Source organism: Miscanthus floridulus, chromosome 2 (genome assembly GCF_019320115.1).
Source record: "Miscanthus floridulus cultivar M001 chromosome 2, ASM1932011v1, whole genome shotgun sequence".
In the NCBI taxonomy this organism is placed as follows: domain Eukaryota; kingdom Viridiplantae; phylum Streptophyta; class Magnoliopsida; order Poales; family Poaceae; genus Miscanthus; species Miscanthus floridulus.
The window spans coordinates 170658466-170730554 of record NC_089581.1 but is presented as its reverse complement, the minus strand read 5'-3'; the positions used below and the strand labels follow the sequence as shown (position 1 = coordinate 170730554).

Here is a 72089-nt window from a genome sequence, read left to right as displayed (position 1 = left end):
CCTAGCATCGATGCGCGTCGTGGGATCGAGCGAGTCAGAGTCGTGTTTTGGACAAGACAGAGCTCACTGATCCTGGCGTCGATGCGTGCCATGGGATCGAGCAAGGGAGTTAGTCTTGGATGAGATAGAGCTCACTGATGCTAGCGTCGATGCGTGCCGTAGGATCGAGTGAGTCAGAGTTGTGTTTTGGATGAGACAGAGCTCACTGATCTTAGCATCGATGCGCGCCGTGGGATCGAGCGAGGGAGTCGGTCTTGGATGAGACAGAGCTCACTGATGCTAGCATTAATGCGTGTCGTGGGATCGAGTGAGTCGGAGTCATGTTTTGGATGAGACAGAGCTCACTGATCCTGGCATCGATGCACGCCGTGGGATCGAGCGAGGGAGTCAGTCTTGGACAAGATAGAGCTCACTGATGCTGGCGTCGATGCGCGCCGTGGGATCGAGCGAGTCAGAGTCGTGTTTTGGACGAGATAGAGCACACTGATCTTGGCGTTGATGCACGCCGTGGGATTGAGCAAGGGAGTTAGTCTTGGATGAGACAGAGCTCACTGATGCTGGCGTTGATGCACGTCGTGGGATCGAGCAAGGGAGTCAGTCTTGGACGAGACAGAGCTCACTAATGCTGGCGTCGATGTGTGTCGTAGGATCGAGTGAGGGGTCAGTCTTGGACAAGACAGAGCTCACTGATGCTGGTGTCGATGTGCGCTGTGGGATCGAGTGAGTTGTAGTCGTGGGGCGAGATCAGGGTCGTAGACCCGGATGATTGGAGCGCAGTCGGAAGCATAGCCGGATGGGGCGAGATCGAGGTCACAAACCTAGGTTTTTGGAGTGCAGTCAGAAGCGTAGCTGGATGGGGCAAGATCAAGGTCGCAAACCTAGGTTTTTGGAGCGCAGTCGGAAGCGTAGTTGGATGGGGCAAGATCGGGGTCGGAAACCCAGGTTTTTGGAGCGCAGTCAAAAGGGGCAAGTTTGGGGTCACGGTCCCAGGCTTTTTGTCTTGAGCCCCTAAGCCCTATTGGGCCTTAGTAGGGGTCGGTGTGAGTTGTGTGTGTTACCCCATCCTTGGTTCCTCACAATCGGAGGGGCTGAGTTTTGTCGCTTGTCCCGATCACTTGGGCTCGAGTGATGTGTTCGCTAAGTTCGCTAACAGGTGTGATCGAGTGGAATCTGGGTCCGTCATTCGTGATGGGTCGGCATAGCCCTCTTGTGACATTCCACTACTCCTTTACCTACAACCCAACAGATGCCTGGGTCGTTCTAGAGACCGACCCGGGTGGCCTAACGGCTCCCCTCGATGGAGATTCTGTGGGTTTGGCGAGAGGTTTAGGATCACGAGAAGGTTGAGATGACCCGTTCTGCCTGACCGGGTGAGGGCTGCACGGGGCTCATCTATGTTTTTCTCCCCTAGCTCTATTGGTTGCTCATGTCGAATGAGGCAACCGCCGCTTCATGATGCAACACGGAATGTTATGATGCATTTCGCTACACATGTGATGCTTAGTTCCTGAGCCCCCGAGTGGTTCAGGGCTTGAATCATTCGGGAGGTTCGGGCGTATGGAATGAATGTGCGTATGGATGTATGAAATGATTGTAAGGAAATAGAGGGGGTTGGTAGTGCTCACCTTGATGGCTTGAGTGACGGGGTTCAAAGAGCTTCAGTCAGAAATGTCCGATTGGGACCTACGCTTGTTGTTTGTGGGCGAGCCTCTTGACGACCTGAGTGATAGGGTTCGGAGAGCTTTAGTTGGAAATATCCGACCGGGACCCGTGCTCATCGTTTGTGACGGAGTTGGCATGGCCTACATGGGGCGCCCCTTCGCTTCCTTACCTATCTCTTGGTGTCTATCCTGAGTAATTCAATCAACTCAGGGGGCCCGGTGATCTCCCCCGGTGAAGATGGTTTCTCGAGGCCTGGCCTAGGGAAGCGGGGTGCCACCCACGTGTGGTGGCGCTTCGGTTTTTGTGCCTAGCATGCGGTAGTGGTTGGTCGTGCGGTAGTGGTGGGCCCAATCCAGGCCACGTCTCGTCTGATCAGGAGATGTTCTATCGGGTAGGGCACGTCTCATCAGTCAGGGTGCATCTTATCTGCATTAAATGGGAAAGAAAGAGAGAGAGTTCCTCGCTCCGCCATTTTGCCTTCTCTTGATCGACATGCCCTTCCCTAACTGTTGTTCCCTTTTCCTTAAGTAAGAGAGGGGAAAGGGTTTTTGACCTGTTCTGCATCTGTCACCGTCTTTCCTCTTCCTTCTTGTTGTGAGTGTTCCTGAGAGCCACAGTGGTTTCTAGGAAAGAAAGGGGAGAGAGCAAGGGAGAAGAAGAAGAACTCACCGATCCTTCTGCGATCCCAGAGCGAAATGTCGGACTAGAAGTCGTCCACCCTGAGGGAGTCGATGTTGAAGGCCTTTGTTGCGAATGGATTTCTATCGCCGAAGGAGGTGGCGCACTAGAGGGTTCCTAGGCGGGAGGAGTCCCCGCAACCTCGGCGCGACAAGGTGGTTTCCTTCCTTGTCTTCCACGAGCACAGGCCAGGATACCCTGCGTACTAGTTCCTATGTGGCCTCCTCAACGAGTGGGGTCTAGAGCTGTAGCATCTTAATCCAACGGGGGTGCTGTACATCACCGGTTTCATCACCGTTTAAGAGGCTTTCCTTAGGATGGAGCCACACATAGATTTCTTTCGGTGACTCTTCTCCCCGAGAGCCTTGATAGTGGGGGACCCAGCCGAGGTTGCGCCGGTGGGGGGTTTTGCCCTATAGAGAAAACCGGGCATGGGAGACTCATATCCTGTGTACCTCCCCTATGACTCCAACTAGGGGTGGCATAGGGAGTGGTTCTACATCAGGAATCCGGTGGCGGCGCCGTTCCTGGCGTTCATCGATGGGAGGTCGGAGAAGCAGGATAGTTGGACATGGGGTTGTGCCAAAAAGGAGAAGTATAAGGTGGGGGTCATCGAGGAGGAGCTCTGAAAGCTCGTAAAGCATGGCCTTAATAAGGTGCGGGTGTTCCACACCCTATATTGTCACTGGGTCATGTCATTGGTGGAGAGGACGCGACTGATGTGGCTGTTCAGCGGCCCATCGGACCCAGACCGTGCGTCGTCAGAGGATCTGCCAGACGATGAGGTCTAGAGTCGCCTTGGCTAGGTGCTGCAGTTGAAGCCTAGAGAGAAGGTCGAAGGGAGGCCCGCGCCTTTCAACTCCTCGATCGTGTCCACCCTAGTATGCTTCCTTCTTTTTAGCCCACATGTCTTCCTCTGCTTTTCCTATGTGTATTTTTCTTTTTTGATTAGGAGTCACACGTTCCGTGGGGGCTTGGAAATTACAAGTCTTGGCCACACCTTCCCAAGGGTCCGAAGGGCATGGCCAAGCAGGCTACTCAGAAGGAGACGATGGACGCCATGAAGAAGAAGAAGGCCGAGGTCACCCACTGGAAGCACAAGAAGGAAGAGGTTGCCCGACATGTGAAGGCTGAGGAGAGGAAGAGCGACGTCGAGGTTGAGCTCGAGTCGGAGGACCCCACGGATGTGGACGACATGGTTTTCTCCAAGGAGGAGGGAAGTCAGGAGGTCGTTGTGACCTTGGTGGAGCGTCATGACCCTGTGGTGATGTCCACCAATGATGAGTAAGAGGCCGTGCGGCGCGTGGTGGCCTCCGTGCCAAGGAAGCGCAGATGCCATCGGTAAATGGGTGGTAAAGGGGACGCAATCACCACACCCTTTGGCGGCATCATTGGTCCTATCGCCGCCTATGGCGGATGTGGCCGACCAAGCCGGTCGGTCCATGGAGTGGACTAGCACTTGTGCGTCGCTAGGATCAGCGATGGTGCGCGACTCGTAGCCGAGGGTGGCCCCACCTATCGCGGACGTGGTCAAGCAAGCCAGGTGGCCTGAGGAGTAGACTAGTGCCTGCACATCGCGTTACTCATGGCTAGAGGATGCCCTGCCCCCTACTCTGGTCGAGGAGTCCTAAGCCGAGGGCCGGGGCGACCCGTAGGTCGGGAAGGAGCCGGTTGGGATGACTCCGCCCTCGGTCGAAGCGAGGGCATGCGGGTCATAGCCCAGGAGCGACCCATGCCCTACAGGCATGTCAACACCGAGTCTTACCTTCAGAGTCATACCGCTCACCACCCGGTATGTTCTCTTTTGTTTCTTTCTAATCTTTTGCCGTTGAGTTTTTCTCTAGAGTGTGATTTACCTACGCCCTCTGTCAGTGGCCGAGGGATGATGGGGTTGAACATCACCCCAACTCCTGTGTGGGAGGCATGGAGGCCCACCCTGTAGTGTGCTACGACGAGCGGTGGGGGGAGCAGGATGGCGGCGGCAAGCCCTTCCCTTTCAGGGGCGGTTGCTGCCATAGTGACGGCGGCGACATCGATGTTGGCGGCGATTCTGGTGCCGATGGTGGGGGCTGCATTGGAAGTAACCCTCGTGGCCCCTCCTCCTCCGCTCACAGCGGAAGAGCAGAGGGAGACCGAGCTCCCTGCCTCACCAGGCGGAGGGCTGCCCAGCTCACTTGCATGGTTAGAGCCGAAGGCGCTAAGGGAGAGCACGGTCGGGACAGTGTTAGAATGTCTGGTGGCGGTCCACGCAACTGAGGTGGTGGACATCCCGTCCGATGATGAGGTGGATGATACGACGGAGCCGCTAGTGTCGTTGTAGGAGCTGGCGGTGGTCCAGTCGAAGGCTAGGCCCTCTGGTGGCCTACCGAAGGGTGACCTAGAGTGGCCCTGCCCTAAGGACCCAGCGAAGGCATGGTTCGTCCTCTAGGATTCCCAGGAGTGTTAGCTCTGGGACATCCTCGGGGAGCAGGGGCATGCTGCAGTGTCTGAACTCGCCAATCTATCCGCGAAGCTTGGAGACACCTAGGAGCAGGTTAAGTTCGCTCAGCAATTGATTGAGCTTAACCTGCAGTTGGCTATGGAGGTGAGTTTCATGGACTTGTCTTTGACATCTGAATCTTTTGTTGGTTGCCTTAGCATGTTTGTTTTTCGTAGAGACTGAAGGGGACATCGTCCCACAAGTCCCACTTTCTCTGAACGGAGCACGCCTGGATGGCTGAGCTCGAGTGTCAGCTAGCGTCCGCCCGTCATGAGTCTTAGGACCAGGTGTCCGAGGTGACCATGGCTTAGGCAGAGGGGCAGCATGTAGCTGAGCGAGCGACTGCCGCCGAGCAAGGGCTCATGGCGGCAAAGGCCTGTCAAGCAAAGACCGAGGTGGGGTTGCGGACATCCTTAGCGAACACCGAGGTGGTATTGCGAGAGTCCTTGGCGGTCCTTGAGCCAGAGCGGGCCGCTTTGGTGTCGGCGTAGAACACCCTAGAGTCAGCACCAAAGGCCCTAGAGGCGGAGCGGAAGGCCCGGTCAGAGGTGGACCAGGAGGTGCTCGCGCTCTGAGGCTGGGTGATGGGGACAGAGGACGTGAGTGCCCGGCTGCGTGAGCAGGTGGCCCGGTAGGCAGAGGATCTCTCCATCCTTGAGAACTTCCACGTCAGTATGTGCTTTTTCTGTTCTTCATTGTTAGTTTTTTCCTTCAGCCTGTTTCTGAGCTTGTCGCTCTTCTCTCAGAGCTGGGTGGAAAGGTGAAGACGCTGGAGCAGGACCTAGAGATGATCAAGGCGTCCCTTAGATGAAATGCGAAGGAACTAGCCAAGTCCCGTGAAGAGCGATGTGCTCTCGAGGGGGATCTTGACCAAATCAGCAACATTGCCCAGCTTGTCATCTCGGACATCTTTGGGTCGGCGCCCAGTACTAGTGCGCCCGCGGTCCAGCTGGCGGAGGTCCTGGATGCGGTTCGGGACCTTATTAGGAGTGGGTTGTTCTACGGGGTGTCGGGGGTGCTGACTTCGGTGGCGATGCACCATCCAAACCTGGACTTCGCTACCATCTGCAGTGGGTATGCTGAAGGCTTGAGCATGGAGGACATCTAGTCAATCGGGGAGGGCTTGCTGCCGCACGCAAGGTTGGTGGCGGAGCAAGTCTATGCCCAGTGGGTGATGGACGCCTGCCATAAAGATATGGCTAGAAGCATGTGTGGAGAAGACATTGCCTAGTCTATAGACGGCGTGGAGCCTAGGTTGGAGGTGAACGTCGCCCTGGCCCTGACTGAGCTAAATGTTGTGCCGCCAGGGAGTGAGCAGCCCATGCCCCCATTGGTCGCTCCGACAGCAGATGCCATCGGGCCGGTCTAATAGCTTGCAAAATATAAGTAGTTTAGTGAAGGTAGAAGTTTAAGTTTGTGGGGAAGCCCCCATGTAAATATTACTGCGTGCTTAATGATTACAGTCGGTTTTGTTTTCTATGATGGAATTGCTCCGTTCGGGGGAGCTTGTTCCCTTTTGTTCCTTAGTTTTCTCTTAGCATAATTTTGTTTTTTATTCTTTCTTTCTCGTACCTACCTATTTGTCCCATAGGTCGTGACCTTGGGAGCCCAGGGCATGGCCCATGAGGCTTGGCTACTCGTAACCATAGGGAAAGGCGGGGTGCAATCGGTTGGAATGTTTTTAAAGCAAAGCTACGTAAAGCAAAACTAAGGAACAAACTATCCCGTTGGTTGGGTAGGAAGGAATTCCACCATATGTAAACAAAACAGGGAGGTAGTCATTAAGCATAATGATAGTAGTGTACCCTAGTGGAGCCCCTGAGCACCCTGGGTCGAAAAGCGTTCGGGTCAGGGTGCTTTTGTAGGAGCATATACTAAGTAAACACTAGTAATATTGAAGCTTAGGAGAAACGACATAGTTGTTCCAGTAGTTTGGAGAGATGGGCGTCGTTGTCGTCCTTCGGTCAGTACGCATTCGGTCAGATCACTTCATCCTTCAGTCGTCTGGATCCTAGCCTACTATGCCCCCTTTCTTGGTTGTTGCTTCCTTGCCTTTTCTTCCTTCAGCCTACTAGCCTGCCGTAGAAGGTGCTTGAGGAGCTGACAGTCCTTGTAGAGGTGTTTTATGGGATAGTCGTGGTTGGTGCATGGGCTCTCCATGAGCTCATGGAAGTGGCCGAAAGGGCCCTGCTAGGGCTGCGTGCCTACATGATCAGCCGTGGCAACCAACGTGGAGTTGGCCGGTCGGTGGCGATTCTTTCTATTCTTTTTCCCCCTCTGTGTGGGGGGCCTTCATCCTAATCCTAGTGCTTGGCCTTCCCCTTGCCCCGGCCTTTGTCGGAGCGTGTTGGGACCGGCGTTTGTTGGGGGTTTTGGACAAAGGTTTGTGGTCCTAGGCCATCAAGGCTAGGACTCCGGTCGTTGCTGCATGTGTCTCGGTTTGGTCCGAGCTGCGCGAATATAGGCGGTCGGTGTGGAGTGGTCGTTGGGTCAAGATGAGGTGCCAGTGCGGCCTCCTGTGCCGCACTCGGTGATTGTAGCGGTGATCGGGTGGAGCGACCCATCTACCACGTCCTCATTCCCCTGGTGGAGAGCGAGGACGCGAGTTGGCATCGTGATATGGAGCACTCCGCTTGTTGAACGGTGGCCGTCTCCACTAGTGCTCGGAGGTTCCGGTGGATCGCCTGTTCATGAGGGTCATTCGGTTTGGACAGGCCACACAAAAGCATTGCCACGACAGTGATGTTCTGACCGGCTCGAGCGAACTGTGGGGGATCGGTCCCCCTGTCCATGGTGTTGTGCCAGACCTAACGGTTGTGCCCCTGGGCGCCGCTCGCCGGTCTATGCGCATGGGGCGCAGTGTGGTGTGCTGAGCGTGCCGACGGAGTTGGTGGCTGGTGCAGCCACTGTTGTTGTAGTGCCTCGCCATGCTCTCATGTGAGCTCAGGGGTCTCCGTATGAGAGCATGATGGGATGTGAGTCTGCGAGGACTTTGCTTCCGTCGGCGGGTGTCCCGGAGTGTCCGCCATGGTGCACTCCTAGGACAGACGGTGGCTAGGCGCCATGTCGCCGATGCTAGAGCCGTCACTCTCGCTATCGTCATCCATGAGGTCGAGGAAACAGGTGGGAGCATAGCTCGCAATTCCCACAAATTCGGATGCGAAAGGGGGCGGTGCTAGCATCCTTCAGAGCCCTCGGGCATATGCGTCTACAGAAGACATGAGGTCGTAGGGGAACTGGTCGTACGACGGTTGTGTTGGGGACAATAGGATTCCGCTGGGTAATTGGTGAAAGATAGAGAATAATAAGTAAATAACAGCGTGTATATTACTCATAGCGGGGTTTGAGCAGAGAGTTTGCTCAGAAAGAAGCGTAGATGCCACGTCGTCGAAGCCATGCATCCCGGAGTTGATGGAGGGCGCTCCTCCGATGGGTGCCGGGACATGAGCCTCCTCGTGGAGATGTAGCATGCCGAGCCGGTCGGCGATGAAGTTCAGACTTCCAAAGAGGAAGGTCTAGGATGGCTCAAAGACGGGTGAAACCCGCATCCCAGCAGGTGAGAGTGCAGGAAACTCCAGCGAGCCAAAGCAAATCGTATCGCCCGAGCCCACCACAACGAGGGTGGCGGAAAAGTGGGCCATCCGATGACCAAAAAGTGTTAAACGTACAACGTCTTCCCCATGGACAGTGCCAACTGTCAGTGCAGAAAGTGACCAACTAATGAATATTTATAGTTTTGTTGTACGTTGTGATCGGAGGTGGCCTAGCACTCAATGACACAGGATTTATACTGGTTCAAGCAACGTGCCCTACATCCAGTTTGGGTCGGTCAGTGACTTTATTCCTGAGCCTAGGTGCTCGAAGTTTGCAGTGGGGTTACAAACAAGAAGGAAGAAGAAGGGGTGTACAGGAGGTCCGGTCAGCTCTGGTCAGAAGGGCCAAGAGCGACAGGAGCTACGCTATGAGCTAAGTGTTCAAGCGTCTGCTTGGAGTCCGAACCCGGTGGTTCTGTGGTCGTGAGCTAGTGAAGTTGATCGATGCTTGTTGTCTTCAAGAAGGGCTCTCTTTTTGTTGGAGGGGCGTGTCTCCTTTTATAGATAAAGGGGATGGCTTTACAAGTGAGAGGGTGAGGGTACATATGCTACCGAGCCTTGTTACCCACACCTACCGAGCCTTGTTGCCCATGCCAGTGGATACAAGATAATGGTAGGTGCCTACAACACTGTTGATGTCACTGTAGAATGTCAGATGCATACGGGAGGTCGTGCTGCCTTTTTCAGAGATGGTAGACATTGGTACCTGCAAATACTGTTTGATGCCTAGAGACTTGTGAGGAGTCTCGCTATGTTCACCCGGTATGGTAAATCCTGGCGCCCATACCGCTATCGATGCCTAGAGGCACGTGGGGGCCTTATCATATGGGAGTTTTAGCGGCCCCTACAATACTATAGAGGGAGATGTCGGCGCCTACAATACTATTTGTGTCAGGGTAGCTACAGAGTACTATTCCGTGTAGGGTATGGTCCCTGGTACAGTGGTTTTGACTTGTGAGCCTTGCCTTGCTTTTCTCCACACGTCTTCTGGTTCCTACCGAGCGAGCGTCTCCAGTCGGATGGCTCTAGTCGGCTCTGAGTGTGCCGGTTAGAGAAGAGCGGTGAGCAGGGTTCCTGCGAACCCAGGTCAGAAACACGGGGTCAGAGTCAAAAGTGGTGTTTTGGGCCAGGCCTTCCGATCGGAGAGGCCGTCCGGAGGTGGCTGGAGTCGAAGCAAATGCTCCGGTTGGAGAGGTGTGCCGAAGTAGCCGATGAGCGGGCGCTGTTCCTCTTCGGCCAAACCTTCTGGTCGGTGACTGGGCCACCCTTTCGGCCTATCGTTTTAGACTCTTGGGTCGAGCCTTGACGTGGAAGCCGGTCCCCGAGGGACCCGAGGTTTATGAACCCGACAAGGTATGTCAAAACAAACACTCAAACTTTTATTAAATTCACCCAGCGGTACTGCCGCTCTGGAGGGCGGCACTACTAGGCCAGAACAGCGGCAATACCGCACCTGCAGACAACTTCGAATCACAATTCAAAATCCATGAACGAAAACTTAGATCGGAGAAATTTTCTAGCTTACTATAGGTATGACAATCATAGATCAAGAGCTAGAAGTGGTAGAAACACCACACACAAGTAGATCGACTAGAAACCCTAGTAATCACCTCAACTAACAATATGAAATGCAAGTAATGTAAATCAAGCACAAGTGACATAATGATTTATCCCGTGGTTCGGCTCGCCACCAAGGCTTGCCTACCTCCACGTTGTTGAGGTTAGCCACTAAGGCTTAGGGCTTTCCAACCCTTCCTCGTTCTCAAGTCAAGAGACTTAACTCTTGAGATGAGGGGTGAGTTTACTAGCTTCAAGAGATGGTTACAAACCTCCCGGGGCTGCCACATAAGTTGGCAAGCTCCACGGGCGACGCTCTAGCCAGCTAGGAGCTAAGCTCCAAGAGCAACAAACACAAACACCAGCCAAAACGTGAACCAAGTGGTCTTTAGAGTTAGGGAATCAATGGAGCTGCTCTCTAATCGAGTTTTGGACCCTTTTTCTCAAGGATTGATGGGGAAATCAATGGATTTACTTAGGGGCTTGAGGTCAACAATGGAGGGAGAAAGAGAGCTCCTACTTTGTTTTGGGCATGCTGAAGTGAGGAAGAAGAGGCAGAGAGCCGTTGGGGAGGAAGGGGAAAGGTATATATATACCCCCAGCCCCCAACGGTCACCGCACCCAAGGGGCCAGGCGAGACGGAGCCTGCGGCCTCGAGGTCGGGTGAGATGGAGCCTGTGATCTCAAGGTCGGGCAAGATGGAGCCCGCGACTTTGGGCGAGATGGAACCCTCGTCCTTAGGGTCGGACGAGACAGAGCCCACACCCAAGGGGTCAGGCAAGACATAGCCCACGGCCTCGAGGTCGGGCAAGACAGAGCCCACGGCCTCGAGGTCAGGTGAGACAGAGCCCATGACCTTAGGGTCGAGCAAGACCTTTTAATACGTCTCGAGCCATCCGAGGAAATCAGCATGGGCGCTAACTTCATTGTGCTATGACTCAAGTGCGGCAGTGCCACACCACGCAATACAGCAAGGGTAATAGTGAAGTGTAGACTGTCTTGGCTATAAATCTGAGGATGCATGAGGTTGTTTGAGCACTTGGTAGCACATATTAGCTTAAGCATTGTGTCCCCATTTATAGTATGACTTTTCCTATACTCATATTCAAAATATAAAAGAATTTAAACCTCCTTCGAGTTTGAAGCCATCTACATTTGTAATAGGGAGCTCCTACGTTTCGTGTAGCATCCTCGAATATAAATTCTCTGCTTGTCATCTCGATAAATCTTATTAGTTCTATAATTGCATGGTCATTATCACCAAAACCCACAATTAGGGCTTAATTGCACTTTCAGGGGTTAATTTGGATTCCCCCCTCCCCCTATGCTTTTTTAGTTAGAGCAACTCCAGCAGGAGCCCCAAATCAGAGCCCCTACTTCTAATTTGGGTGATTTCCCCAACTTTTGTTGGGCCCCTATTTCATTCCTGCTCCAACAGAAGCCCCCAAACCAGAGCCCGCAAAAGTGTAACAACAGTCACTTACAAGTGGGACCCATATGTCATTGAAAAGAAGTCTTATCTCATCTTCCTCCTTAGTCCTCCCTCCTTGCCTCAATGCGGAGCAGGCCTGGGAGAAGAAGGGCACTCCGGCCTCCCCAACAACGGCAGGAGCAGACCGAGCAGGGTGGGTGCGCCACCGCGTGGTGTGGGACGGGGAGGACGCACTGCCTATAGTTGTGCGTAGTGGCAGGGGAGGGCCGCCGGTGGCAGCACGCAGGGCGGGCGGGCGAGCAGGCCGAGATCGAGCGGCGAACAGGGCTGCAAGAAAGGAAGCACAAATGGGCTGCTCCAGCGTGGCAGAGCAATGCGCCCGCCAGCAGGTGCGCCATGGCCGGGAGGAGTGCGCCATGGCCGAGCCCTCCATGGATCTGGCAGGCGTGGAGGGAGCAGCACACGGGGAGGCAGGTGGCCACGTTCACCGGAGGGGTGGGGGGCCCTCGCCGGAGGGGAAGGGGATGCGCCGTGAGCAGTGGAGAAGCAGTTCGTACGTGCGTGGGGAGGAACGACCGGATGGGGGCCAATGTGTTGGGCCAACCGGAATGGGATCTGGTGGGAGGTTTTAGGTTCCCACACAAATTTGCGGTCCGTAGTAGGGGCCCCACTGGAATTGGATTTTTGGCCTGAGCCCCCATATTTAGCTATGGGGCTCAAGTAGGGGCCCTACTGGAGTTGCTCTTACCAATTACTCTATATAACTTTTTTCATCCCTAATCATGTTTTTTTTTTTTTTGCTTTTGCATCAACACTTGCATATGTGTTTGGTTAGAATATTAGCATATATGTTTGATGTAGAAGAAGATATGATCATCACTTCTAGCATATGTGCCAATCATGACTCCTCTGATTTATCTCCTCCTAGGGTGTGGTATTGTTATATACATGTCTAGATTATGCTCTTGTTATAACTGAATAATTCGTTAGGGAGTCATAAAGGCATCACCGAATCATGCAGTGCACATCCGTAACTTGGACAACTTGAACTTGGACCATGAACAAAGTTGCCACATTATGCATCAGATGTCACTCAGGCTCCACCAAATCATACAGTGCACACCTGTAAGGCGGTAACTTGGTCACATCCAAGTTAAAGTCCCAAAGTGACACTAGATAATGCACTAGACACAAGGTCCCCATAACCACATCATACGGTGAACATCAATAAGAAACACACGATGCCTAACAATGTTATCGGATGATCCGCTAACATTGATCTCGTCCAATTCAACTTCTTTAAAATTCTTAACAAATTCTCCACCTATTAGAGTCACTCTTGACTAGATTTAGTAAGAGTGTTTCACATGTGTGCATCCAAAATACTCTGAGCTCAAACCTTGGTCAAGGTACTAGTCCTGACATCTTTTAACAACAAAGACCTATAGTGCATCTAAGTGCCTCCCAACACCAAGTCATGCACTTAGACATTAATGTGACCTTAATTTTTGTGAATATCCTTGCACCAATACTTCAACTCTGAAATCTGGGGCCAAGATAAACATGTGAGACCTCAATATGACTAATCCATTGTGAATAACCCTGCAAAACAATGTTAGCCACATAATATTGGGCTCATCAAGCAATGAAACTAAATTTGGGGCCTTGATGTGTTCAAAAACTTTTATCTACATGGGTGGTGTTTGAGTTTGGAAACTCTGTTTAGGATTTGAAGTGTTGATACTAATGCGTCTACTACCCTCTCGGTTGGGGTTGGAATCAGGACTATTCCTGCAAACAATTGAATAAATTTGTATGCCTCTCTGGTGGTACATATTCCTTTGGGAGCTGGCTCCTAGTGTAATACATCTGCTGGCTTGGTACAGTGGATATATGCAAAACAGTGTTAGCTGCTTGGTGTTTGAAAATGTCGGTGATCAAATGTTGGTTCCAAACAGAGGCATGCGTTTTGAGTTTTCAGTGCAAGTGCAAAGAGAACATAGAACGCAGCACGAGTGGAGGAGCAAGAGTGCAAGTGTGTTCACCTGCCTATGTATCAGCTTACCTACACCCAGGTGTGGCAACCTTAAAGCCAAAATATATCCTGCATCATTCAAATCAAGTGGTTTGACCATATGATCTAACCACACTAGATAAACCAATCAAGTCGTAGCATCAGTTAAAAGGAATCTAAAGATAATAAAGTACATTCAGAAGCAGCTGCCCTTAGTGGCTTCCTCCAAAAGTCCACATCCAATGGTGGCCTGGGCCCTGTGGTGACAGTTGACTTGGGAGTAAGGAATAGTAACTAACCAAGTTCCTTTCCATAGATTCCAATCAACCTGACAATGCAACAGGGTTCTAGAGAACCCTATTCTGCTAGATCATCCTCTAGCCAGTGCTAAACTCCCTGAGAGGCTGAAGCTACAGTTACCTACCTAACCAACTGTATACACACAGCTAATTTCCCTAGCCACTAACTGTCAGGCTAGTTAGGTATAGGTTAAGGTTAAACCAAGCGCGTCAAACGGCACGATCCAAGAGCTCCATCGTGATCACGGGGCCATGCAGATGCAGCAGTGTGTGCTTCCTCGATCCGGGGACGCGGCCTCGCGCTCGCTCGTCGGTAATCATGCAACCCCCTCGCCGTAAATCCGGTCGTAATCCCGTGTGCTCCACGCACTGGAGTCTCGCGAGTTCACGTGACACTCCCGGCTGCCTCTCCGGTTATCATCACCAAATCATCAAACTAATCCCTGAAACCTTTTTAATCATTGTATTGTTTGTTTAGTAGTACTACGTACAGTACGTATCGTATCATAAAACGTAACACCGATCAGTGCATTGCTCGATCTGTATGTATATCTTTTTCATTATTGGCCAGATCGCTTGCACTGAAAAATGAATAAATGGTCGGTTTCTTGGATCACCGGGTGGCAGAGAAGCTACGGCTGGCCGGCATAGAAAAATGGAGGCGCCGCGCCGGCCGGCCGCATGCAGAGCTGCAGAAGAATCTTTCTTCTTCGATTCGAAATGCCAGTGGACGAGAGCGAACACTCTGAACTCTGAACTTCTGAAGCCAGAGTTAGACTTTTTGGACGGACGGGAGGTGGAGAAAACAAAGAGGAATCGTGGCATTTAAGGCGCACGGCGCAGCGTCTGGGTGCGGCATGCATGATGGGCATGTGAGCCCGCGCGTCGGGGTCCGCGCGCGTGATGAGCTCCGCCTCGCCCGTCGGCCGCTCCGTCGCCGCGCTCCTATTTAAGCACCGCCGCGATCACCGCCCTCTCCCTCACTCATCACTCATCACCTCCCACGTTGCATCGTCCAGCTCGCCCACCAACGTTAGTTGCTCCTGTGTATCCATTGTCAGCTGATCGACATGGCGCGCAAGGTCGACCTGTGCCGCCTGCTGGTGGCTGCCGTAGCAGCGTGCCTCGCCGCGACGGTCCGGGCGGGGTGGCTGAAGGGCTCGGCGACGTTCTACGGCGGGGCCAACGCCGCCGGCACAATGGGTGAGTGATTATTGATCAATGCAAGGCCCGGCCTTTTTGGTTGCAGTTCATATATAGTGAATGCATGCGATACAAGAGCTGAACAGCATTGCGACGTATGTATGTGCAGGTGGCGCGTGCGGGTACGGCAACCTGTACTCGGCGGGGTACGGCACGGACACGGCGGCGCTGAGCTCGGCGCTGTTCAACAGCGGCGCGGCGTGCGGGGAGTGCTACCAGGTGCAGTGCGACCAGCAGAACAGCCGGTGGTGCAAGCCGGGCGTGACGGTGACCGTCACCGCCACCAACCTGTGCCCGGCCGACTACTCCCAGCCCAGCAACGACGGCGGCTGGTGCAACCCGCCGCGGCAGCACTTCGACATGTCCCAGCCCGTCTGGGAGAAGATCGGCGTCTACAGTGGCGGCATCATCCCGGTCTTCTTCCAGAGGTACGTAACTGCTACTACCTGGTGCTACGAGCTAGCTGCTCGTTGCTTCGACGGACGACTGATGACTGACATGGTACATGCATATTGCTTACTGCGCGCTGGCCCACGCTGCAGGGTGTCGTGCTCCAGGAGCGGCGGCGTGCGCTTCACCATCAACGGCAACAGGTACTTCAAGCTGGTGCTCATCTTCAACGTGGCCGGGCCGGGGTCCATCAGCGCGGTGCTGATCAAGGGCTCATCCACGGGGTGGATCACCATGTCCCGGAACTGGGGCGCCAACTGGCAGGCCAACAGCGACCTCACCACCCAGAGCATCTCCTTCCGTGTCACCGCCACCAACGGCCAGTTCCTCGAGTTCTACAACGTCGCCGGCTCCAACTGGCAGCTGGGCCAGACCTTCACCAACGGCCAAAATTTCTACTAGCGCCGGCACGCCGGCCGCGGCCGCCATGCCGGCCGGCCGGCTCTCTGCTCGTCGCACGAGATGATTTCCCCTTCATTTTTGCTCTGGAAACTTGTCCAAAAAAAAGAAGGCATGATCTTGTTTAGCGTCATTGTTATGCATTAGCGGCTAGGCGTAATGCGGTTGGCATGGCTGAGGTGGGTTTTCATGGGTCGCCGGGCGGTCTGATCGAGCTCCTAGTGCCCGCCATGCCGGCCGCTTTTACGATGAATGATTGTTGCTGGAAAAAGAAACAAAGAAAAAAAAAAGTTAATTCTGTCGCGACTGCCTTTGCTTGGACACGAGGTTAATTAGCGTGGACCTGATCGATGGATGTGCCAAAATGGCGCTTGCTTATTGCGAGAAGAAGCAGACCACATGTGGGTTTACTGTTGGCAGTTGTATATTTTAAAAAAAAAAGAATGAAATGGCCATGCAAGGTTTTGACTATTGGCCACTAGACTACGCTACCTTTCAAAGTTTTTGACCTCGGGGTGAAATTGTTGATGACTTGTCTTCGAAAAGAAGTGCTGCTGACTTACTAACAACAATAGGATTACTGTCATGGCATGGGCGTGCTGGTGCCTAGGCTAAACTATTTATTTATTTATTTTTGGTAGCGGGCAACCATTTGGGCAAAATCTCTTGTTAATCCTAACCTCAATATGGAGGTCTTTTGGATGCACTTGGGCTGGCTATAGTAGTTTTTTTGGGTAGGGGGCAACCATTTGGGCCTAATCTCATGTTAATCCTAGCCTCATGAAGGGGGTTTGTTTGGATGTACCTGTATCCACCAATCCATGTGTGTTTAAGTGGATTCCCCTAATAAAATGTGTGTTTGAGTGGATTAGCACTACTACATAAATAATTTCACAAGACACTATCCAATCATTAACGGAGGCGGTCACAAAACTCACCGTCTCTTAAAATACCTGGGGACTTTCAGAGGTGGACGTTTTATTTAAGGTGGCAGTAAAAAATTGGTCATCTCTTAAAATGGATTTACGGAGGCGGTCACAAAACTCATCCGTATCTTAAATACCCGAGGATTTTCGGAGACAGACGTTTTAAAAAATTAGCTCTCTTAAAAATTGATTTAAGGAATGGACCTCTTAAGATATTCACCTCTGAAAATGATAGCCATTTTCAAAGGCGGATCTCTTCTTAGTTTGGCCAAGCCCACTGCCATTTTGTGTGGCCCATCTTGGCCCGGTAATGGGTCCGTAGTATATAAGCAGAGAAACCTAGCTTCTTTCTCCTCCCATCCCACAGGCTCAGCTGCATCCATCTCTCTTCCTCTTTCTCTCTCTCTCTGCTAGCTCTCCCCACCCACGCACGCCTCTCTTCCGACGGCGGCAACACGAGGGCGAGCTGCGGTCCGTCCAAAAAGTCTCTTCTGCGGCGGGGGCTCTTCCACAATGGCTGGGCTTGCAAAGGTGGCCATGACTCGGATCTGGTGGCAGTTGCTCATCAGTAGTGGCCGCGGGAGCTCGGATCCGGCGAGGAGCAGCGACGGTGCCCGAATCTGGGAAGCGACCGGCAGACCTGGCGACGTGGTGGTGCCTAGCACCGGGTGTGGAATGAGATCTAGATATAATGTACAATGTATATCCTAAGTGCATAGCAAAAACTATATATCTATGAAAGTCAAATCATCTTATAATTTGGAACAGAGAAAGTATACATTAAAGTGATAAATTTTCCTACAAAATATAAATTATATGGTGATAATTTTTCCTACAAAATATTAAGGATAAGAAATCATAGTCCTAGTCTATTCTATATGTGGTCTCTTACCAAACTCTTAGACATTATCTAGACTATATATACGTAGGAGCTCTATATAGTAATTATCAATATCTAGAGAATGAAGAATATTTTATCCTACTTTATGTATCTATATACGTTCTTCTACTTTTATATACTCTATTTATCGTGGAGATGTAGAGAAAAAACTAGATATCAGACGCTAGCAAGGTGTTTCACAACAATGCAGTGCTATTTTAGTATTTTTTGCGTTCATCCGGACCTACTTTGTGGTTCCAAATTGCTCCAAAGCAAGCCGTCAGTTGACTTATTTGCAGCCCATTGTCTCTACGGCCAGTGGGCTGAATCCTACCAGCAGCTGGGCACGACAAATATGGGTTGGGCTACGTGACTAACACTTGTATGTACGAGCTCATCATGGAAAATTGGCTCAAAATGTCGAGAGCTGCATGAAGATGCAAATCGCAAGTGTCATTGACCTGGTCCTGTCTTGCCACTGCTGATACAGCATGGTGAGCAGGACAGAGTAGAAAGGGCGAAGCACCGGATCGATCTGATGAAGAATCTCTATAGTCACCTTTTCTCCCATGTCATCATATCTAAAATCTTTTTCATCAACTCCTTCATCTTTAACAATCATGTTGTGCATAATGATACAAGCTGTCATGATAAGTTGAAGCGTATTTTCATCCAACAGACGAGCTGGCCCTCGAACGATGGCAAAGCGAGATTGTATGTTGAACTCCAAATGCTCGTTCAACATCCTTCCGACAAGCTTCTTATGCTCTTGCAAAATACTTCTTCTCGTTACCCTGCGGCTCGGGTATAGTCTTCACGAATGTGGCCCATGATGAATATATATATACCATCTGCTAGATAATAACCCATTGTATAATCATTTCCGTTAATGGTATAATTTACATATGGCCCTTGACCTTCAGCAAGCCTTGCAAATATAGATCTTTGAAGAATATTTATATCATTGTGTGAACCTGGCATCCCAAAGAATACATGCCAAATCCAGAGATCTTTAGAAGCAACGGCTTCTAATATAATTGTAGACTCCTTTTTATGTCCATATACATACCTTGCCATGCAATAGGACAATTCTTCTAGCTCCGGTGCATACAATCAATGGAACCAAGCATGCCAGAAAAACCTCTACTCTCACCAATTATAAGTAATCTAGCAGTATCATGCTCATTAGGCAACCTCAAGTATTCAGGTCCAAATACCTGAACAGCAGCTGTGACAAACTTTCTAAGCAATACTCTCCCAATACGGATGTAGTCATCCATAGCATCAGCTGCTACTCCATAAGCTAACATCCGAAATGCCGCTACCACGTTCTGCAAACAAGATAGTCCTAGGGTTCCGGTTGCATTCCTCTTCTGCACGAAATAGTCATCATACTCCTCAACAACATTCATTATACGTACAAATACATGACGCCGCATTCGAAACCTATGGCACCCGATATAAAATTAGCCACAATTGAATGCATGTGCTAAACATAATTGAATAAAATATGAGAAAATTAACATGCGCCTAAAATAGCTCGGCCCATACATAGGATTATCTGAGAAATGATCTTCATACAGTCTGATGTGCCCCGACTGGCTATCATGATTCAAAACATGATGTCCCTCTACAGAACTACGATGGCATGCTGAACTTGCAATGTCTGACACTACGTGTGCTGCCGCAATATGAAGTTCATCGTCATCATCCGAAGACGACGACGACGATGAATCCATCATTTCTTCAAATACATCTTCCAAATCCATTATTGACCCAAGGAATTTGTTCGAGCACCTACACAAGGATTGAAAAATAAGATGTCTGGTAATTATTTCTCATGCAATGTTATAACCTCAATCTGCTCATCGGATAACATGACCTAAATAAATATTTCAAGCAAGAATTAACACCAGAACACCATGCATAAACATCGTATATCTAAAGGTCGTTAGTGTTTGCATCTCTGTTCTAACGAAATATAAGAAACCAATTTAGTGTTAGAAAACTTACTTGACTGAACTGTGGCAGAACTGTCCGAAATAGCACACTTTCGGAGGTGTCTGTCTTCCACCAGACACTAAGCACCCCGAAAACAAGCTACATTAGACGGTTTCGTCGAGCACACCCCAAGGGAGAACTCGAACAATCCACGTTTTTCCTCCAGAATCCAATAATGAGAATGAGTTTACAATACTTAGTCTATTTCATACATCAAGAGTTCTCAGAAATACATTATTATAATACCAAGTTTAGAGTGCAGAATTTAAACAGCAGAATTGAAATAAACTTCTAACGATAAGATACAAGGATCCATTTGTGCCTACTAGAAGAATCCTCCACACAACAGCTACTCCTCAAGCTGCACCTACAACAGGGGTAAATAAAACCTAAGTACACAATGTACTAGCAAGAATTACCCAACTAGTGGGAATAACTTATCGACTCCAAAGGATATGATAAGCTTTTTGGGTTGCTGGGTTTTCTTTTTGCGGAAAGCAATACAAGTAGTGAATCCTTATGTATATTCCTTATTAGCAGTCATGATTAGTTCATTATCTAACCATTCTAGGTAAGCACATGTTCTACTTTTAAGCAAGAGTTGAGCAAACAGATCCATTTCACCATCTTTCATCTTCCAGTTCTTACTATGGTGCTAGAGTGTAGACAAGTCATACCGGATTACTCGGCGATTGATGAATCAATGTGTCCAGCTGGATACCCCAAAACACACGCCCTGCTTATACCCCAGACACAAGCAGGACTAACCCACCACTCTCCTATCAAGGGGTACAGGTCTTCGTCCAAACTTAGACTCCAAGCCCCCACACCTGAGTCCCGAACTCAGTGTGGTGCTTAGACCTCCACTATCCCTGCCTCCAATGAGTCGGTCTAGAAAAGATTCGGAACCTACGACAAGAGAGCAACAAGCCTTCCTCGCTCCCATAAACAAGTATGTGCTTAGGATAATAATCCTGTGACTTGACTAGAACACAATGCAACGGCCGGTCCTTAACCAACACAGACAGGAAAAATAGTGTAACCAAGCTATGCCCGTTGGCCGTGGGACACAACCTCTTATACCCACCAATACACATACTACATCCCTTCCTGATCTCCATTTTCCTTTCACCATTTTATCATAATGGTGATAATAATAATCATCTATTGTGAGTAACGGTAGGTTACTCACGCTACCAAAAATCCTAAGCATAGCAGCTACTCGCACCTGTACTAGTAGGACTCATAGGACAGATATATTTATGCAGGTGGTTTCCATAAAATGCCTGTAACGTAAATGCACATCACAGATATATATATTTAGTGCTTATTCAAAATAAGGGTTATGCACCGGGGCTTGCCTTGGACAGGCGGGGTGTTAGCAAAGTCAGTTGCTAGTGGATCTAGGGCTCCCACTTGTACGAGAACCTCCTCCTCGTACTCCTCGATCACCTCCTCGTATTCCTACTCGCCCACGGTCATGAACTCCACCAACTCGTTCTCTACATGCATGCAATGATGATGCAACACTCAATATTAAGGCAACAATAGTTCTTAAAATAAGAATACATCTACTAAGCCACTAAGCTAGCTCTAATGACTAAGATACCAAGCTAATCATCATTCCCATCAAACCAGCATGGTTTCACCTACAAGTGCTAATTAGCAACTAAAATATATTCTTACTCTTATTAACGATTTCCTATATACTACAACAAGGAGTACTTAGCTATCATATTTCTCAACCTATTCTAAGGCTACAAAAATTACGGTAAGCGCATAATAATACAATGAATCTACTGTAAAAATTTCATGGTCAAAGCTATTACCAATTTGCCACAAAAATTCCTACAAATACTAAACTAAATAATACTAAACACTCGCAAATGATTTAATAGCCGCTGGTATCAACAAATATATATATATATATGAACTAAATACACTAACAGATAGAGCATAATTTTAGAAACCTAACAAAACTAGTTTCATAATTTTTGGATATCTACAGAATTTGCTATAATTTTCCAAAGATCAGCTCAAAACTAAATTAGAAAAACATTTGCTAATTCATTGGAAAAAGGAAAACCAATTCTTGTGCGGCCCATCCGCGTGGCCCACACGCGCGCAAGCGTGGCCCACGCAAAGCAAGCCCACGCGCGTGGTGGCCCACGGTGGGGAAGCCCGCATGTGCTGGTACTCTTACAAAAACACCCCTAAACTCTGGGCAAACTAACCCGTAGTCCATGTCACTATTCCTAGAGAGAGCAACTATGCAACGAAACCCTCAGAAACTCCCTCCTTTACAACGGCATGGTCCTCGGCCACCCACGCATGCACCGGCGTGGCGGCGATGGCATTAGACGGCCACGCAGGCCAACTAGGACCCATGCTGGCTCCACTAATGGGCCGACCCCTGTCTACAACCCTAGCGCCTACACTAGCCTAGGTTACCGGAGTGGCGGAGCATTATCCCCATCATGAAGTGTTATTAGTAGAAAATTTGCAGTGTAACACCGAGGGTGTTACAACTCCCCCCCCCCCTTAAACAAAATCTCGTCCCGAGATTCCATGTGCCTAGTGTGGGAAAAGAGATAAGGAATAAATTTTGATTTAAATAATTACCTCGATGAACTAGAGAGAAGATGGGGATAATGCTTTGAGATATAACTTTCTTGCTCCCAAGTTGCTTCGTCCTTCGAGTGATTTTGCCACTGAACTTTATAGAAGTTTACCACCTTGTTTCTAGTCACTCTTTCTTTCTCATCTAAGATTTTAACGGGATGCTCATTATAAGACAAGTCGGGCTGGTGGGAAAGTCCTTCAATTTCCATTACTTCCTCGAGAACTCTCAAACATTTCTTCAACTGAGAAACATGGAAAACATTGTGTACTGCTGACAAAATGTCTAGAAGTTGGAGATGGTAAGCAACAGGACCACATCGCTCCAAAATCTTATAAGGACCCACATAGCGAGGAGCTAACTTCCCACGGACACCAAATTGATGTACACCTCTCATAGGAGATACCTTGAGATACACATGATCACCAACTTCAAATTGCAAGGGCCTTCTTCGCTTATCTGCATAAGCTTTTTGATGACTTTGAGATGCCTTCAAATGGCTCTGAATAATACTGACTTGCTCTCGAGCTTCTTTGATAAAATTAGGCCCAAAATATCCACGATCACCCACTTCAACCCAGTTAAGTAGGGTCCTACACTTCTTTCCATACAAAGCTTCAAAAGGTGCCATACAAATGCTTTCTTGATAGCTATTGTTGTAAGAAAACTAAGCTAAGTTTAGGCATTCATCCCACTTTTTAGGAAAAGAGATGGCACAAGCCCTCAACATATCCTCAAGTACCTAATTGACTCTTTCTATTTGCCCATTCGTCTATGGATGATAAGCTAAACTTCAGAAGAGATTAGTACCAAGACATTCCTGGAGTTGCTCCCAAAAACGAGAGACAAAGACTGACCCTCTATCAGAGACGATAGTAAGAGGAACTCCATGTAGGGTCACAATCCAGTCAAAATACAACTTGGCATACTTCTTGGCTAGATATCTGGTATCCATCGGGAGAAAATGAGCGGACTTGGTAAGGCGATCCATAATGATCCAAATAGAGTTATAGCCTTGGATGTGCGGGGTAAACCCACAATGAAATCCATGGAAATCTCCTCCCATTTCCAAATAGGGATAGGCAAGGGCTACAAAAATCCCTAGGTACGCATATAGTCTGCATTAACACTACCACAAGTATCGCACTCCGCGACATACTTGGTGATATCCTACTTCATATTGGACCACCAATACAAGTGGCGCAAATTATGGTACATCTTCTTACTTCCCGGGTGGATAGACAACTTGGAATGATGAGCTTCATCCAAAATCTTTCTTCTAAGCTCCTCACTTGACAGAACAACCAACCTGTTCTTGAACCTCACTACACCTTGACCACCAATACTAAAATGAGTACCACACCCTTCGGCAATTAACTTCTTGATGTGAGGAATTTCTGAAGTGTCTTTCCTTTGCTCTATAATAATTTGCTCAAGTAAATCCGAGACTAAAGCAATATGGGTTAGCACCACAGCATGTTTGAGAGACAAAGGTGCTTCTTCAACTTGATATGACTTCTGGCTCAAAGCATCAGCTACCACATTAGCTTTTTTAGGATGGTAATGAACCTTTAAATTATAATCCTTGATTAGCTCCAACCATCTTTGTTGCCTCATATTTAACTCGGATTGAGTGAAAATATATTTGAGGCTCTTATGATCCATAAAAATATTTCCTTTATTTCCCAACAAATAATGCCTCTAAATTTTTAGAGCATGCACCACAGCAGCCAGCTCTAAATCATGGGTGGGATAATTCACCTTGTGCTTTTTTAGTTGACGTGAAGCATAAGCTATCACATGCCCATCTTGCATAAGCACACATCCCAACCCTGACTTCGAGGCATCACAATATACATCAAAAGGTCTGTCAATATCTGGTTCGGCAAGAACAGGAGCAGAGGTAAGAAACTTCTTTAGAGCTTGGAAAGCTTCTTCACATGCTAGACTCCATACAAACTTAACATCTTTCTAGAGCAGCTTGGTCATCGGCTAAGCTATTTTGGAGAAGTCAGGAATGAAGCGCCGATAATAACCAGCAAGACCAAAGAACTAACAAATCTGATGCACTGACTTGGGAGATTTCCAATTTAACACATCATGCACCTTGCTTGGGTCTATAGAGATACCTTCAGGTGTCAGAACATGTCCCAAAAACTACACTCGATCTAACCAAAACTTACACTTGCTAAATTTGGCATACAACTTGTGTTTGCTTAATCGAGTCAGTACTATCTGAAGATGCAGTGCATGCTCTTCTTGGTTCTTAGAGTACATCAAAATATCATCAATGAACACCACTACAAACTTATCCAACTCCAGCATAAAGATTGAATTCATGAGATACATGAAGAATGCAGGAGCATTGGTGAGACCAAAAGACATGACTAGGTATTCATATAGCCCATACCTAGTAGAGAAAGTTGTCTTTGGTATATCTTGAGGTCTAATCTTGATTTGATGATAGCCTAAATGGAGATCAATCTTTGAAAACACTTTGGCACCTGCCAACTGATCGAATAAAGTATCAATACGAGGTAAAGGATACTTGTTCTTAAAGGTTACCGCATTGAGAGGGCGGTAATTCATGCACATCCGTAAGGTATCGTCGTTCTTCTTCACAAAATAGTTAGACAACCCCATGGTGAAGAGCTAGGATAGATAAATCCCTTCTCAAATAATTCCTCTAGCTGCTTCTTCATTTTAGCTAGTTCTTTAGGAGCCATGCGGTAGGGATAATGGGAAATAGGAGCAGTGCTAGGTTCTAACTCAATAGAAAACTCCAGATGTCTATCCTGTGGCAACCTAGGTAGATCTTCAGGGAAGACATCTGGAAACTCACAAACCACATGAATAGAGGCAAGATCAGGAGAAGCTTCAATATGAGCAGCAACTGGTAAGGCTGGATCTGAGGGCATAAGAAGAGACATCCTATCCTCGAAAGAAGAAAGCCATAACTCAACAACTCTCTTCTTAAGGTCCAAGACTACCCCATAAACTCGTAACCAGTTCATGCTTAGAATTGCGTCTATGCCTTGTCTAGGCAGCACCATGAACTAGAGATAGTAAGTCTGAGTGGCTAGCACTAATCCAACTATGTTCGTCTAAGTATTAACGCACAACTGCGCACCCGGAGTACTGATTCTATAGGCAATATGTATAGCAATAAGAGATATACTGTGACTCTGGGCAAACCTCATGCTCATGAATGAATGTGATGCACCAGAATCAAACAACACATATATTGGGTGGTAATCAATGGTAAACATACCATCCATCACTGGTTCATTCTGCAAGATTTCCTCAGCCTTAGTGAAGTTGACTTGCCCAGAGCGGCTTACGGGCACCTTCTTCTTGATGATCGTCTGCTTGATTAGATAGGAGTTAGCCGAGGGCTGAGCAGACTGTGTAGACTGGTGCTGCGAACACTCCCAAGCATAGTGGCCTTCCTTGCCACACTTGAAACAAGCACTAGGCTTGTTCTCCTATCCCTGATGAGGCAGAACCTGCTATCTCTAGGGCTGTTGTTGTTGCGCCTACAGAGTATGTGCACGGTACTGAGTGGGAGGTGCTTGGTAGGTCTGCTGAGGCTGATAGAATGACTGCCCACCCGAAGACTGATAGGGCACCCACCTGACAACATGTACCTTCTGAGCCTAGGGGTGACTAGAAGACCTAGTAATCACTCGCTTGTGCTTCCACTCAGCCTGAGAGTCACGCTGAAGTCCTTCCATGGCAATAGCAGCATTCAACATAGCACCAAAAGTCTGGTAATCCCCTGTGTATAGCTCCTTCTACAGACTACAAGAGAGGCCACGATAGAAACAGTTCCTCTCCTTCTCATCAGTATCAACATGGGTCCCAGCATACTGTGACAGATGGTTAAATTTGTTCACGTAATCCATTACAGACATGCTACCTTGCCTGAGGTCTAGGAACTCCATCAACTTCTGGTTCAGCACACCAGCAAAAATGTAGTACTCTCTGAAAGCAGCAGTAAACTCCTGCCAAGTCACACGGTGATCCACCGGCTACATGGCATTGAACATGTCCCACCATGCACTGGCAGAACCCAACAGCTGTTGCGCTGCAAAGCGCACGTTCTGTTCTTTAGTTACAGTGAGCAGCTGAAACTTCTGCTCCAGAATACGAAGCCCATGCTCCACATCTAGAGGCTCTACGGTCGGCGTGAATGTGGGTGGGTGCGTCTTCAAGAAATCCTAGTAAGAATAGGGTCCCTCAGGACCACAAGACCCACCCCTGTTCCTGCCATTGCCTCCGTGGCCCCAACAGGCGAAGCCACCAATCACCTGGGATAGCATCTCCAAGGTATAGGCTGACTCACACCGAGCAGCCATCATCTTCGCCATCATATCCGCATGGGTTATCAGAGGTGGTGGTGGCGGAGGAGGAGCTAGAAGTGGGGCCTCGTGGCTCTCCCCATTGGTGTTGCTAATGCCCTTAGCGTGACTATTATCACCCAGGTCTGCCCCTGCGCTGGTACTCTCACGACCAGACCTTAGGTTCATCTATAAACAGATAAAAACAACTATTAGGGACAACCCTCTAGATTAGGAACATGAGACTTAGAGAAATGATAAGACTTTTATTAAAGTATTCTTTTAGATTATCCTATCAATTTACTAATCCATATTGTATGTATGGGGGAAGTCTAGTTTAAGCAAGATTCTGTTTTCATGATGCATGCACTGGCCTACCCGTTCACTCATGTCGGAATATAGCGGCATTCGTAAAAAATTTTGGCACATCACACACTCACTTTCCGTACACTAAACGATTCTTACGCAGCGTAAGTTAGTGTACCAATAGAAGATTGATTAGATAAAATCAGTGCCACTATCCTAGATAGACCATATTACTAGGGCTTATACATAATTTTATCGTATCCTATTTTTTGCAAAACTTTTGTTGTTCAAATTTCAGGTTTTGAAAAGAGTTATAAAACTTATAGACTCATTATTGGCTCTGATACCACCTGTGATAGAACCGCCCAAAATAGCACGCTTCCGAAGGCGCCCGTCTTCCACCAGACACAAAGCACTCCGAAAATAAGCTACATCAGACGGTTCCATCGAGCACACCTCAAGGGAGAACTCGAACAATCCACATTTTTCCTCTAGAATCCAATAATGAGAACGGGTTTACAATACTTAGTCCATTTCATACATTAGGAGTTCTCAGAAATACATTATTACAATACCAAGTTCAGAGTGCGAAATTTAAATAGCAGAATTGAAATAAACTTCTAATAATAAGATACAAGGATCCGTCTATGCCCACCAGAAGAATCCTCCACACAACAGCTACTCCTCAAGCTGCACCTGTAACAAGGGTAAATAAACCCTGAGTACACAATATACTCACAAGACTTACCTAACTAGTGGGAATAACTTCCCGACTCCAAAGGATATGATAAGCTTTTTGTGTTGTTGGGTTTCCTTTTTGCGGAAAGCAATACTAGTAGTGAATCCTTTTTTGTGTTTCTTTTTAGCAGTCATGATTAGTTGATTATCTAACCATTTTAGGTAAGCACATTGTCGACAAAAGATGCTTGGTAGTCCTCCAAGGGGTATCCCATGAAGGTAGATTGATCAGTGGAGGTGCACATGATAGGAACCGGATGGTGACACAAGGCGTAGAGACAGCGATTTAGATAGGTTCTAGCCGTCTAATCGACGTAATACCCTATGTCCTGTATTGTTGGTGTATTGTATTGAGATGTACTACCTATCGTCTAGGGGACCCTTGCCTCTCCTTATATACTTTGAAGGGGTAGGGTTACAAGAAAAGTATCCTATTTGGTACTATACAATATCTTGCGGTGCATGTCGACTAGTGCCATGCATTCCTTGATCTTGTGGGCTAGGCCACCTCTGATGGCGTGACCCATGTGGTCTGCCATGGGTATCCAGGGTCGTACCCCCCAGCTAGTCTCCGAGCGCCTTGTATCTGTTGTGCAATGCCGTCTTGAGCTTGTCCGAGCAAGTGTGAACAAAACTAAGCAGTCAAACTCATGGTCCGACCACTGTGTTGAGTTGCCGAGCAGTTGTGAACCGTCGCCGAGCAGTGTGAACCGTCGCCGAGCAGTTGTGAACTGTCGTCGAGTAGTGTATCCTAAGTATGGCTTGCCATAAGGATGTAAGGAGCTCAAGTTCAAAATCTGAAAATTCTAAAAATTAGAAGAAGTGTAGCCACTTAGACTCCATCAATAAGAAGGGTAAATCAAGAAATAAGCACTACATTCACTGCAAGGTGAAGTGTAGCCACTTAGTTCCCGAGCCTGCTGGAAGATGAAGAATGAATCTTGTAGCAGGGTCAAACAAAAGAAGTCTAAAACCTTGCCGACGTCATCTGGCATACACGTATCAAGACCCTAGACGTGCTACCCAAGATTAGCATCCTAATTCGAATAACATGGAGCAGCTTGATAGCACACCAATGAGACGGGGCAAGATCCAACCACCAAGGAAGTTCTCAGCATAGCTGGCGATGTCCGAGCACCGAGGAGTCCCTGGCATAGCTGGCGATGTCTGAACATCGAGGAGTCCTTGGCATAGCTAGCGATGTCCAAGCACCGAGGAGTCCCCAGCGTAGCTGGCGATGTCCGAACATCGAGGAGTCCCTGGCGTAGCTAGCAATGTTCGAGCACCGAGGAGTCCCTGACGTAGCTGGCGATGTTCGAGCACCGAGGAGTCCCCGGCGTAGCTGGTGATGTCCGAGCACTAAGGATTCCCTAGCATAACTGATGATGAAGCACGAGCGACGAATAGTCCAATCAACTGGTCGGTGGCAAAGTGAGCATTGAGTAGAAGCGACCAGCGAATAGTCTGATGAACTGGTCAGCGACGAAGTCCATGAACCTAGCGGTTCGACCAGTTGATCGGTGGAGAAGTCTGAGCACCAGGTGGTCCGATCACCTGGACGATGATCCTACAATAAATATGTAGAACGGATAGTACATGATATAAAAATATATGAGCTCAAGAGAAGAATCAGCAATAGTGATGAAATAGCGTATGCAGCTCGGTGATCAGTTGGTGTGAACACTTAGTGTTATTCTGGAGATGTATTTATATTTAATATAAATCGTCCAACCAGTTAATGTGTAGCTAAGTCTCTAGCCCTAGCTAGCCTATTAACCATAACGTGGAGCATGGAGCCCGTGCGTGTGTAGGAAGAACAGGGCATCACTAAGTGAAAGGTCCTAATGGCTAGAGAGAGGTGAATAGCCTAATAAAAATTTCTACAAAAACACTTAACAAAACTGGTTAGATAATTATGTGGTGAAGCAAATGTTGCGCTAGCCTATTAAAAAAGCAAGCCACCTACCACCATTTTAGTTTCTATTTTCTCTAACCACACAATAGCTATGGCACTACACTAAGTTAGTATGCTCTCAAAGACTAACTAAAGAGCCACACTAACTAAACTAACAAGCTCTCACAACTAGGTACACTAAAGAGCTTGATAACTAGTTTACGGTAATATAAAGAGAGAGAGCAAGATAGTTATACCGCCATGTCGATGAGTGAACCAATCAATCACAAGAATCAATATAAATGAAGACTAATCACCTCGGAATCAAATGACGAACACAATGATTTTTTATCGAGGTTCACTTGCTTGCCAGCAAGCTACTCCTCATTGTGGCGATTCACTCACTTGGAGGTTCATGCGCTAATTGGCATCACACGCCAAACCCTCAATAGGGTGCCGCACAACCAACACAAGATAAGGATCACACAAGCCACGAGCAATCCACTAGAGTACCTTTTGGCTCTCCACCAGGGAAAGGTCAAGAACCCCTCACAATCACCATGATCGGAGCCAGAGACAATCACCAACCTCCGCTCGATGATCCTTGCTGCTCCAAGCCATCTAGGTGACAGCAACCACCAAGAGTAACAAGCGAATCCCATAGCGAAACACGAACACCAAGTGCCTCTAGATGCAATCACTCAAGCAATGCACTTGGATTCTCTCCCAATCTCACAAAGATGATGAATCAATGATGCAGATGAGTGGGAGGGCTTTGGCTAAGCTCACAAGGTTGCTATATCAATGCAAATGGCTAAGAGAGTGAGCTTGAGCTAGCCATGGGGCTTAAATAGAAGCCCCCACAAAATAGAGCCGTTGGGCTCCTCACTACATAGAACACGGGCCGACCGGACGCACCGATCAGATTGAGCAGATGCTGGACCTCAGCTTCCGCTCGCGCAATGCATGCCATGTGTCCCCTCACTTCAAATACTGAGCGCCCAATCCCAATGGTTAAGTGATGACCGAACGTGCTGCTACGAAGTGACCAGACACTAGACCTCAGCATCTGATCATTTCCAGTAAGCATCCAGAGATGATTTTTCACGATCGGATGCATCCGGTCATGCTCGACCAGACACACCCAATGTCCGGTCACACGGCGACTCCCCTGTGTGTTGCCACGTCAGCAGGACTGGACGCACCTTGTCACCGTCCGGTCACTAAGTGACCCAGCACCCGGTCAGAGACCGACGCTGTGCGCCCTCTGCTGCCACTAATCGAACGTGTCGGTCCAACCGAGACCAGCGTCTGGTCACTTATAGTGACCTCTATCTTTTCTGTCTAGGGCGCTGGTGGCACTGTCAGAAATGTCCGCACTCTACGGGTGGACACTCTGCCGGTGGAGTTCCTAACCCTTGCTCAAATATGCCAACCACCAAGTGTATCACCTTGTGCACATGTGTTAGCATATTTTTACAAATGTTTTCAAGGGTGTTAGCACTCCACTAGATCCTAAATGCATATGCAATGAGTTAGAGCATCTAGTGGCACTTTGATAACCGCATTTTGATACGCGTTTCACCCCTCTTAATAGTATGGCTATCAAACCTGAATGTGATCACACTCTCTAAGTGTCTTGATCACCAAAATAAAATAGTTTCTACCATTTATACCTTTACCTTGAGCCTTTTGTTTTTCTCTTTCTTCATTTCTAGTTCAAGCACTTGATCATCACCATGGCATTACCATCATCATGTTATAATCTTCATTTGCTTCACCACTTGGAATGTGCTACCTATCTCATGATCACTTGATAAACTAGGTTAGCACTTAGGGTTTCATCAATTCACCAAAACCAAACGAGAGCTTTCACTAAGGAGCCACTATCGACCACCCATAACACAGAGGGCAGACGCTCATGCGCGTGTAGGGAGGAGTCAGAGACAGGGCTGTCTCTAGGGACATCCGAGCGTAAACTTGACTGTTCGGGGATTTGCCTTAGACTTAGCTATATGTCATCTTTAAGATGGTATACATGAAAGAAAATCATTTGGAGAACAAAAATGGAGAAAACAACTCAAAGAAACATCATGGAGATATATAAAGGTTGGAGAATATTTAGAAGAATATTAAAGCATGACTTAGCTTTAGACAGAATGTCTGGTAGGCGGCGTATGGCGTTATCTAATCGGTGTTAGGCAGATTAGATACGGAGAGATCATTGTCGTAGCCGCATTCAATCTGGTCAAAAAAGCGATGCTACATGGCAGAGTAGACAGATACATCACGAATGGCTCGGTCATAGCTCGACGGCGGCCATCTTGCTTTCGGCTCGCTTCGTATCCGAGTCAAATCTCATGTTGAAAGCAGGTGAGGATGTAGATCTTCTTTATCGTATTTGGCTTGCTTGCTCGCATCATCTCCACATCATGGTGATGTAGACTAAGCAAAATTTGCTTGCTTGCATGGCTCTTTAAGACGCTACGGTGGCTCCTTATTTGCTTGCATGTGGATTGAATCTTGGTAAGTGGGTGTCGATGGGTACGGCAATGAGCAATAGTCATCACTTATGTATGATCGAGTCGGGGTCCTGCACGGGTGTAGCTTGCGCGTGTTGTCACGTGGTGGTACGAGGGGTCACACGTTGCCGCGGGACACCCGCTGCGGGAAGCTGAGTTGCTGTGGATCGACCTTGGCGTAGCTTGTGGACGGGGGCATCAGCTCAAAGATGTGGCACATCAGCCATCGGGTGCCCACATGTTGTCGATGATTCCGATCTATTAGGCTACTGAAGCATGCCGCCGTAGGAAGTCAGGTTGCCACGAGCGGCATTGATCTTGAGATCCCATCTGGTTCACCATGGATCAGCATGCACAAGCCCCGCGGTGGGCACCAACTATTGATAAAAGATGCTTGGTAGTCCTCCGAGGGGTATCCTATGAAGGTAGATTGATCGGTGGAGGTGCGCGTGATAGGAACCGAATGGTGACACAAGGCGTAGAGACAGCGATTTAGATAGGTTTAGGCCGTCTGATCGATGTAATACCCTACGTCCTATGTCATTGGTGTATTATATTGAGATGTAGTACCATCGTCTAGGGGACTCTTGCCTCTCCTTATATACTTTGGAGGGGTAGGGTTACAAGGAAAATATCCTATTTGGTACTATACAATATCTTGCGGTGCACGTTGACCAGTGCCATGCACGCCTTGATCTTGTGGGCTAGGCCACCTCTGGATGGTGCGGTCCATGTGATCTACCATGGGTATCCGGGGTCGTACCCACCACACACATGTTCTACTTTCAAGCAAAAGTTGAGCAAACAGATCCATTTCACTATCTTTCATCTTCTAGTTCTTACTACGGTGCTAGAGTGTAGACAAGTCATACCAGATTACCCGGCGAATTGCGAATCAATGTGCCCAGCTGGGTATCCTAAAACACATGCCTCGCTTGTACCCCTGGCACAAGTAGGACCAACCCACCACTCTCCTATCAAGGGGTCTAGGTCCCCGTCTAAACGTGGACTCCAAGCCCCCACACCTGAGTCTCAAACTCAGTGTGGTGCTTAGACCTCCACCATCTCCGCCTCTAATCAGTCGGTCTGGAAAGAGCCGAAACCCATGACAAGAGACCAACGAGCCTTCCCTGCTCCCATAAACAAGTATGTGCTCAGGATAATATGTTTTTGACTTAACTAGAACCCAATGTAACGGCCGGTCCTTAACCGACACGAATAGGGAAAATAGTGTAACCAAGCTATGCCCCGTTGGCCTTGGGACACAACCTCTTACACCCACCAATACCCATACCACATTCCTACCCGGTCTCCATTTTCCTTTCACAATTTTATCATAAGGGTGATAATAATAATCATCTATTGTGAGTAACAGTAGGTTATTCACGCTACCGAAAATCCTAAGCATAGCATCTACTCTTACCTGTACTGGTAGGACTCATAGGACATATATATTTATGTAGGTGGTTTCCATAAAATGCATGTAACATAAATGCACATCATAGATGTATATATTCAGTTCTTATTTAAAATAAGGGTTATGCACCAGGGCTTGCCTTAGGCAGGCGGGGTGTCAGCAAAGTCAGTCGCTGGTGGATCCGAGGCTCCCTCTTGTACGAGAACCTCCTCCTCGTACTCCTCATACTCCTGCTCACCCACGGTTATAAACTCTACCAACTCGTTCTCTACATGTATGCAATGACGATGCAACACTCAATATTATGGCAACAACAGTTCTTAAAAAAAGAATACATCTACTAAGTCACTAAGCTAGCTCTAATGACTAAGATACTGAGCTAATCATCATTCCCATCAAAATAGCAGGGTTTCACCTACAAGTGCTACTTAGCAACTAAAATATATTCTTACTCTTATTAACAATTTCCTATATACTACAACAAGGAGTACATAGCTATCATATTTCTCAACCTATTCTAAGGCTACAAAAATTATAGTAAGCACATAATAATACAATGAATCTACTGTAAAAATTTTATGGTCAAAGCTATTACCAATTTATCATAAAAATTCATACAAATACTAACCTAAATAATACTAAACACTCGCAGATGATTTAATAGCCGCTGGTATCAATATATATATATGAACTAAATGCACTAACAGATAGAGCACAATTTTAGGAACCTAACAAAATTTGTTTCACAATTTTTGAACATCTATAGAATTTGCTATAATTTTCAAAGATTGGCTCAAAACTAAATTAGAAAAACATTTGCTAATTCACTGAAAAAACGAAAACCAATTCTCGTGCGGCCCATCCGTGTGGCCCACATGCGCACAGCGTGCGCGCACACATGGCCCGTAGGCGTGGCCCACGCGTGAGGTGCCCCACGACGGGGAAGCACGCGCACTGGTACTCTTGCAAAAACACCCCTAAACTCTGGGCAAACTAACCCACAGTCCATGTCACTATTCCTAGAGAGAGCAAATATGCAATGAAACCCTCCCTCCTTTACAATGGCATGGTCCTCGGCCACCCGCGCGTGCGCCGACGTGGCGTCGATGGCATTGGACGGGCACGCCGGCTAGCTAGGATCCACGCTGGCTGCACTAATGGGCCGACCCTCATATACAACCCTAGCGCCTACACTAGCCTAGGTTACCGGAGCGGCAAAGCTCACAGAAGTGGTGACCACGGCGTGCGGCCATGCGCGATAGTGGCGCGGCCATGCCGGCCACCCTAAGCCACCGCGGGGTGAACTAGCTAGCACTATAGCATCACCATCTTACCCTAGTTGTGGCTGCGGTGGTGGTTTGGCCGGAGGTTCCCCGAACAGGGCTGGCCACATGCGGGTGGTGAGATGTGGCGGCGCTCTGAGACGGCGCGGCCACGTTAGTGGCTATAGCGAGGTGGTAGAGGTGCAAGTGAGGTGCACTAGGTGAAATGGAGGTGGAGACGGAGTTCGTGGTGTAGATGTATTGACGAGGGGTGGAGCGGTGGGTGGCTGCCCTCGGCCACGGCCGGTCCTGGCCTTAATGGTACGGTGGGGGGAAAACTTTCAAATTGGAGTTCATCGTGGCTCGATTCAAGGCGGGGTGGGGACGGTTGGCACACGAACATCAATGCACATACACGGCCACGCGAAATTGAAGGCAAGTGCCTGCGCCCTGGCTGCGACGTGACAGCGAAAATAGAGGCGGTCGGGCGCACAGAGGCGGGCAGGGGAGAAACGAAAGGACAATATGCGGTGAGGACGCGGTCGGTAGCTGGTGAGTGCACCTTAGCGCGATGTGGCTGGCACAACCAGTATGGCCCACGGCCGGCGCTAGCCGACAACACGCGCTCGAGGTCGGCATGGCCCGCGCGCCGCAGTGCCATAAATGGCATAGCGATGGTGGTCTGGCCCCCCGCGCAAAGCGCCCAGGCAGACCAGTGGCGCAGCGCGGTGCAGCGGCAGGCGAGAGCGAGATGGTGATGCGACAGCAGCGGCAGCATCGTGACGTGTGGTGGGAGCAGCGTGTGGGGTAGGTGGCCACGACGCTCGGTTGTGCGAGCAGCAGTAACGTGCGGCAATGGCAGCAGGCGATGGGGCAGAGCGACAGGACGAGTCGAGCAGCCACGGCTCCGCGTGGCGGCTGCCCGAGGCGGCCAATGATGCGGCCAGAGCAGCAGCACGACAGCGGACCGAGACGTCCGCACGGCAGGGCGGCAACGGTGCCCAGGACACCGGGCCCGCGTGGCAGTAACACCGCGCAGCTAGGCCGACCGGCCCGCGGTGGACAACCGAGCGCCAATGCGCGCGCGCATGGAACGCCCGACGCGGCAGCGTCGTGCCCCCGGTGCTGGTGATCGCGCTCAACCGGGAAAACAACCCAAGAACACGCCAAGCACGGATTTTAAAGCGCTCGAGAAACCTAAACCGTTGATCCAATTCCCAAACTACCTTTGTTATACCTTAGAGGGTATATTAGGCTACTAAAACAAGCCATAATACAACACCACTCCATAATCTAATTTCTCTACAAAAATTACCAAACATGGCTTTGTCGATCTGTTTTCAGACTTAAGAAATTGACTAAGTCTCGAGTTGGATTTGCTTCAAATTTGATTTCCAAGCTATTAGAAATGTTATCTAGCGGTACTATCTTGTTAAAACAAAAGTTGCACTATCTTCTACAAAATGTGTACTTCAAATTTTATTAAGGTGTCACATATATGTTTTATAGCACTTTTGCTTAATAAAAAATAGTTTCTAACCTTAAGTGATATAACATGTCTATTGAATTCTCTTTATGTATCATTTGTGTTAATCATTGTTTATGCCAAAAAATCTATCTTTGCTCATTCTCACATGCACTAACACATAATCATGGTGGTCATGAAGTGTTATTAGTAGAAAACTTGCAGTGTAACACTGAGGGTGTTACAAGAACAGGGCAACGTATGATAGAACAGATGGCGAGAAACTCTGATCTCGTGTGGAGGCAGCAGTTTGTCGCCGCCAGAATCAGCGTCTTGTGATGCAGGCTGAAGTCGAAACCTGGAACGCCGGTCTAAAGTCGAAACCTAGAACGTCGGTCTAAAGTCGAAACCTGGAGGCCGCAGAGTTCTATTCTCGCGGGAGAGACACAGTCCACAGAGTCCTATTCTTGCGAGGGAGAAGCAGTCCGCGGGATCCAATTGTTGCCACAAAACTAGGATCGATTCGGATTTGAATGACAGATATGTTGGCGTGGCTTGTTTTCAAATATAGAAGAGCCAAAATAGCTAGGCCGTTGTAGAGTCCACTTTTTTATAACTTTTCTATTTTACACCATGGCTAAAACAAGAAATTTGAATAGCTATTTTTAGATAAACTCTTGAAGTTGCTCTGAGACGCGGTGACTGATGAACGATGCACGCACAGCCAGCCGCGCGTGCAGTCTCACACTCGTATGTAGCTCCGCTATTGATAGCAAACAAAGTCCAAGGCGTGGATGATATGAGTCGGCTATTTTAAGAGCTAGCTGGGTGTTCTGTGATTATCGGCTGTTTTTCTTGCACATAATTAAGTTTCCTCTTTGTCTTTTTATCGTATACGAAAAAAAAATTACCTTACTCTCGCTTGAGATAATGAGACAATGCAAAAATATGTTTGAATTTAGGTTTAGATGTTTGCTACCATTATGCTTCTTAGTTAACCTTAATCGTGCGAAAACTTAGCATTTCACAAAGACTATTGACATAATGACATCAATCTTTTTTTTTGGCTGCTGCGTGTTCATGCATGATGGTACCGGGGGCGAAGCCAGGATAAATGGCTGCTGGGGTCGGCACTCAAAGTACTAAGTGCTAATTTATAGGGTCCGATAATATAATACCATGCATAACATCAAATTATTAAAATAACAATGCCTGCTGCGGCCTGTCGATCGCCGCCGCACTAGATCAAATTGTGATACTGTAGCATCGCCGTCAGAGAGGAGAGTCGGAGGCGTCGAGGTGAAGACCTTTGGACTTTTGGTTAGCTGCTATAGACTCGGACGATGGGCATGGGCAGTGGAAAATGGGCCTTGGTCACTTGGTGGGCTTATTAGCCTGAATGTGCAAGCTAATGTGCATGGCGACTTGGTGATGGACGATGGGCTGGAGCTACGGATGCTGGACTGCTAAGCTGCCGGGGTCGTATGATTTTTTTATTGGGGTCTTCTACGATGAAAATTTAGTACCTACAAGACATTCGCAGAAAACCGTCGGTGTCGGCAGACCCCAGCGGCTCAACGTAGCTTCGCCACTGATGGTACTACGGTGTTGTACCCATGAGAGGCCTTAAAAAAAAGTTGTCCATGACATCAGGAGATAAGTGGTCGATACTGCTTAGTATATAGGCAATGGAAATATTAAGGGTATAGTTATTGTACTACCTCCATTTCGTTTATAATGCACAGCTTCATATGACACGATCACCTAAATTTTGGATAACACATGGTCACAAATCTAACCATATAAAGTTTGTATTGTAGTAATAGTTCAAAATTGTTTGCCAAATTATTGATCAAAGGATTGGAGTTTAAATCTTGATACTCACGTATGCCTTATAAAAAACATAAAGGGAGTAGCATTTCCACTCTACTCCTAAATAAATGCTCTGATAAAAGAGTAGTCATTGAATTATTACATTTATTAATTAATAGCAGGGTATGGTTGATCATTTCACGTTGATTTTTTTTTCTTAAACTCCTCCCTCCTCCTAAGCAGGATAACATATTTTTACAAAGAAAAGTTCATTGTTATGTCAAGACAATATCAGTTCAACACAACCATCCGTTGTGTTATGCAGTTTTCAATTTCAATGCGACACCAATTGTATCAGCAAGAACTTGTAAAACCATTTCAAAATAAATTAAGTGGCGGTACAAATTGTACAATACACTAACAGATGCTGCTCTGTCAATTATAAAAAGCTGATGCGCTATCCCGTTTTGCTGAGCAAACTACAATAAGCACTTGAATTAACGCAAGGGAACACGTATTAGTACAACTCACTCCAACACACAACAAAAACAATAGGAGAGTACCTCAGGCTAAGTGTCTGTGATGCAAACGCATCAGCTACCAGCGACAGACCAAGGAGTGGAACTGGGCGGCAGGAGCACAACAGGGTTTGAGGCGGCCAAACAAGGACTTAGGCGGCGGTGGGTTGCTGAAATGTGGGTGATAGGCTGGATTTTTTTTTTTGCGCCTCTCATCTAGGTACAACTGTAGTATCTGTTCATGGACAGACACACACTCACACCACACACTCACACTACATGTACACAAACAGATCCTACAACTACACCTAGATTCCACGATCGCGTCCTTTGTGAGATCACCGGGTCCATGGATCCGTAGACGACGAGGTGCGTCGCATTCCCTTTATGGTTCCACACGCGAGAGGCAACATAATTATTTTGGGGACTAACCCCGGTGAGACACCAGAAAATCGCAGCCGCTGGGGCTCGATCCCTGGCCGGCAAGGTCCCAACCACCGGACCTTGCCACCCGAGCCACGCTCGGTTCTCGATAGGCTGGAATTGGGTGAGGCGTGAGTGAGAGATCGCGTGTGTATGGTTTAAAGCGAACTCACTCTTGCTAGTGTTCACATAGAGGTCTAGGTGGGATGGGTTGAATCTGACATGAAATATTCCGCTAAGATGTAGGTCAGTAAGTCCTATCTGGCCAAAACTAAGGGACTGAGCAAACCTACTTCTCGCACGCGCGGAGAGCACGCAAAGGCAATGGCCCTGTAGCGTTGCGAGGTGGCGGAGCCGCGAGCGCGAGCAGCTTGTGACCGTAGCGGCGTTGGCCAAGCACGCGCAGGCAGGCGTGCCTCGTGGGGCCTGGCAAGCGGCGCTCATAGGTGCCATGCCGCACGGGGCTAAGTGACGCGAGGCCGTCCACCTGTGGGCTAGAGTTGGAGCTAGAAACGGGAATGTCGGCAGAAAAGTTCCTGCCTAAATACAAGAAACTATGAAAACGGTAAGAGAAACACCTTAATCGTTTTGGATCCCGAATTCGCTGAGTTTTTCCTGATTTTTTTTATTTTCGTTTTCCCTCAAAAAAGCGGAATGGTTGGCGCCATTAGATATTGTCAGTTCTGTTTTTTATTATTTAGTTTTTCCTAAAAAATAGAGGATACAATTAGTTTATACGGCATAGTCGGTACGGGATTTTCCCATTTTCTCCCTAATAATGACATGTTTAAATCCTTTCATTTGACCTGAATTGGAATATGCTTCATGAACTAGGCAATAGGCTTAGAACTTGATATTTCACCGCTTTCTAAATTTTAAGTATAGACCTGTGTTAAATTTAGAGGGTAAGGCATGAAAAGAGTTAGTAAGAAACTGAAAGTAAGTTTCATCGCCACCCTCACGTCTCAATCTCCTTCACTCGTCTCTCGTGAGTTAGAACACAAAATGCTTTTTTAGGAAAATTTACTGCTGCGATCAAGTTCTTATCGACAATAACATTTTAATTAAGATCTAAAATAGAGTGGATTCTTGATTCTTAAAAGAAGATTCAATTTAGAGAAACAAACAGACCGTAAGGGAATATAAACTGCGCTGCCTTCTTTCACCTGCCCTTGCACACAAGTTTTTCGTCCAAAAATCGGAGACTTGATAACACTGCTCTTCTCATTTCATTTCTGTAGCTTATTATAATAATAATAACTTAATTCAACCGCCAACTGATCGATGGACTCTTGTAACGTACTCCGTACGTATCCAACCGTTCAATTTGACGCGGATTTGAAATTGGCACCCACGATTCCTTTGCTTATCTTTGGAGGCACAAGCACACTCGTGTTCCATGTGGCGGTCACAGCTGACAAATGCCCGGGCCGTGCGTGCCACGTATTCGTTGCGACGGGGAACACGCGTCGCGAATGAAACTAGCGGCTACGCGAAAGAACACGTATGTGTAGCATGTACGGGGCGAGTGCATGTGCTACGGAATTCGTACGAGTAGCTCTCAACCGACGTATTTATACGAGAGCAACGGAAAAGACAGGAAACCGACCGACCCGCCGCCGGGTTTCCTTTCTGAACGAGACAGCGTGACAGTGTCAGCTGGCGATGGCGGCTGCAACGATGACGACGACTCAACGTATCAATCGGAGAAAAAGGTCCCCCACATGTCAGGTAGTATATCCTAGCTTCATATCATCGTCCATCAAAATATTGCACAGTACCATTTTTTCTTTTTAAATTGAAAGGAGATTATATAAAAACCATGAGTAGTGTATATATATAACAATGCCTGTACATCTAGCCGAGCCGAGAAAGTAGTTTGACTTATATTTATATAAAATATTACTGATATTTGCGTCTCTTAATATATTTATTATTAAAATCTATCTTACTGTTATTCTAACAATATTATTATGTATAAATATTACTTTATTCTTTTATATATTATTAGGTCAAATTTAAGAAAAAAGTTTAACTCCTTGAAAATAAGAAGTGTAATTATTTGGAACGAAGGGAGTATATGCGTTAAGAAACATATCCAACAGTTCGGTATTGGTAAACCACTTCCAATCATGTATTTTTAGCGGTTTGTTGTTCTAGCTACCAATGTATGCGGGCTTCAAAAAATGAAATATACGTATCTTTTTTAGCATATCATGGAAAAAATTCTGTGTTGTAGGATCTGTGCGTGTGTTATGGTGCCAGGATGGCCGACCACTGTCGCCGCCTGACAAATTCACTTAAATTAGATGTTTGATCACTATTTCAGATATGAGAATACTTGGAGGTAGATGAGGCAATGAAGCTGCCATTTTAAAAGTTTTGGGTGTCAGCTATGGTGTCGAGAATGGCCTAAGCTAGCTCTCCGGTGAATTATTTTCATCTATGGTGGATGCCTTGTACGCACGGGAGATGACGACATGTATGTTTTTTTGAATGAATAAAATGGAATTGTTGGTGGGGTGTTGTGCTCAATAGTCCTGTTCGCTTCGCTGAAAAAAATAAACCGAAACACTGTTCCGGCTAATTTGTTGCGAGAGAAAAACCCTGTTTCTGGCTGAAAAAACAAGTTGAAAAGTACGGATTATAAAAGAAACGAATATGGTTATAGTTTTTATTATGAAGGTTATAAAATCAAAATTTTAGGCCTCCATATTTTAGATGTTAAAGATGCTCTCAACAAATTACATAGACATGAATCTTGCTTGAGGCACCCTTGGCTCACCGAAACGTTTTTTATTTTGGAAGGAATCGGAAGAAACAGTGGCAAACACCTTGCAGCTGAAACGTTTCTGCAAGAAACAGTTCTAAGCATTTCGCCCTAAAACGTGGTTTTGATTCTGATTCTGCATCCAAACAGTTTAGTCATTCTGATTTGTCATCTGAAACGTTTCAGTAAGAGAATTTGAATCTAAAATGTTTCTACGAGAATCTGGATACCTACCAAACGGAAACAAAAAAATAACTTGAGATCTTATGTACACAAGCGGAGAGGACGAACAGCGAATTCAGTGATCTTTGTCAGATCGTGTCCACATTTGCCCCTCGCGTTATCCCTGTCAATGTTGACTGAATCCACGGTTCTCATTCAGTGCAATCGTCGCACCTGTAATCAGCCTATTCGTTTCGTCGTAAACGATCAGTGAATTATTTACTGCTGGCTGATTTGATATGAGAGAAAAATATTATTTTAACTTATAATCCACGATCGTATACGAACAAACGAATAGGCTGATTAATAACGGAGAGACCAAAAACTGAGTGGATTCTTGGTGCATTTACGACGAAGTAGCACAGTCGATCCTCTCTGTTTTTATTTATCCAGAAACGCTCCTTTTCAAAAGAATCGGTGGGAATATTTGGGGTTCAAGATACTAGATGCGACGTGCAGAAAGGCCCTGCGAAAAAAACAATGAACCAGACCGTGGTCCACGACTCAGGCCCTGTCCTATGATAAAACTTTAGTCCTACATTTTAAGTCTTTTTTTTTGCTATAGGATCCAAATGGAGGACTAAAAGTGAGTAAATGATTTAAAATTAGACTAAAATTTTTTGCTCCTAAAGAGACCCTAAATTGGGCTAAACTCGCTCGGGGCGGGCACTGGACACTCCATGCTTCTTGCCGCTCGCATGCATGGCTGTGCATAAATAATTAAATGAGGATAAATTAGTCATTATAGATTAGAAGACTAAAGTTTAACCTATAGATCCAAATAGCCCAACAACAACAGAACTAAACTTTAGTCCTTGACTAGCGACACCTCAATCCTTTAGAGGTGATAGAAAGGCAACCAGATAAGGCCGGTAGAAGTTGGAATCCAGAAACAGTGGAGGGTGCTTTTTGCAAAAAGTGCGGTGGGTGGGCGGTTTGCCATTTCGTCCCAGGCGCCCATCGCCGCTGGGATTGCGAACGTCACCGTTCGTCTTTCGCCGGACGCGGACCTCGCGTGGCGAGCCAGCCGTCCGCCACCGCGCCCGCAAGTCAACAACCTCCAACGCCGCACCCGAGCGCGGGGCCCGCGCGTCAGCCAGTCCGGGGGGGTGGGGTAGCCAAGCGGACGCCAGCGCGAGCCGCTTTAGAGCGGCGCGGGCCCGGTACGGGTTCCGGCCGCTGATCTGTGATCGGGCGGACGGGAGCGGCGGGTGCGGCCCACGCTGGTTGCTGCGGGCTTTGCCCTTTTGTGGCCCACCACGGCAAAGGGATCCCGTCCGCGTTCATCCACCGCCCGTGGGAAGGCAAGGCAAGGGAAGAGCAGCGAGCGTCGCAGGCATCGGCCCCAGCTCCAGCTCCGCCCGCCGCCGCACCGTTCCCCCTCTTCCTCCCCCGATCCGATCGCCGATCGCCGGCCGGCCCTCGCCTCGCCTCGCGGCAATATTTGGAACCCCTGTTACCGATCGCCTGATGCCGTACCACTGACCGATCCCCTCGCCCACTCCCACTCCCACCCCCCACCCCTTTACCCCCACCTCCGCCGCCGCCGTTCCCGCAGTCGCCTCCGCCTTTCGTCTGCTACCCCGTCGAGGCTCTACCTCCCGATCGGACTAGGGTGCGGACGATGGCTAGCAGCGCCGACCCGCATGTTGCCGTTGCCGGGGCCGGGACGCCCCCGTCCGATAGCCCGGTTGGGGCGAAGAAGGCTGGGGCGGCGGCCGCCGTCTGGAAGCTCCCCGCTGGTGCGACGGTGCCCGTCGCGGTGGCGGTTGAAAGCCCCATCATGGACGCGGACTCCTGGCCGGCGCTGCCCGGGCTGGCCTCTCCGCCGCCGCCGGCTGCGGGGCCAGCGGCCAAGGCGTCCCCTAAGGCCGCTTCTTCAGCTTCTACTGTGAGTTGATACCAGGTGTTCGATATAGAGGACCTTGAAATTTGGTAATACCATTTGATCAGATTGGGTTTTACTGTTGTTGCAATGGTGTCAGGCAGGCGGTGATGTCGCCGCCCTCTTTGGGCAATCCCGGCGCTCTGGATGCTAACCCTGGAAATGAGGCTTCCGGTGCGCAATCCTGTGGCTCGGCGAGCCCTGGTGATGCCTGCGCGGATGGGCTGGAGAAGAGTGCCCCTGCACCGGAGCCGTCACCTGTTTATGTGCCTAATAATGCCCGGAGCAACGGCGCAGATTCTCATCACAATGGACGTTTTGGCTCCCACCCCCATGGCCGAGGTGGTGGCTATGGTGGGGGAAACAGGAGGGGTAATGGTGGAGGTGGGGGGCGACGTGGGAGTGAGCACCACGGGGGTTTTGATGGACAACGGCGCGGAGGTGGCCGCAGAGATGGGCATGGACCAGTTCATCAGCAGCGTGGCCATCAGCCAACATACATTAGGGCTCCTCCTACTCTGGCTGTTGTAGCAGGAGCACCTCCGCCGCCGCCGCCATTTGTTAGCCCCACTACTTCCTCAGACACCGCCTTATGGGGCACCTATGGGCTTCCCTGGTATGTTCTTGTGCATGTGGTTTATGAGATCATGGGCATGTGCCATTGTTATATTACATTAATTTGCTTGTTGAAAATAGCAGACATAGCACCGCATGTTTACTATTTTGCGGCACCCACCTCGGAAGGCATTCAAGGCCTGCCTTTTGTGCCTCATCCAGCAAGCCCCCAAGCTGTTTTAATTGACCCTTTCCGAAAGGGTCTTCTGGAGCAGATAGAATACTATTTCAGGTAGTAGCTCGTCTACATTTTGGGAATCCTTTTTTTAATAAAAACTGTGAAGATGCTCAGATCAATTTCTTGATCCACTTGTGAACTATTGCAGCTGATGCCAATTTGTGTAAGGACCTATACTTGCGGCAACGCATGGATGACCAAGGCTGGGTGCCATTATCCCTGATTGTTGGCTTTCCCCAAGTAAGTTTGCAGGCCTTATGAGTTGGTTTCTCAGTTAAAATATACTCTGAATTTTTATTTTGTTTCTTAGTCAGCTGTCTAGTGAGCTTGTGGGCATGTTCTGTGTCTGTAATTACTTCCACCAATTAATTAGAGGGACTGCATGTAGTGGCATGGGTTCATTTAACTGAACAGCAAGATAGCCCTTACACAATTAATAAGAAACTGGATTATATTACTGATGTGGTTGATAACATCAATGGCACAGCTACATTGTCTTGTTGGTAGTATCTGCTTTTAAGAAATGTGACTCCTTCACAGTTATGTTTGCAAGTGCTAATGTCAGTGTGGGACGTTCGCCATATGATTAGGATGGCGATATGTATTTGGGGTGGGGGGTGGGGGGGTGGGGGGTGGGTGGCTATTTTTAATTTTCAACACTTTTTGCAGTGGTATTATTGTAGGGGCTTAAGCTGAGCGTTGGTGAGGGAGCTGTTGACCAGGTTACGTGTCACATTTACTTGAGTTGTGGGTCAGTTGAAACAGGGATCAGTAGCTCTAAGGCACATTTTTGTCAAGGTTCATAGCAAGTTGAGTCCATCCCTCCTAACAGCAGCGGGTACCTCCAATTTTTAGTGTATTCAGCAAGGCTGTCTGATGATGCACTTAACTACTTATACCTTATTGCTGTCATAGCTTTGTATGAACCAAGACACAAACCTATTTCTTTTTCATAGGTTGAGCTGCTACAGATTTTTTGTATGGACCAAGTTCTCTGCCCATGTGCATGTGCATGTTCATTCTAGCTTCAGTGGATAAGGGTGAACTCTTGAATTGTTAAGTAATATTCTATTGTCGATGGTGTCATACAATATTTTTCAATTTCTAAGTTGCATGGTTCCTTTAAAATGTTACAATATGTGCTGCATTAGTTGGGTATGCGCACAGGCACAATCGATTTTCTTTTAGGGTACCCCTGTCCAAGCTTTGACTGGGCTTTCTATAACTAATATAATACTTGTGATAGTTATGGGAAACTCATTGAGTAGGCTAGTGCTACATATTTAATGAAGGATAGTTATATAATTATATTGTAACAAACTTAGCTGAGCTCACTTCAGAAGTTAGCATGGCAAAGTAAGCTGTGCTGTCATAAGTGCAGAAGAAATATGGTTTGATTTCCCTTAGTTTTCGAAGGCCATTTTGCTTTTTTTTCAGGTACTCTGTATATTCGTCTTATGGGTAGTATGTGGTTCCTTCTTCAGCATGATTTCATTCGCCACAAAGCCTGGCAGTAAACTGGTAAATAAGGGGGGTGACTGCTTGCAGTTGAGGGTTTGTCTTTAGGGTTTTGAACTTTTGATCATATGCTTCTGGGATGCCCATTTCTTCTTATTCTTGTTCACCATAAAGCCCCTAGTAGGAAATTGTCAGGTATTTTTACTCTCTGGGAATAATTGAAACTTCCTTGTTTTCTGAACCAGAGCAGATTGGATTTTTTTTTCTTGAATGCGCAGGAGGGCTGTGTATCATTTCATTAAAGAGTAGAGTTCTTATTTAACAACCCCCCCCCCCCCCCCCCCCCCACCACACACACCACCCACCACCCACCCACACACACAACACCATGAAACTTAGTACATATTGGGATAATGGAGTACATAAGGTTTATGCTTCTGTTTCTGTTTCTGTTGTTTGTAGCTGTTGTAGCGTGCTTAGTCAATATTTACAGCTGGCATTATAATGCATTTGTTAATACAAATGGTTTTGAGACACCGAATCCATTAATATATGAAAGTGGATATTATTAATTGAATATGGTTTCTTTGTGGAGTATAACAGTCGAATCAGATAACCTTTTCAAGAATATTCAGATAGATGTTATGTACTTTTGTTCTTTTATTTGTTATTAAGGAGACGGTGTCACTCACCTACTTTTTTTACAGGTCCAGAAGATTACTAATAATATTCAGTTTATCTTGGAAACAGTCATGCTATCTAACGTTGTGGAAGTGCAGGTAATGTTTTCTTTGTGCTATTATTGTTATGTGATTTCAAATAAAATTTATTTTGGCCAAGAAACATATAGGTTAATCACTAAACATATATGATTTCGTAACATTAAATATTAATTATAGAAAAATTATGGTCAACACCATTCATTATCATATCTGTTAGCGTGAGATTTACCAGTTATTTATTATTGATTCAGACAAGTGTAGTTTGTTAAGCAAGCAAGATGTAGTTACTGGTTAGATCATGCCATAGACTTTAGCTTCTTTTTATAGACCTAGAGCTCATTTATCTGACATGACATCTATAAACCAACAGAGTCTATATCATTTGATTGCTTGCTGAAGGCATGTTCTTTTCCTAGTATTGACCATGGAAAATTTAGTACGAAGTTGATTCAATAAGGATCTACTGATCTTACAGGTTTTTGTTGTTCCTTGAGTGACTTTATATTCTTTAGGTTATAGGCAAATCTTCTGAATGCTTGAAAACAACTTATTTTTCAATCAATATACTAGGCCATGGGCCAGCATCCAACAATCTCAATCCTTAAGTGGATGTGTGTTTATCCAGTATTCCAGTGTCCAGTACAGTGAAAGATAAGTTGTTTCCAAACACTTGAAAGGTAGTCTCTTGATTAATTCATGTGATTGAAAGGGTTTCTGGGTGGAAGTCTTTCCATCAATTACTATTCTCATTTGTTGATTCACTATAATTTTTTTTTATAAAAAGATGAGTACCAAAATGGAAAAAGCTGAGCCTAGCATTTGCATGTACAATTAGCAATAGGATAACGAAAATTGAGTCATATCCTCAGTGATCAGAAGCCCCTAGCAGATGAGAGCATTAGGTACTAGCAACTTATTGCCACTTATAAAAGTGTAGTGACTTGGCAATAGTTAGCTTTAACAAAGTGCATTTTTTTTGTTCACCTGATGCTTCACTTGGTAACACATATTAGATAATCTTATGTATTTTGTTTTTTTGCCTTGTAATATTACTAATGCAGAGCCTAAAATTAGGAACTACTGTATTCCCTTCGTCCCTTCTCACTTAAAGGACTCTTTCCTTATATGCTTAAACAGGGTGACAAACTACGAAGGCGTGGAGCATGGGAGAATTGGCTGCTTCCAAAACAAAAGTATTCTGCTGGGAGTTCTTCTGGTTCGTCGTCCCCTGTGACATCCAACATTGATTCTCTGTCATCTCAGTTTCGTTCTGTTGGACTTGAGGGGGCAACATACCATACTAACATGCCAGGAATGCATGGTGAAGCTCTCCTGACAAGATCAGCAACTTCAGTTAGTCTAGGTTATCATGCATCAACCTTTGGTGGGCTACAGAGCAACGGGAGTGGACCTCTTTTTGGGCCGAAGTCTGCAAGAAATTTACTCAGGAGCGATACCTTTTGAGGCTATATATTCAAGAAATATGAAGTATAATGGCAGGCCGAGTTTTCACAGTAACGGCCTGCACAACTTATCTCGTGTGAGGTGAAAGATCAGTTGGTTAAAAAAACAAAAAAAAGGGGCAAAAGCATAATACCAAAAAAAAATAGAGATAGGCATACACAAAGAACTGAAAAAAAAAAGCAAAAATGAAAATACAAAAATAAAAATAAAAAGGGCATAGGCAGCTTTTGTGCTGGTACTCCTGTCCTTTGTGTTATGCTGGTATTACCTAGTAGGTTTGTTTTCGAATGCTAGCAGTTCGATGGCTGTTATGTGTAAACCGAATTATTAAAGTGTCATGGATGGTATCATTCGGAAACCGTTGAGTGGACGAAGTTATATAAAAGTACAGTGACATTATTATTAGTTCTGGTGCTCCCTGCTGATTTGTGCGGCTGGCGATTTAACCTGCATTTCTGGTTTTGGAAGGTTATATCTTTTGTTAAATCATAGCAGTAGTAAGTAGCTTGACCGTGGGAGTTGTGATGAAACCTCATGTTTTTAGTGGTTTTTCGTCGTGTGTTTTACGGCTGCTATCAGAAATCATCCAGTTGTGCAGATTGCATTGGAAATTTATGGTAGCTTTTGCTGTACTAGTTGAAATGAAATTGCTAGCTGTGCACCGTGGCATTTGTGATCGGGGTTTTATAAGGCCAGTGCAAACCATTGCATGTTTAAGTTGTCTATCGGGTCCGTTTGCACGCATATATTTAGCAGTTTGGTAAAGAAGCATGCGATGGTTGTCAGTAGGAAGTAGAAGTTAATGAAAATGACTGGTCCAGGAAGAGTAAAGAAAGAACATGGTTTTATGTGGGAAATAGGAGTAAGCGCAACTTTGTAACGAGCTATGAGCCCTTGACAGTGAAACTGCCTCCAAAACTGCTATATGGTTTCGTCAGTGAAGGGGTTAAGTGGAAGAACCCTTAATCCCTTGTTCTGTTAGTAGCAAATTAGCAACGAAGAATGATGTAGCCATGAGCAATGAGAGTCTAGTTCCAAACAACAAAACCAAAGCCAAGGTTTCATCTCAACACTCAACTTCAGTAGTAATTTACATTTGCACAAAACTGTACTACAGCTATCAGAGGAACAGAGAGGAAGCTAGGGAACACTCCAGGACTCCACAAGCACGGTGTGTTACTCTGTTGTGTGTACCTCTCCTGTGCTACAGTGCTTACGAGACGAGAGGCTGCAACACGTTCACATGACGGCGCAGGAGTTCGGGTTGTCGTCGCTGAAGGCGGTGGTGTACCTCTCCTCCATGGAGCTGGCCCTAACGAGCGGCGCGGCATCGGGGTCGTCGAGCACGTTGCGGACGTACCCGGGCGGCGCCTTCTTGTCGTAGGCGCCCGGGGCGTAGGGGTGCGGCACCACCTCGTACGGCACGTAGGGCCACGGCTGCGCCTCCTTCCCGGCCCGCCGCCGCAGCCGCTCCATCACCTCCGACGCCTCCACGTATCCGGACACGGATACCTTGTTCTGCTTCGGGTCCACCTCCACGCTGCTCACGCCTGCACTCACGGTGGCGCACCGCGGAGACACTCGGCTGTTAGTTAGTTGCTCGATCGGCGGCCGGACGGAGAACGCACGGCACGGCAGGGCACGCACCTTTCATGTCCTCCAATGCCTTCTTGACCCTGCGCTCGCATCCCTCGCAGTCCATCCGCACCAACAGCTCCACCGTCTGGAATTCCTTGCGCTTCTTCTTGCCGAGGACTTTGGCCAGCAGAAGGCAGAGCTCGGCGATGTGGTCGTCGACGCGAAGCATTCCGTTCCGATCGACCGTGCTGCTGGATCCGATGTATTTGGCCGGCCGACGAAGAGGTCTCGAGGTCGCGGTGGTTTGGCTTGGCTTTCCGAGACGGGGTACCTGCTGCTGTCTGAATAATGTCTGATGTGGTCGTTGCGCCTTTACCCCGGTACTTATACAGCGACGGACATGGCTCGTCGGATAGCTTGAGATGCTTCCCGCGCTTCGGAGGCCGCCAGCATCTTGATCTCGTTCATGGTCTATACATGCTGTCATGTCCAATAGAACAGTCGAAGTCTGAATCATTCTGATCCTGATTGCAGGGTCAAGAGGTTCTAGGAGTAGCAGCATCTGCTGTTTATTTCAGCGCCGCCAGCTTCTACCGTCACTCCCTCTCTTTTTTTTTCACGTCCTTTCAGCCCGCTTGGAACACGAGAAATCTTCCGCGTTTCTGTATTTTCTTTTTAAAACTGAACTGATTTCAGTGGAATTTCTGTATAATTTCTATAAAGTTCTTGTATTATAAATGGAGCGTCAATCTTTGTGCTACTCTTAGTATTTTTATAATTGTTGTATTATAAAGTTCTTGTATTATAAATGGAGCGTCAATCTTTGTTCACAATCGGCTGGCTGGCTTTTCCAGCGAGAGCAGTGTTTTTCTCGTACAAAAAAAAACAGTTGCTACAGTATTTTTTCCCAGCTACTCCAGTTTAAAATTAATGTCAGCCGAACAGCTCATGGTGAGAAAAAGGAGTAGCCCAGGATTGGCTGCAGGACCCTCATCCTTTTTAGAGTGGCATCTGGATCCTTCCCTCTAAACTCTTCTAAACCACACGCGACGTAAAAGATAATGAATTGGGGCCCTGGTCAGTTGCTTTTGCCGGCGACCCAAGGGCGCGTGTGTTTTCTCCGCATCTCGCGAATCTTCTGTACTTTTTTTACTAGGATTGCTAGCTACGACTGCATCTGCGGCCGAAGCAGATGCTACAGAACTATAGGGCTTACCAAACAGTTATGATGTGTTTGGTCCGTGATGTCATCCCATGCTTCATGAGTGATGCATCGTAAGTTCATTCTATGAATTTTGATGAAATCAACTCATTCCTCATGCATATACTAATTATAAGCCTGTGAGGAATAATGTGGTGATAGATAACTCATTCCATTCCACAAACCAAGAACCAAATAAAAAAGCGAGAAGTAAGAAGAAACTCATTCCATTCCACGAAAGTGAGAAATGAGAAGATGGATCACATCATTCCTCAGACCAAACACACAGCAGTCCGTCAGCTCCTCATATGCAGTAACACCGCACAGTGATACTCTTCTACAGGGGGAAAAAAACAGATGATACAGAGCAGAAAATCAGTGTGAAGTGAGCCGGTGCCAGGTCATGTTGTAGCAGTATACATGTAGTCTCACAAACAATAACCATCTATTATCAAACTAATTGCCAACAATGCTCTGACAGAAAAACAATACCGCCGAGTAAACACACGTAGTAGCTAACATCATCAGTACAGGCTGAACCCAAAGAACTGCCCAACCAGAAGAGCTAGACCCATGCCTATAGCTACAAGCGAAGCAGCCCAGGTCAGTTTCTCTGTTATCCTGGGAACCTTCTCTTTCAGGGCCTCGCTACAAGAACCTACAAAAGCAGTGTAACTCCCCATCGAAAACACGGTGCCGACCAGGAACATGCCAAGGAAGGCTGCGCCAGCAAAGCGCGACGGAAGAGCCAATGCCGGCAGGACCATCAGCAGCGCATCCGGTTGGAGACCATGGACGACTCCAGTGACGAATGTCGCAAAACTGACTTTCTTCTTCCGGGGAGTTGAAGGGGACTGCAAAGACTCATTGCTGCTCATGCTGGCATCGACGCCCTCCAACACTAGTGAGGACTCTTGAGCCTCTGAAGCTTCCCGAACACCCATGGCTCCTATGATCAGAAGGGTCAGGCCTACAACTCTTGTTCCCCATGCACGGAAAACCTCAATGTGCAATCGATCCTTGAGTAACAAGAAGAGCAGGCCAAAAATGACCTGCCCTGCATCATGACCACAGCCCCAAAGGGCACCAACCAGTCCACTTTCAAGTCTGGATCTCCCAATTGACAGCGGTGCCAAGGCAACTAGATGGTCTGGCCCAGACAAGGTATGTAAGCACCCAGCTAAAAAACCAGCCCAGCCACTACTTAGTATCTCCGTCGTGAGGACTCTTCCACCAGTTTTGGCAACTGGTTGCATCGATGCATAGGCAGGAAGGCTAGAGTGCAGGGAGCTAGTAACAAGTGTCAACAATAGGATAAGGGCAGCAGTGGAAGCCTGTAATACAGAAAATTTAACACATCAGAACAGGATGGAAAGAAAGATCAGCAAGAAATTTCAAAACTAATGACCAATGGTATTAGCTGGTAGATGACAAGATCCTATAGCGTGAGCAGAGCATAGTAAACCACAAATCAAGCAAAACATACCAACTTGTGACGGAAATAATTTAATCAGATTTAACCTCATAGTATACAACTTGATAAAAACATACAATGATACCTATCATGTGCGATGTTCTTATAAAATATGAACCTGTGACTAGCATCAGTTACTATCCTTGGTACTCTTTATAAATGGATGTGTTATACTTGCATACTCAAATTGCTCTCCAATTTCATACACAAGTTATTACGAGCATATATGTTTCTGTGCATTGAGCTTTTCAAAGGAAAAATCAGTTCCCAATGCACCTATCAAGAGGTCCTCAGCACCAAAGCACTAAAACACATGTCAGTACCAGAATTTATCATCAGTTAAAAAATTTCCATCCAAACGATTTTAAATCACAAAGACAATATCCAGAGTAGGCAAATGATACATGTGAATAAGAGAGCTAACATGATTATCGCTGATCAAGACATATCGAGTCTCTACACACATTAAAATTGAAATCACCTTGGGTAAAAGAAAGCATCCTATTATTTGAAACAGGAAATGGTGTGATAAACCAATTGAACAGCAAAGGCATTCAATTATCACACTTTATCATTCATTTAGGAGAAGAACACTGACTATGCAGCTTGTTTCGAACATTAAACATATATGTGAACAATTCAGGCACGCTCCTTAGGAAATATCAACAAAGTATAATAATGAACAAAAGCAATTCACCCAACAGAACACAGAAAGCAAGCTCAGCACCTTATCGAGATGCAATGACATAAACATTCAACACCAAAATACACCATCTCAACTAAAAACTGCACGGTTTCACACCACATTTGAATTTGAACTCACTGAATTACAGGACCAATACTCCTATGACCACAAGCACTTGGGAGTCCTTGCAAGGTATCTGGTCTTGATTTGTCAGCAAACCATACAACAAACTTTGTCCAGACTTATCAGAACAAACTCAGAGGTGCCAGTTCCATAAAGTGTTATAATTTCCAAATGAAACAGTACTGCATTGAAGCACAGCACTACTGTCAATTCAAAGCTTAGGTCTAATTGGTGTCTAACTTCAGATGTATTCCTAGAACAATGTGAAGTTACATTTTATTTCAATAATATCGTGTGCATTTAGCGTTGCTTGCATCTGATGAGTGATGAGCATAGAGCAGTAGAGTACAAGGCGTGTGAATGAAGAACAGGTCTTGCATGTCATTCCATCATCTTATCTAATAAAATTAAGCTATCTCCTTACATTAGCAGTTACAGCAGCCGAATTACATTATTATGGTAAGATTTGGTCTTGCACCAAGCAAACCACTCTCATTACGGGCCCCTAAAGTATGCTAGAATATTTTCGTATTCCTATTCAGACGCTCCCTGTCCCTGAACCCGAAAAGTAGCATGCCAGACATGAATTGCTTACACAGCACACTCAATCACGCCAACCTCCAGCAGACCAGCACTATCGTATCTTGGCAGTATCCTATATATAGTTTATAAACCTAAATATTGCAATCTTAGAGGTAGAGACAAAGGGGGAAAAAATCCTAACACCTTTGGGAGCAGACTCCCGAGCAGCTTCCACGGACTGCCGACGGCAACCGGCGGCGTCGGCGGCGGCGGGTCGCTCCGCGCCTCCTCCGGTGCGGCGGAGAGAGCCTCGTGGCGCAGCGGCGACGCCAGCGCGATCGCGCCGGGCCGCGTGGGGTGGCAGCGCAGCTGGGGCCATGCCGCGGCGGCGGGGAGGCGCCGGGAGGGGAGGAAAAGGGGTCCCCGGATCCGGGTCTGGGAAGGGGATGGGGACGGGGAGGAGGTGGGCGTGGAGATGAGCCGCTCCATGGGAGACGACGGACGAGAAGATTAGAGATGGAGGGAGAGAGGAGCCGGGAGACCGAGGAGGATGGAATGGAATGGATTGCAAGTGCAGCAGCTCCTCTCTGTTGGACTCGGCGAGGATGCGGTGGCGGCTCGGGAACGGGAACTCCTCGCAATCGCAACAACGGGGGCAGTCCACCCCCGCCCGGACGGGGTTCGTTGGATAGATGGGTTTCACGCGGCACGGCACGGCACGGTGACTGCGCCGCTGGGCTTGTTTGCTTTGAAGACAGGGAATCTTGCCTGGCCCAGGCACCTCACCCAGGCCTGGGGCGGGATCGACCTGCCTGGACGGTGCCTCTAAGTCAGGTCTTCGTCCAAACACGCCTTGAGTGCGGTGGTTTGGATCGGAGGACTGGTGGGCTGCGTCATGTTCTTCTTCTCCCCTACGGTCGTGATTGGTTGCAGCGGCGAAGCTACATGTATACGACCCCGTTTGGCTTGCTGAATCTGAGCTGAAACTGGCTGAAAAACATTGTTCTGGCTGAGTTATTGTGAGAGAAAAAACATTGTTTCAACTGAAAAAACATTGTGTCGTGGATGCGGATGCACCCACAGAAATTTTGAATATTAGTGGATATGGTTAAGTTTTCACCATGGTGATGACTCAAATCTACGCATCTACATGACAGACGCACCCCTCTCGGATTTGCTCTAGCTTCTCCACTGATTGGTTGCCCGAAACGAGCCATTATATGGCCTATCCCGCACCCTTTGGTGCATTCGCCTGTGTTTGGTTGCTCTACTCGTACCTTTCTCCTGCTTCCTCTCGTGCAGATTTTCTCCTCCGTCCCGGACGGCGCCGTCTTCTCGATCCCCACTTCCCACTCGGTGCAGGCTCGCTCAGTACTCGGCAGGAACCTTTTGAGGAGAGCGCGGGAGATGAGGTCGTCCTGGCGATAAAGCGTGCGCGTGGGTCACGGCTAGGGTTACCGTCCTCACTCTCCGCCTCTCCTTCCGCTATAGCTCTGGTGCGAACTCCCCTCTAACTCCCCCTCGACCTCGGTAGCCCTACCGAGGCGACCACCATCGGCGGATTTCTCTCGGTTCTCCGACGCTTCGACGGTATATGCCACCTGCGCTCTTCCCCTGCTCCTTCAGTGTCGATTTTATTGATTTGCCTGTGGATTTTGCTTGCAATGCCAAGAAATTAGGGTTCCTAGTTTGACATCCTCATATATGTGCGATGCTATACCTGATTTACCTGTTTCTAGCTCAGATCTGTACATGATGCTTCGTATTTGGTATATACCCCATGTTTTATGTAGATCTTGTACATGCTGATGCCTATTTTATTATACACACCGAGCAAAGTGCCTAGAGGTCAATGATGTTGATTGTGTAATAGTATACGTTGGAGAAGCACCCTTTGGTGTGGCAGCCGCATTTTTCATAGTTCATTTTGTCTGACTTTTTCTTGCTAAGCAGTACACACCCATGTTGCATGCTCCCTTTCTAATGTTGTCCTCCATCCTGTTTTTAGACATGGCCTTTGAAGCTAGGCGCGGAACTATCGCTGCTGTGGTTGTTGCAGTGGCTGCTTGGTTTTTCATGTGGTTTAGGAGGAGAGTTGAAGATTCGCGCTCAGTCATCTATGGTCCCATGGCTGAGAGGGACAAACAGAGGATGAATGACCTTAGATACATCTATGAATCTAATGATGTACACTGTATCAACCTTCTTAGAATGAAGAGGCCCCTTTTTCAACTTTATGACCTTTTTCGTAATAGAGAGCTTGTCACTGATAGCATACATGCATCTGTTAAAGAACAAGTAGTCATGTTCTTGCATGTTGTTGGTCACAATGAGAGGTTTAGGGTGGTTGACCTCACCTTCAGGAGATCTACAGAGATAATTAGTAGGTTCTTCCAGAATGTGTTGTATGTGGTAGGAGAGCTGAGGAATGAATTGATTGTCCCTCCTGCTACCAATGTTCACCCTAGGATCCTTAGGAGTAGAAGATGGTACCCCTATTTCAAGGTTGATATCCATAACTTGTCATACATAGGTTTCATTCATTATCAGTTTAGTGTCAATATTCACTTGCACTTATGTTTTGTTGATTTAGGACTGCATAGGAGCAATTGATGGTACTCATATCTTAGCTAGTGTCTGTGAAGATGCAAGCTGCCTTTAGAGGTAGGAAGCACACCATCATACAAAATGTGTTGGCAGCCATGGACTTTGTCCTTAGATTCACCTATGTGTTGGAAGGGATATGCACATGATGCTCTTATCTTGTCTGATGCTCTTGAAAGAGCTGATGGCCTTAGAGTGCCACCAGGTATTATCCAAACTATAAAAAACCATTGACATTTTGCTTAATCCTAAATGAAACTACTAAAACATATCCCTAACTACTAATTTCTAGACAAATTCTATCTTGTCGATGCTGGCTATGCAGTGAGGCCTGGTTTCTTGCCACCAGGTACCATTTGAGGGAGTTTGATTCAAACCGACCTCAAAATCAAAGAGAGATTTTTAATTTAAGGCATTCGTCTGTTAGAGTAACAGTTGAGAGGGCTTTTGGGGCTCTAAAGAATAGATTCAGGATATTGGACAATAAGCCTTTCCACCCATATAAGACCCAAGTTAAGCTTGTTCTTGCCTATTGTATTCTTCACAATTGGATCCTCAGACATGGGCAGGATGAGCATGTGCCTGCTGAATCCACATGGACTCCTAACATCAATGACAATGCCTCATAGCCAGATCATGTCCCTAATAATGGTACCTGGGCACAACAGAAGGAGGCATGGGATGCACAGATATGGCAAAACAGGAGGAATTCTAGGGTGTAGTGGCATGGTGTGTGTACTGTTTAGTAGCATTGATGGAACTTGTATTTTAACTTAGACCTATGGCACTTTGCAATGATGTAGTACCTATTTCTTTTCTACTTATTTGATCTGTTGAACTTGTATTTCATATCATATAATTTGTTTTCCTTATGTACTGGTTTGTTCAATGTTATGCTGGTTGTGGATAGAAAATGGACAATATGCTTGACTAGGTTGTTAACATTGGTGGTGAGGACAATGTGGTGGAATAGGGTGGGATAGTTGCTGCTGATGATGACAATCCAGTAGCCTCTCAACCCAATGGCCCTATGCACTAGACTCATGTCCAGTCTGGGTTTATGCTAAGGAGGTTCCATGATTTGGTGGGGCAGGGGGTCAAAACTGATAAAGGGTTCAAGGAGGTACATGTTAGGTAGGTTGCACTTATGGTCTCTGAGTTTGCTGGGATCAATGTGAGCACCCAGTAGATTTACAATCACCTAAGAAAGTGGAGGCAAAGGTGGGTTAATATTGTTAGGCTCAAGGATTTGAGTGGTGCTCTATGGGATGAGGACCACCATATGATAGTACTTGATGATGAACACCTGCTTGGCCACACCAAGGTTAGAAACTATTTGGATAACACCTCAACTATCCCTTTTCTTTTGCTCCCCTATGTCTAATAGTTATATCTGTTTTACTAGCTAGGACCATCCTGTTGATGCTAAGTTCTTGAACACATCAATAGAGAACTATGTTCAGATGGAGGCCATCTTTGGTGGTAACCAGGCCACAGATAGGTATGCAAACTATAGCAATCTAAGGTGGCTGTGGGTATTCTTCATGTTGCTACTTTATTGTCTTCTTGTGTTTTCTCATGTCTATCATCAAACCGTGGGATACGTCCATTCCCAAGCAACTGTTGTAGGCATGCCTATTGGATGGCTGGGATGGACGTGTCCCACACTTCCACGGCAGCCATGAACTTGCCTCAACAATTTATGTTCTTATTTGTCACCTGGGATGATTGTAGTTAGCTTGCAAGATAATTATAAGTTAGTTTGCAGTTAGCTGAGGCCTATATTTTTTTGTGCCTATGATGTCCACCATTTTTTGACTGAGGCTAATACTATTGAGAGATCTTTTTCATGCCTATGAAGATAACAATGCCAGTTTTAGTAATGGATTATGCACACTAATGACCTTGGACTTGTGAGGTATTGGAGCATTATTTCTTCTATCTTCTACTTATGCTTCTCATGGCTGTCATCAAACCATATGAGACATCCATGCCCAAGCAACAGCTGGGCGGTTGTGATGATCTGATGGTTGGGCTAGATGTCTCACATGGTTTCATGCTTATCATGATCTTTGTTTTCTACTATCTATTTGAGGTTTGTTGTTGTCTATGTTTCTTAAGCTTTAAGATCAAGGTCAAATGAAAAGACAATTAAATCTGAGGCAAATCGATTGAACTAACCCTCATCTTATCAATATCTTATACTTGCTTTTATATGTTTTTAAGGGGCACATGGCTTGGTATGTTGTATACCGTGGCAAGGTTCCTGGGGTATATGCAACCTAGGCTAGATGTAATGCCTAGGTAACTGGTTTTAAAAACAACAGCTACAAGAGCTTCCCTAATAAAGAAGAGGTAGAAGCATCATACTTGGAGTTCATGGGTTGTGAAGATAATAGAGTTTTTGTCAAGCCTCCACCAAAGGTGGCTAGGAACACACCGGTGTTATTTGTTGTGGCTGTGGTGCAGTCTTTTTTCTTGCTGGTGCTCATGTGGTTCGTTCTTGCTCGTTGCTACAACTGCCTGTGATGCTCAAAATGTGTCGCGCAAACTTATAATGACAATGACCTTGTGAGGTACTGTGACCCTAATGTTGTTAACTATTATATGCCAGGACTGTTGTATGGTTCAAATTTGTCATTAGATGCTCCAAGGTCATTGTCGATGAAAAGGCACAATGAACTGAGGCAAACAAATCCTCTATCTTGCTTGTTTTCCTGAGAAGTGTGGTAACCTCACCAAAACCATACCTTAGTGCCTAGACTTGTTGTCGTGCGGCAAACCAAACAGAGCTAGCAGCACAACTTCATACCACTTAACGCTCCATGCTGGCAACCAAACGAGAAGGAAGTCATCTAGTACGCAAGCCTCAAGTGCAACCAAACACAGGAGGGTGAACGGTGTCAGTTGGGCTATCCTGAGCCTGGATGGGGCCTTCATCCTGGATGACCGAGCTCGGAGCAACCAATCACGCCCTACAAAACCCGCCCAATTCCTATAGGAGAAATTGGATCCACATCGCTCAAAATTCCCCTGATCGTCCGATCTCGCGTTTGACGGCCTAGATCATTTGGAATGGATTCTTGCCTGCAGCCACTTCTCCTGCTTCTGGTTAGCTTCCCTCGCTTATCCTCTGCTTCTCCTGCTTCTCCTTACAATCTAGAGAATCAAATATATACAACAACTTCCACTTCTCCTTCCTACTTCTTATCCCCTACTCTCTCTCTCTCTCTCTCTTCGGTCTCTCATGCTCTTTCTCCCGACACGGGTAGTGTGACAGAACCGACCAATTATATGAAATTAAGTAAGAAAATCATCCACCAGAGCAGACGATTGAGCAAACTTAAGCCCGTATAACCCGGTAGTCCATGAAATCATGAAGGATTTCAAACCAACTCGTGTCCTAGCCATGATCGTAATAAGTTTAGCGGTCACCATCACATATTACATAAAAGTTCGCAATCTCAGATAGATCAGAGTTTAAACATAGTTATTACAAACCAGTTCGAATAAAAGTAGCGGAAGTCATTTGTTCAAACCACACACACTCATGCGGAGTTTAAATATAGTGCCAGCGAATGATCATCTCCAACAAAAGCATCAGATGAGATGTAAGGAATGACCATGCCCATGGTCCTAAGCATCACCCATCGCAGGATAAAGGCAGTTGATACAGTAGCCGTAATACATCTGCCCATCTGCAACAATTGGGAATAAAACCCTGAGTATGAGAAGGTACTCAGCCAGACTTACCCGACATAACCGAAAATAAATGACACCAAGGATTATGAAGGGCTTTATAGTAGGGTAGCTGACTCATTTGCAAAAAGAAGCATTTTTAGCATTTCAAGAACCTGTCTAAAAGCATTATTGCCAAGTTAATTATTATTAACCTGTCAACTAGGTTTGCACCTATACTAGAGTAAACATGTGATTAAGCAGATAATGATAACCAATGATCATTAAACAACTTCCATACTGTCATATTCACTATAACTGTTCAAGTGTTCCATAACATTTACTATGATGAAGTAACTCAAGTCAAGTGCTCACTATCCAGGAGCGATGGCGATTCGAATCGATTCCTAACCAGCTAGTGATTTATTCCTTACACAAACCTCACTCACCCGCTAAAGTGAGATATTGATCACCGAGTCAACTTTCCAGGAATCTCGAGTTTGCCAGGAACCACATGTACCCAGGGGTCGACCGACTGCACTTTGGTCTTATCATCCCGCCCCCGTGTCCTACCACACCTGCTCTGGCACAGTGCATTGCGGGCAATCTACTCGGCCCGAAAAATCTCCCAGCTTCGTGGTCGGAAGGTACTTTATCCGGCTAGCTAAATGTAAGGTATGCGTTCAACATGACTCGAGGCCCAACAACGGTCGGTCCTTAATCGACACAGACGGAAAGCACTACAGTCCAAAACTCTGCAAGTCTCCGTCCGGTCTCAACTTCATTTAACACTTAGTTATACCATGACTTCATAGTCATCCAAACAGATCCAGGTAACCACCTATAGCTCGCAGGTGACAGGAAATCACCTGACTTCTACCGGTCTAAGCCAGCTAAGCATTGACTCGACTGCGGATACCAGGGTAACAAGGATATAGTATAACAAAGGTAAGCAAGGTAAAATGCAGCAACGGTTGCAAACAACTCCTGAACGTAATGCATCAATTTAAAGTAAAGTATTTAATTAAATAATTGCAAACCAGGAGAAAAATGCTCCGGGGCTTGCCTCTCTCGAAGGAGCTCGGACGGTGATCGGGGCACTCCGGAAGTTCCTCAACGTCCTCCTCGTCGGCTTCTGGCACTTCCTGCTGCTGCACCTCGAGCTGCTCCTCTGGCTCCTCGGGTATGACGACTGGGTTCTTGGTTTGCGATCCTGTATGATGCAATGCGCGTAAGTGATTATGCAAACGGTGCATCGAAGGAGATGAATGCAATGGATATGTTGAAATGCAAGGTAGTCAACATCATCCAAGAAACTATACTATAAGCACATGTCATCTACTGCATTCTCTTCTACTACTAATATGTTAAGTTAACATATCTTATGAAATGCTTCAAGGATACACCAAAGCTTTACTACTTTCTTAATCACACTTAAAGCAACACTTGCTTAAACCCTAATTAATAATAGGTTTGAATAGCAACATATATTTTTGATGCTCCTAAAAATCTGAGAAAATTATAGTAGCATAATAATACCCTAAACAGACTACCATAAAAATTTCATGGCATTTGGATAAGTAAACTATCCTACACAAAAATGACAAGCTATAGCATAAAAATGAGCATGAAATTACTTTGTACTATGAAAAGTGTCAAACAACAGAATTAATATTTTTCCTAGGTTCTTCATAGCATATAATGACTGTCCAAAAATTACCACATGCATGTTTTATACAAAGTTTGCTCTCTTAGCAAAAATAACAAAAATCAGCCATTAAAGGCACTTGAACTACACCTAAAAATTTTCCCACAGCACATGCATGAAACATATTTTTCCTAGGAAGTACATGACCTAAGAAGATTAACAAACTTGAAATCATATTTTTCTGCAGACTATAGATTTTTCTACATATTTTTCAAGTTATCAGCAATATCCATGATTAAATAAAATCCTACAGAAAAGTATCCCAAAAATGACATGCAAAAATTTTCCCAAGTAGATCTGATGATAAGGAACCTAGAAAAATTTGTTTCAACAAATTTGGAGCAAGTTTGATCACCCAAACAATTTTCAAACCATTTCAGATTTCAATTAACAAATAATAAATGGAAATCAATTTATTTAAGAAATACTGGGCCGGCCCGTGGGGAACAGCTGGCCCACGGCCACAACCGGCCTATGTGGCCCGTGCGCGAGGGAGGGGAGACGGCCCAACAGGGCATCAGCCCACGGCCTGGCTCGGCCTGGCCAGCCGAGGCAGGGTGCCTCGCCGGGGCGCGCGCTGGCGCGACGGCGTGGCTCGGCCAGCGGCCGGCGGCCATCTTCGGCCACGACAGCGCAAGCAAGCGAGCGCAGGAGGTTAGCGAGGCAATGGCGAAAGCGAGCAGGCAGCTAAGCATGGCTGAGAAGGGGAGGAAGGGGACGCTCCACGGCGGCCGAGCACGACGGCGCCATGGACGTCGGTGGCGAGGCGCGGGGAAGCTCACCCTGGGCTCGGAAGGCGGCGCAAGCACGAGCGTGAGCCAAAGGGAGGCGAGGCGGAGTTGTGGGCGCGAGCAATCGAGGAATGGCGCGGTGGTGCGGGAGCTTGACGCCGGTGGAGCTGCGGGCGCGGTGAGGGCGGAGCTCGGGCGCTCGGCTCTGGAGGGGGAGAAGAGGAAGCGCGGGCGCGAGTGAGCGAGCGCACGGGCACTGGCAGTTGAAGACGGGTGTGTGGGCGCGGTGTCAGGCCACGGCTGCTGCACGGCGGGTGACGCCGGCATGCGGTCGCCACGCAGCGGACGTTCTCTGCTGCGGTCGTGGCGTGGCGCGGCGACCAGCAGGGGAATGGCGCGGCGCGCGGGAGAAGGGCCAGCGCGTGGAGCTGGGCTGGGCTAGGGTGATGTGGGCCGGCACGGGAGACGCGCGGCTGGCGGGGACGCGGGCCAGGCCGGCTTCGGCAGACGGGCCAGAAACGAGGCGCAAGGCCCACGAAGGTAAAAATAAGATTTCTCAAATTAATTTGAATTCCTTTTTCATTCAAACGAATTTTTGGACTAAATCAAAGCAGTTTCAAACTTTGGGCCAAAAACAAAAGTTGCTCAAAATTTTATCCTCTACAACTTTGATTTTAAGACCAACATCCAATTCATTATAGATTTTGAATTATACAATTAAAGTCAATTTTGACTTAAACCCTAATGTTTGGAGAATTATTTTTAAAGCAAAATTTGACAAAAATTCAAATACAAACCGTGCTCCAAAAATTGTGATAAACAATTCTAGATGATTTACAATCCTAACCAAACAAGTTCTACTAACCTAGCAAACAAAATTAGGGCAAAACAATTCTTAAACTGGTATATGCAACATTCAGGTTTCACGCACGTTTCAGATGTTTCAAAACAATGTTTTAATTGGTATGCACATGATTAAGCATATAGGATTTGGATGCTTGATGATGCATGATATGTGTGATTTGTAGTGCCTAAATGTAGGCATAACATCGGGGTGTTACAGCCCTCCCCCCTTATAAAAATCTCGTCCCGAGATTTGGGTTACGAACCATTTGTTATAAAATTCTTCATAAGCTTTTTGTAGATACTCTCCTGTTTCCCAAGTTGCATCTCCCTCATCATGATGATCCCACTGTATCTTGTATGTTTTCACCACACTATTCCGAGTAGCATGTTTCTTAGTATCTAACACTCGGACTGGTTGCTCACGATACACCAAATCTGATTTGAGTTGAATACCTCGAGGTTCTATTCTTTCCTCCGGAACACGCAAATATTTCTTGAGATGTGATACATGGAAAACTAGGAAAACGGTACTCATTGACTCAGGTAACTCTAACTTGTAGGCTACCGGACCTCTTCGTTCCAAGATCTTGTATGGTCCTATGAATCTTGCGGCAAGCTTTCTTCGGATTCCAAACCTTTTCTTCTTCATTGGCGTGACTTTCAGATAAACATAGTCACCAACTTCAAATGCAAGGGGTCTCCTTCTTTTGTCTGCATAGCTTTTCTGACGTAATTAGGCAGCTTTCATATTCTGCTGAATAATATGAACTTTCTTCTTGGCTTCTTCTACAAAGTCAATGCCATAATACCTTCTATCACTAGGCTCGACCCAATTCAATGGTGTTCTACATTTTCTGCCATACAAAGCTTCGAATGGGGCCATCTTGATGCTTTCTTGATAACTATTATTATAAGAAAATTCAGCTAGCGGTAACCATGACTCCCATGATCCCTTAGAAGACAATACACAGGCTCTTAACATATCTTCCAAAACAGCATTCACTCGTTCAGTCTGACCATCTGTCTGAGGATGATAAGCGGTACTGCGAATCAAACTAGTTCCTAAGCCTTTATGTAAATGTTCCCAAAAATGAGCCGTGAACTGTGAGCCTCTATCAGATACTATGGTCTTTGGTATACCATGCAACCTCACAACCTCTGTGATATACCTCTCGGCATATTGAGGTGGTCGATAGTCTATTTTGACAGGCAAGAAATGAGCGGTCTTAGTAAGACGATCCACAATTACCCATATCGAATCATGTCCTTTTTGAGTAGTGGGCAAACCCGTGATAAAATCCATACTTATATCGTCCCACTTCCAACTAAGGACTGATAAGGGTTGCAACATACCGGTAGGTTTCATGTAAATTACTTTCACTCGACAACATGTGTCACATCTGACAACATATGCTGTAATTTCTTTCTTCATTTTGGTCCACCAATAGCGAGATCTTAGTTCTTGATACATCTTACTACTTCCGAGATGGATAGATAGCTTAGAAAAGTGAGCTTCATCCATGAGCTTATTCCTAAGCTCTCGATCCTTGGGAACCACAAGACGGTTGTCAAACTACAACACGCCCTGTTCATCCACTTTAAAGTGTTGAGACGACTTTTCTTTTATTTTCTCTTTGATATGGAATATTCCCTTGTCGGTTTTCTGACCTTCTATTATCTTACTTTCTAAAGAGCAACTAATCTGAATACTATGTAACACAGCAGGATGCATTAGATTGAACCCATCTTCAAGTAATGGCTGTACATTTAAATAATGTGACTTTCTGCTCAAAGCATCTGCCACTACATTGGCTTTACCAGGATGATATTGCACATTCAAGTTGTAATCCTTGATCAATTCCAACCATCTACGCTGTCTCATGTTTAGCTCTGGTTGGGTAAAGATATACTTAAGACTCTTGTGATCCGTGAAAATATTGCACACATTACCAAGTAGGTAATGTCTCCAAATTTTTAGGGCGTGCACAACTACAGCAAGTTCAAGATCATGTGTTGGATAGTTGACCTCGTGCTTTCTCAATTGACGTGATGCATAAGCTATGACTCTCCTTTATTGCATAAGAACACAACCCAATCCAGTCTTCGATGCGTCGCAAAACACATCAAATGGTTTCCTAATATCTGGTTGTGCTAGAACAGGAGCAATGGTCAACAGTTTCCGCAAAGTGTGGAAAGCTGCTTCACACTCTTCTGTCCACACAAACTTATGATCCTTCTGAAGGAGGCTTGTCATCGGTTTGGCGATCTTCGAGAAATCTGGTATAAAGCGACGGTAATAACCCGCTAGTCCTAAGAAACTTCTAATCTCAGGAACTGTGGTCGGTGCTTTCCAATTCATAACTTCTTTGCACCTTACTTGGATCGACTGAAACTCCATTGTCTGACAGAATGTGACCAAGAAAAGGAACTTCCTTCAACCAGAATTCGCATTTGCTAAACTTAGCATACAATTGATGGTCTCTAAGTCTGGTCAAGACAGTTCTCAGATACTCTTCGTGATCTTTCTCATTCTCGGAGTACACCAGAATGTCGTCAATGAACACTACCACAAACTTATCCAATTCTGGCATGAAAACTGTATTCATCAAAAACATAAAGTATGCAGGAGCATTTGTCAAGCCAAAAGACATGATAAGATACTCATACAACCCGTATCTAGTGGAAAATGCAGTTTTCGGTATATCCTGTGGCCTAATCTTAATCTGATAATAACTGGATCTCAAATCTATTTTTAAGAACACTCTGGCCTTGGATAATTGGTCAAACAGAACATCAATATGTGGCAAGGGATATTTATTCTTGATGGTCACAGCATTGAGTGGCCTATAATCTACGCACATTCTCAACGTGCCCTCTTTCTTCTTTTTCACAAACAAAGCGGGACATCCCCATTCAGACTTGCTTGGCCGAATAAACCCCTTTTTTGACAAATCTTCTAATTGCTTCTTCAGCTCAGCTAACTCATCTGGAGGCATCCGATAGGGTCTCCTTGAAATCGGAGCTGTTCCAGGGACTAGCTCAATTCCAAACTCAATCTCCCTATCTGGCGGAAGACCAGGTAGCTCATCCGGAAATACGTCCGGGAATTCACACACTACCAGAATCTGATGAATAGGAATGACTGCCGTAGCACATGTAACACTTATAAGGTCTGTTCTTTGAGGCAATGGTACTTGGAAAGTACCCTCACCCAGGGGATCCTTAAGGGTAAGTACTCGACTTCCCGTATCTATGACTGCTCCCCAATCCTTCATCCAATTCATCCCTATAATGACATCCAAAACTAATCCAGGCATAACTATTAAGTTCACTCGGAACTTTCTGCTACCTAATTCAAGGGTTGCCCCTCGAACCATCCAGTTGGTCAAAACATCAGCCCCTGCTGAACTTATACGGTAACCATAACCCAATTCTGTGTATAGTTGTTCATGTTTCTGTGCAAATGCTTGACTCATAAAAGAATGCGATGATCTAGAATCAAATAGAACAACTGTAGGGTTTTCGTTGACAGGAAACTTACCAGCAGTGACGGGCTCTCCCTCTGGAATTTCATCCACTGTTGTACTATGCACTCTAGCATTATAAGTCTGCTGCTTCTTCTTAGGCGGGTACGGACAAAACCTCGAGAAATGACCGGGTTGATCACAGTTATAGCAGGGTCCTCTCACTGTCCCAGTAGATCCCACAGCTCCCTTGGAACTGCCTTGCACCACAAGCGCGGCTGCTTTGTTGGGCTGTACTGCCATCTTGTACGGCTTTTGAGGTCCACGGAAATTCTGGCTTCTTGGCTGAGGTGGCCGGAATCTAGCGCCAGGTGCCGATGGGCGATATGAAGGACGACCTCCCATAGGTGCTCTAGCTTGAGACGGCCCACCTTCAAAGGCTCTCTTGCGTGTCTTGGCTGCGGTACTGGCGTTGTTATTCTTCTCCTGCTTCAGACAGTCGCTGATGAAGTCGTTGAATCTGACGCGGTTGTTGGTACCAACATGCTTCATCATTTTTGGATTGAGACCCCTCTTAAAACTGGCTATCCTTTTGGCATCTGTGTCAACCATGTCGGGAGCATAGCGACACAAGTTGTTGAAGGCATGTAGGTATTGCGTCACGGTTTTGGTGCCCTGGTTCAACGCCAGAAACTCTCCCAACTTCATCTCGGTCAGCCCTGGTGGAATATAGGCTCCACGGAAGGCCTCAGCAAACTCTCTCCAAGAAATCTGAGCATTTGGAGGGAAGGTAGTACGATGGTGCTTCCACCACATTCCCGCCGATCCTTGCAATTGAAGTGCAGCATACTCCGTTTTTAGAACCTCAGTCATCCTCAACACACGGAATTTATCTTCCATAGTGTTGATCCATTCCTCAGCATCGAGTGGCTCTTTTGCTTCCTTGAATACTGGCGGCCTGGTGTCCATGAAATCTTTGAAGCTGCTATATTGGTTCACTCCCATGCCACCACCTTGATTGTTACCACGTTGAACATTGTTGGCGATGGTTCGAAGAAGATCCTCCATGTTCTTCTGGGATTGTTCCGCGTTGCGCTGACTCCCGAGCAGCTGTGCGAGGAACATCTCGGGGGTAAACGGGGGAGGAGGTGGCAAATGCGGTTCATGGGGAGGTTCATTGTTGTTGCCGTGGTTTCCACCACCACCACCACCACCGGTCCCCGTACCGTTGGCACCGGGCTCAGCGGCCTCATACGTGGTTCGGCGAGTGTTTGTCATCTGCATATTTCAGCAACAAGTAACGATTAAGTGAAGCTGTAATAATTGCGAGTGAAGGAAAAATTTATGCCGTACTGAATTTACTGGAGAGAATAAACTCATACAATAAGACAGAGGCACAACCATCGCATCCCAATTAAAACAACAGCACTTAATCGAATTGCTTCAACGGCGAACATCGCGTCCATACAATCACATTGCCAGCATACATACATTGGACTTTTTATGCGTTCAGATATCGCATTCGAAAATCAAGTTCCAACCACATGCCAAGTCTCATACGTTCGAAGCAACATACGATAGATTACGTGCCAACAAAAGAAATGCCATCGCGACGAGACCTAGATACTAGCGCAAGGCAACTAGCCTACTCCTCGGGGCCATCATCGGGATCGGAGACGTCACCATCGCGTCTAGGTGAAACTACAGGCTCATCCTGGTTGTCGTCGTCGATGTCCATGCCAGCGGCGTTCGATGGAGCATATGGGCCAACCCCATTGTAGAGCGCGTGAAACTCCTCGTGCAAGTAGCCATTGTATTCCTCTAGCTCATCGACCCTCTGCAGCAGAAGGTTTCTTGCGTTCCAGGCTTCATTCCTTTCCTAAACCAGCTGTCCAATCATGCGGTCTGCATTATTGTTGGCTTGAGTCAACGTATGCACCCGCTGCATAGCTCTATCACCTCTCTCAACCGCCTGATCTCTCTGTAAGTTCATATCAGCCAACTGCTCCTGCAAGCTAGCTATAGCACGTGCCTGTCTCTTCTTCTGCTTCCTCCCTTTGAGCTTATCCTCACTACGCAAGCCAGTCAAAGTCCAGTAGGTACTCTCGAGACCCTCATACGCTCTGATGGCGGCGAACATAGCACTCATCGCCTGGTTGTCGCTAGCCTGTCCTTTAGCTGGACCTCTGACCAATGCACTTCCCTGAGGTTGAACCCAAATGGCATCACGAGGATCATCCCTAGGAAAAGTACCAGCTAGGGCTGCTGCAAGCTCACTGGGAAATCTGCTCATAATGTCTCTGATGACACGGAAGGCTGCTCCCTCTGCACCCTCAGCCGGAGTGCGACCCTCAAACTCCAAATGCCAACCATCCCAATCTGGAGCACCACCGAGAGCAGGAACCGTGATATCCACCACTGCAAGTCCATCATCTGCTAATTGGTTCTCATTCCAAGAGTACATCGGCTCTTGACCCTCTGGGTACCCCACATCATGGAGCACTCTCCAAAGCAAAGTTGGCATGCCAAACTCGCTCAAGAAGGTGTCCGTGGTGCGGTGCTCCCTCAGGGCCAACGGACATCGGGGTGCTCTTCCTCCGGTGGACTTACGGGCGGTCTGCTTCATGCGGGCCATCTGTAGTAAAAAGTTCTTTTATTACTTCGGGGAAACATATTTTTGGTGATATCTCTTTTATCAAAATGAGATAATCAATTTATAAGGGGAGGAATGCATGAGATGAATGAAATGCACAAGTAACATGATGTATGTACGTGCCATACGTTCTCACAAACTTAGGAAATAAATAATTTCTAACGATGAATTCAGTGGCATAACAACGATCTCTCAAATACATAGCTAATACGTTCTACATGATAGCATTGTTATGTACCTGCAGAAGATTCATTTCAGCCTAATTCCCAATGAATGCATAAAAGCAGTAAAATTTTTATGTACACGCTCTACACGAATCCCCAGATACGTGTACCATGGTAGTAACTACCCGAACCATCGTCCTATTGACGGCATCGCCTCCACAGACGGAAGACCCATACATGAGATACTTTTATAAAACATGCGTAGAACTTGTAATTACTCCAGCATCATATAAGCATTCACCCTAGATCGGCGGTGTATCCGATCATGCTCTCACAACTCACACTTACCGAGGCGTAGAGGCAAATGATCCATTCATTACCACTCAACCAAGTGGCACTCATACAATAGCACGCCGTATGAGCGACGAAAGAGAAATATGATGCAAGAACCCCAGTCAGTACTTAATTAAGCCACCTAAAGTCCTTAACTGGGCATAAAGGATATGATCACTGGCACACTTTATAGTTTTAAAATCACATTTTTCAAATGCCTTTTTGTTTTAAATACACTTGTGAACAGTAACACGCTAAACCATGCTCTGATACCAGCTGTGACAGAACCGACCAATTATATAAAATTAAGTAAGAAAATCATCCACCAGAGCAGACGATTGAGCAAACTTAAGCCCGTATAACCCGGTAGTCCGTGAAATCACGAAGGATTTCAAACCAACTCATGTCCCAGCCATGATCATAATAAGTTTAGCGGTCACCATCACATATTACATAAAAGTTCGCAATCTCAGATAGATCAGAGTTTAAACATAGTTATTACAAACCAGTTCGAATAAAAGTAGCGGAAGTCATTTGTTCAAACCACACACACTCACGCGGAGTTTAAATATAGTGCCAGCGAATAATCATCTCCAACAAAAGCATCAGATGAGACGTAAGGAATGACCATGCTCATGGTCCTAAGCATCACCCATCGCAGGACAAAGGCAGTTGATACAGTAGCCGTAATACATCTGCCCATCTGCAACAATTGGGAATAAAACCCTGAGTACGAGAAGGTACTCAGCCAGACTTACCCGACATAACCGAAAATAAATGACACCAAGGATTATGAAGGGCTTTATAGTAGGGTAGCTGACTCATTTGCAAAAAGAAGCATTTTTAGCATTTCAAGAACCTGTCTAAAAGCATTATTGCCAAGTTAATTATTATTAACCTGTCAACTAGGTTTGCACCTATACTAGAGTAAACATGTGATTAAGCAGATAATGATAACCAATGATCATTAAACAACTTGCATACTGTCATATTCACTATAACTGTTCAAGTGTTCCATAACATTTACTACGATGAAGTAACTCAAGTCAAGTGCTCACTATCCAGGAGCGATGGCGATTCGAATCGATTCCTAACCAGCTGATGATTTATTCCTTACACAAACCTCACTCACCCGCTAAAGTGAGATATTGATCACCGAGTCAACTTTCCAGGAATCTCGAGTTTGCCAGGAACCACATGTACCCGGGGGCCGACCGACTGCACTTTGGTCTTATCATCCCGCCCCCGTGTCCTACCACACCTGCTCCGGCACAGTGCGTTGCGGGCAATCTACTCGGCCCGAAAAATCTCCCAGCTTCGTGGTCGGAAGGTACTTTATCCGGCCAGCTAAATGTAAGGTATGCGTTCAACATGACTCGAGGCCCAACAACGGTCGGTCCTTAATCGACACAGACGGAAAGCACTACAGTCCAAAACTCTGCAAGTCTCCGTCCGGTCTCAACTTCATTTAACACTTAGTTATACCATGACTTCATAGTCATCCAAACAGATCCAGGTAACCACCTATAGCTCGCAGGTGACAGGAAATCACCTGACTTCTACCGGTCTAAGCCAGCTAAGCATTGACTCGACTGCGGATACCAGGGTAACAAGGATATAGTATAACAAAGGTAAGCAAGGTAAAATGCAGCAACGGTTGCAAACAACTCCTGAACGTAATGCATCAATTTAAAGTAAAGTATTTAATTAAATAATTGCAAACCAGGAGAAAAATGCTCCGGGGCTTGCCTCTCTCGAAGGAGCTCGGACGGTGATCGGGGCACTCCGGAAGTTCCTCAACGTCCTCCTCGTCGGCTTCTGGCACTTCCTGCTGCTGCACCTCGAGCTGCTCCTCTGGCTCCTCGGGTATGACGACTGGGTTCTTGGTTTGCGATCCTGTATGATGCAATGCGCGTAAGTGATTATGCAAACGGTGCATCGAAGGAGATGAATGCAATGGATATGTTGAAATGCAAGGTAGTCAACATCATCCAAGAAACTATACTATAAGCACATGTCATCTACTGCATTCTCTTCTACTACTAATATGTTAAGTTAACATATCTTATGAAATGCTTCAAGGATACACCAAAGCTTTACTACTTTCTTAATCACACTTAA

At 46.7% G+C, this 72089-nt stretch overlaps 3 protein-coding genes and 1 pseudogene across 3 annotated transcripts; 2 read left to right on the top strand and 2 right to left on the bottom strand.

The window, feature by feature from the left end:
- Positions 1 to 14784: 14784 nt before the first annotated feature.
- On the top strand, positions 14785 to 15769 carry LOC136540639 (expansin-A12-like). The gene is made up of 3 exons (XM_066532640.1): positions 14785 to 14917; positions 15027 to 15345; positions 15460 to 15769. The coding sequence occupies exons 1-3, from the start codon at positions 14785 to 14787 to the stop codon at positions 15767 to 15769; spliced, it is 762 nt and encodes a 253-aa protein (XP_066388737.1).
- Positions 15770 to 42986: 27217 nt separating this feature from the next.
- On the top strand, positions 42987 to 48602 carry LOC136535687 (la-related protein 1B-like; annotated as a pseudogene).
- Positions 48268 to 50474, bottom strand: LOC136535686 (heavy metal-associated isoprenylated plant protein 27-like). Its single transcript, XM_066528051.1, has 2 exons — positions 49852 to 50474; positions 48268 to 49754 (listed from the first exon to the last, which is right to left on the bottom strand). The coding sequence occupies exons 1-2, from the start codon at positions 50342 to 50344 to the stop codon at positions 49444 to 49446; spliced, it is 804 nt and encodes a 267-aa protein (XP_066384148.1). The 5' UTR covers positions 50345 to 50474; the 3' UTR covers positions 48268 to 49443.
- A 937-nt stretch (positions 50475 to 51411) lies between these two features.
- On the bottom strand, positions 51412 to 54501 carry LOC136540638 (chloroplast protein FOR GROWTH AND FERTILITY 1-like). Its single transcript, XM_066532639.1, has 2 exons — positions 53992 to 54501; positions 51412 to 52317 (listed from the first exon to the last, which is right to left on the bottom strand). The coding sequence occupies exons 1-2, from the start codon at positions 54274 to 54276 to the stop codon at positions 51508 to 51510; spliced, it is 1095 nt and encodes a 364-aa protein (XP_066388736.1). The 5' UTR covers positions 54277 to 54501; the 3' UTR covers positions 51412 to 51507.
- Positions 54502 to 72089: the final 17588 nt, after the last annotated feature.

Excerpts from the sequence above, each read along its gene's own strand:
- LOC136540639 (XM_066532640.1), top strand. The coding sequence starts at position 14,785 with ATGGCGCGCAAGGTCGACCTGTGCCGCCTGCTGGTGGCTGCCGTAGCA. Across the intron at positions 14,918-15,026 it reads CAACGCCGCCGGCACAATGG|GTGGCGCGTGCGGGTACGGC; the intron begins GTGAGTGATTAT and ends ATGTATGTGCAG. Across the intron at positions 15,346-15,459 it reads ATCCCGGTCTTCTTCCAGAG|GGTGTCGTGCTCCAGGAGCG; the intron begins GTACGTAACTGC and ends CCCACGCTGCAG.
- LOC136540638 (XM_066532639.1), bottom strand. The coding sequence starts at position 54,276 with ATGGAGCGGCTCATCTCCACGCCCACCTCCTCCCCGTCCCCATCCCCT. Across the intron at positions 52,318-53,991 it reads TCGGGAGTCTGCTCCCAAAG|GCTTCCACTGCTGCCCTTAT; the intron begins GTGTTAGGATTT and ends TCTGTATTACAG.
- LOC136535686 (XM_066528051.1), bottom strand. The coding sequence starts at position 50,344 with ATGCTGCTACTCCTAGAACCTCTTGACCCTGCAATCAGGATCAGAATG. Across the intron at positions 49,755-49,851 it reads GGCATTGGAGGACATGAAAG|GCGTGAGCAGCGTGGAGGTG; the intron begins GTGCGTGCCCTG and ends CCGTGAGTGCAG.